This window comes from Coenobita brevimanus, chromosome 43, assembly GCF_032717465.1.
Source record: "Coenobita brevimanus isolate Jiangsu-jjx chromosome 43, ASM3271746v2, whole genome shotgun sequence".
NCBI classification, from domain to species: domain Eukaryota; kingdom Metazoa; phylum Arthropoda; class Malacostraca; order Decapoda; family Coenobitidae; genus Coenobita; species Coenobita brevimanus.
The window spans coordinates 9,895,520-9,967,608 of record NC_136996.1 but is presented as its reverse complement, the minus strand read 5'-3'; the positions used below and the strand labels follow the sequence as shown (position 1 = coordinate 9,967,608).

The 72,089-nt window shown below is 41.8% G+C and overlaps 1 pseudogene; it reads right to left on the bottom strand.

Moving 5' to 3' along the window:
• Positions 1-14,230: 14,230 nt before the first annotated feature.
• Positions 14,231-61,211, bottom strand: LOC145397802 (innexin shaking-B pseudogene; annotated as a pseudogene).
• Positions 61,212-72,089: the final 10,878 nt, after the last annotated feature.

The following is a 72,089-nucleotide window of genomic DNA, read 5'->3' as shown; positions in this document are numbered from 1 at the left end:
AATATGTTTCCTGATGTTTCTTTCTCCCGACCCGTCACTCCTTCCCCCATTCCCCCCTAGCTCGCCCGCGTCATCCCATCGCCAGCTCATTATCCGCAGTTCCCAGCACTAGTCTCATTCGTTTTCCTCCGTTCATGCCCTTCCATATGAGTTTCTCCCCATTCGCTCACTCCGTATTTCTCATCCGTTCCCCGACTCATATCCTCAGCCTTTCTCTGTTTTCTCGCCCCTCCCCCCCTCTTTCCCCCCCAATCCACTCACTCATACGGCGTCTACAATATCGTAATTGTTTTTTATCTCTTTTTAATTTTGTTCTTTTCTTTTTACGTTAACTTTATCAGCAGAATAAAATTGTCTGATGTTATCTAGAATTGAAAGCTATAAAGTTGTTTCGACCATGATAAGATGAATGATCTCAGTATTAACACTCCTTGGCTCCAGTGAGGTTGTGCGTTCGATGGAATAGACTGCTAGAGTTGTCTCAGCCATAAGATGGTTAGCAAATGCATTTCCATCTTTGTTTTCCACTTCATATACTTTCTCTTCCTCTAATCTTGTCTGGCCTTAATCTTCTTCTCTTTCACTCTTCTCTTCATATCCGCCTCCTCTCCAATCCTGCTTCATCCGCTTCATTCCAGAATATTTCATCTTTTCCGTGTTATCGACAGCCATTATTTCCTCCTCTCCATTTACCTTCGCACTCTTCGTCATCATCATCATCGCCACCACCAGCCGCCTTCCTTCTTCCATCCTCACACAAATCTCCTCTCGCCGTCACCTCGCCTAGACCTTCCTACCTAAACGCCCCTCATCAAACTGCCTTTAGCGACCCCCTCCACCCCCTGCGACATGGTCATAACCTGCTTCCCACACCCCCCACCCTCCTTCACCACCTGTCCCCCCCCCCCTCGCCTAAAACTTCTGACTAAATTTGGGTCCAGGTCTCCGAGGGAAAACTCTGGGACATTTCTCAAGTGGTCCTGGGTGATTTCTTAGCCTGCCTCCCTCCACTCGCTCCCTCTCTCCTCACCCGCCAGCCTCCTCAAAGCCCGTGATTTAGTGAGAAAAATGTAAACACACACTCAACAAATTAGAACAGCTCCCTCCGTTCCTACTTCAACCTACATCCCCAGCGCTACCCTAACCTGCCTTATTGCAAATGGCCTTGTCTTGTCTGGGTCCAACGTTTCCATGGCAACCGAGGAGTCATAGATGGTGCGGCTGTGCCAAAAGCTTACTTTACTTACGGCCATTCAGCAAGGAGATCTTACGATTCACGTGCAGAAGAGAAACGACCGAGTCGCTGCAGCAACTTTCTGCTGTCTCATTAGTTAGTATGTTCGCCTGTAGGAAAATCTTGAGACTTTGATTTTAAAACAAATTAAGAAACTGATAAATTTGTGGATACTGAAAATTAAGACATGCCTATGGAGGTCTTTAAGCGGTGTTTAAAGACTTTCTAATGTGTATATACATATATTAATACCTTAAGCAGTTAACTGGCTTACATGTAGTTTACTGACGGAGGGCGGTTGAAGTGAAGGGAGGGAGAGGTGATTGTACACACACACACACATATATATATATCATCAGCCGTTTGAGTATCCACTGCAGGACCGGCCTATCCCGACCGAAGCGGGAACGATACAGCCAATGTATCTCTACCTAGTGGCTTAGGCTGTCTGGTAGAGATTGTATGTAGGGTGAGAAGTGCTTGTAGTGTTGGAGTGGCTTTGGATGTGTGTATAGTTTGTGAACCAAGTGCAATCGGCCCACGCAAGCCGACTGGGTGCAAGCATACTTTATAGAAAGCGACACTGGTTCAGCCACAGCACCCTTTGTGTCCGCCAATGCAGTACGTGGCCGGATGAACACTCCCAAAGTTTATTATCCTGGCGGGGCGCGAACCCAGGTTCACCCGTGTACGAAACGCACACTCTACCACTGTACCACAGAGGCTTATATATATATATACTGTATATATATATATATATATATATAAAACACAGTTCGGCCAAATCATACATATATATATATATATATATATATATATATATATATATATATATATATATATATATATATATATATATATATATATATATATATATATATATTAAACACAGTTCGGCCAAATCATACAACTCTTGAGAGAGAGAGAGAGAGAGAGAGAGAGAGAGAGAGAGATTAGGGGACAAAATTCGGCCTAATTATTTAACACTTGTGCATCTCACTCTTCTCTGCTGACTTATATTCATAAACTAAGAGAGGTTTGATGTTTTTCTCTGACCATAGATACTTCTCTTTAATACGATGCATTAGGGAGGAAAGTGATGGATGTACTCTAAATGTGAAGCAGACGCATAGGATTAGCAGGCGAATGTTACACCCTGACTGAACATTGAGGAGAAGACAGACAAACAAAGAAGGTTAATTTCTTCTGTATAAGAGGGAATGATGAGTTAGGTCCCTGGTCCCCCGTGCCTCTCCTCCCAGGCAACACCTTGTCCACTCCTCCAGGGCAGAACACGAGCAGCGACGGCAGTATCGTGTCGCTGGGCGGGCTGGGTCCTGTCGCCGCCCATCCACCTGAGACAGTTACAGTGTTATCGAGGGCTCCCCGGGGGACCGCTGGGAGATAAATGGCAGAACACTCCTTTTTGGCCGCTTTAATGGTCGTAGAAAAGCTCGCCTCTTCCTCGACCCACGGACAGGACTTCAAAGGACGGATTTCGGTCCCTTGACGCAAATAAATACTTCACAGAAATATTTTTGATAACACTCTCACGGACGGGAAAAACCTTTACTAATTTATTACACCCACCCCAGGCGACTTAATTAATTGAGAACGAATCAAAGAACCCTGAGTAAGAGTACAGTTACCATTAACCCATTCATGGTTGGAAGAGTTTTAGTAATCCAATCCAAGTAACGTCAAACGATTTTATTCAGCTGAGAGTATATAATAGTTTTCAAGGTTTAGGAATAAAAGCCGCAGAAAATAATTAACACCCATTATACACCAGTTAATTATTATAACACGAGTAATTAATTATAGCATCTGGTTTCCGTGAATATATTACCCCCCCCCCTTTTTTTTTTTTTTTTTTTTTTTGCACGGCCGATGGGAGTAATGGTTTGACTATACTTGCCATATTACAACATAAGGAAATTAGTCAGCAACGAACACGGTTAATTTTAAAGTTGGTAGGAAATAGAACGACACCACACCTTCAAACTGTCTGCCTGTCCCGGTAAGTCCGGCTGAAAGGAAAAAATAATACTGCAGTTGTTCCGCCTGACGTGTGTGTGTGTGTGTGTGTGTGTGTGTGTGTGTGTGTGTGTACAGGAGTGGCCCAGCTCACCACCCGCTAGTCCCATACTGACAGGCGTGAACATATTAGGCTTAGTCGAATTACATCACATATGATTATAGCCTCCCTCCATCCAATTATTATGCTGATTAGAGTATCTCTGCATACATATCCACATATATACTTGTATGTTTCTAAATATTACATCGTTACTATCCAGAAACGCACAATATATATATCATTTAGAAGGATAATCGTACAATAGTATTAGGATGAACTATTACACCTGTTTGTACCGTATGTTAAGATAGTGTACTTGTTCATTTCCCTAGCCCAGCTGTATCAAGTTATAAGGTACTGTAACTGAAAAATCGTAAGTAAAGTTTCTGTATTCTGAGATACATTGTAATCTTTATCCCTTTCGTGGTAGGAAGAAGTCTAGTATTCTACTGGAGTTAACGTCAGGCGATTTTATTCGGCTGAATGATTCATAGGAGTCTGTGTCAATGACAGGTAAAGGCACAAAGTTCAATCAGTTTCGAGATGTATATTATATGTTTGCGTAGTCAGAAATGTATTTGATTACCACAGAATATGGACATGAGCAGATTCTTTTAAGAAAAATTAAAAGTGAAATGTTTAATGAACGCTTTCATAATTACAAATTGTAGGTGCTAGAACTGTATGTAGACGGCTAAATTCCAGCTCACTCGAAGTAGTGCTGCCTTCAGGTAATTCTTCACCTTGTGACAAGCCTGATGGCGTACTGTAATCCTGGAAACCATTGCCTATGCCAAGAGATAACCATATAACCAAATGACAAATAGTGATTTAGTAGGTTAGGGTGCTCCCAGTAGATGAACCCTGCAAGGGTTTACATCCGAGGAATGGGGTATAATTGTTCACATAATGCCACTCAGGGGAGAGTGACGTTGGTCCTCTCGTCTTATATGTTAGGACTGAGTAGCCTAACCCCGGGTCCCTACGGTCTTGATAGGGAAGAAAGGATTGGCTAATGGATGGATGGACAACCATCTCACATGGTCGTACCCTCAATGGCTGGGAGAGTTCTCCAGCATATCGTCCTTCCTAGCTTGTTTCAGTAAATAGCAAACTATGGCTAATGAGAACTAGGTTGTTATTATACATTAAACAAATACATAAAAGTGTACAAGAGCGTACGAGAATACGGTCTAGAGCACTGACAACGCTTCGACACCAGAAGAACTCAGCTAATTCATTACGGTCTCCCGTTCCGCCCTCCATCTTCCTTAATTTCTGTCCGTCACTTCTGCCTCCCTCTGTCACCTTATCTGTCTTCTGTCTCCCTATCATCCATTCTCTCTCCCCTTCTTCATTCCTACACTGCATACTGGCTTGATTTATGCCGTCTTCCATCTTTCACTTTGAACCTCTTCCTGTCCTTCACCCTGTTTTCATCTCTACCTCCTACCCTATTTTCTTCCTTGATTTTTATTCTGTTTGGCTCTTCATCGTGTATCCAGGTTCCTTTCATACCCTCCTCCATTGATTCCAGTTTTTCATATTTCTTACATCCCCATGTACATTCATCCAGAGAACTTTGGTTATCCAAAAGTTCGAAGGGAGACCGGCGTTTCTTCCTATTTTTATGTATATCTGATCAGACTTTGGATCTCAGGATGGTGCTATATAAATTATTATTGATCGGCATAGAAGGAAAGTACGAATATTAAGGAATAGTGAAATAATAGAGGCAGAAGAATGTTTCTAAACACTTCGTTGTTACAGCTACAGTAGCAATGATAATTTTGTTGATGTACGTTTGCCATAATTCATCTTTCCGCTCTATACTTACTGTATCCTGTCTTATGCTTCCCTCGAGACCCTTATGCCTCCTGCTTCCAGTCCTTCCAGATAATCCATCACCTACCTTCCCTTCCTTTCACTCTTCTTATATTTTCCCTCATCTCCTACCTTCCTGTTTCCCCATTTTCTCTTTCACCACATTCTTCCTTTCCTTCCAGGTCCCCATAATCTTCCCCACCTCCTGCCTTCCCACCCTTTCAGTTCCCCATATACAGTTCGTACTCTCCCTTCCTTCCAGTCGCTTGTTATTCTCCCTCACTTTCTGCCATCCCTCCTTTTCAGTTCCACATATTCTCACCTACTTCCTTCCCTCCCTATTTGTCTTTCAGTAATTACCTTCACTCCCTGTGTTCCCTCCCTTTCAGTTTGCCAATATTCCCTCTTACCTCATGCCTCCTCCCGTGCCTTTACTCTTGTCTTCCAACCTTCCTCTCCTCATTTCCGTCTTCCCTTCCACCCATTTTGCCGACCACCTTAATTTTTCTTGCCTCCTTCACCTCCTCCCTCATGCTTAGTCTTTTATTTTTTTCTTGTCTTCCATCCTGCCTCTCCTAATGTCCCTTTTCTTTCTGTCCTGTTTGGCCTACTTTCTTATTCCTTGTCTGCCTTCCTTACTTCTTTCTGCTCCCCTCAATTCCTCCCTCCCAGTATGCTTTTTTTCCTGTATACAGTCCTGTCACTCCTCTGGTCTACATTTTTGTCTTCTTTTTTTTTTTTTTTTACTGTTTTCTTTGTTTCTTTTTGCATGCCTTGTTCATTTCTCGTTTCCTCTCTTATTACCTGCCTCCCAACTTACCTCTTTTCCTGCCTTCCATCCTTCCTTTCCCAGTGCCTCTCTTCCTGCTTGTCCTCTTCCAGGCATAATTCCTTTATTTTCCCTAGCCTGTCCACTTTACTTCTCCTTGTCTCCGTCATTTCCTTTCTCTCCTTGGCTACCTTTCCTCGTTCTTACCATCTTGCCTCCCTCTCTGCCTGCCTCCTGCCATCACCACAAACACCACCACCACCAAACACCTTTTCTCTTCTCTGGACTAGCAAGTTCCGGCAAAGAAAACAGACTTATCAGGTGTCGTTACTTTTCCGGGGAGCGTGATAACGGGGGAGGTGGAGGGAGGAAAGAATGTACAGGGAGGGAGGGAGGGAGAAAAGAACGAGACGGGAGGAAGGGAGGAAGGGACGAATGAGAGGGGAGAGGGTGGGAAGAAAGAGAAGGGGTTAGGGAGGGAGAGGTGGAGGGGGGCGAATGTGAGAGATGAAGTACGGTGCGGGGCATATATTGCAGACATCGGTGGTGGGCCGTGGAAGCGATAAGGTGAGATACTGTGATGGCACCTCTCACCCACCCACCCTCCTTTCACCCTTCTCACCCACCCTCCCATCACCCTCCACACCCACCTACTGGACATACGTTGGGTCAAAATGGTCGCTTTCGTCTTTATTCGTGCTGCTGAATATCTTTCGTAAAATAAGATAGGTCGTTACGTAAAATATAATAAATTCCAAGCAGGTACAATACATAAATAAGCCTGATATTCCATGGCCTGTAATCCTGTCTGTTAAGGTAGCTCATAGTTTTTTTTTTTTAATTTGTTCTTATGGAACGTTGACTTGTTATTATTTGTTGTTATAAAAGTAGGTGTCGATATCAACCGCATCATGATTAAATAAGTTCTAATATTCTATCCCAACTATAGCCAGACATTTTGTTCACCTGGAAGTCAGTCAAAGTGGCCCGAGTTAATACTGTCATGCACCACTGATCCGTTCACTATGGTACAACTTCAGAAACCTACTCCAACTAGAGCTAGACGACCATTCTCAAGCTGAGTGATTCACAGGAGCCAAAGAAGGAATATTATTACTGTTAACTGTTTCCTGGTCCACACAACTCCAGTTTTCTTTGTCACCTAACGCCAGACGACTCTGTTCACGTGGGAGTGAGTCAAAGGAACCTGAGTTGAGAGTGAGAGAGAGAGAGAGAGAGAGAGAGAGAGAGAGAGAGAGAGAGAGAGAACAGTAAGTTGTGTGGAAAATAAATATCTAAGGAAACAGTGCAAAGAGAACATCTTAAGCTGACGAAAGTACGAACTTATGGCTCTCTGTTCCATGTTCTTTGAGGTCAAGGAGGCTTCCTGGCACTTTTTTTTTTTCTTTTTCTTTACTGTAATCAGTTTGCTTTCGTCTGTTGGAACCTAGTCACTCCTGTAACATGGTTACGAAGTTGTCATTGCGTGAAATTTGATGGCCTGTAATTACGAGGAAGGAATGAGTCTCCTTCATTACTAGTTATAAAAACTTTCCTGTCTGACTACACCTGGCCATTAACCATGCTGAGAAAAGTTACGGACCTTTGTCAGATGAAAACAATCCGACTATAGTATATTCTTGTATCCGATACGTTAATGCATTCTTGTATGATATTTAAGGGTTCCAGATCACTATTAATACGATATCGATAAAAAACCTACAGCAGAAAGCAAAATAAGACGGTAAAAAAGAGGTGCAAGAAGCCTCCTATGATCATGAGAGTATTGCTTCACTTAGCCCACGACGGAGGCCTAACATACACGAAATAACGAAATATCTGGAGGACCTTCCTCTTGTAAATGGATATATTTTTTATCATATTCCTTTTATGCAAGAAGGAGAGGAGCCGCCTGTAGTGCCCATTCTTCCCTTCAGCTTTCCCATCCTACACACAAAAACGCACGGCAGGAGAGGCAGCTTCAGAGCCCCGTTTTTTTCCCATCTTTTTTCTCAGGCCTTGTCGATGACCAAATTTTTAGTACGCCGGTGTTAGTGAGATGAATTTAATCGTATGTAGAATATCGTGCGGTGTGAGGAAAAAATGTGATTGACTGTATGTGCCAATTGGGATTAGGAGGTACGATTATATAGCTGAGAGTTCCATACTTGACTGGTACAAATTTTTAAGAAACCGTAGGAAATGCAAACTGGAACGGAACGAAGAGTAGAATGCAGGTTTTCATTTCTTCAGTGGGATAACATCTTGCTTAGCCTTATTCTTAATGTTAGCTGACGATTCTCTTAAGCTTGGAGATCCTTCATACTGAAGGGGTTACAAATAGTCTCCATCACCACCTACCCTACGAAGGCTTTTCTTCCTTTTTCTTTTTGAGTCCATGCTGTCGCCAGAAGACTTAAATCAGCTTCGACAAGACTTGAAGTAGTGAGGAAGTTAGAAATAATCTGGATTCAAGCATTCAGTATGGTGACATCTTTCATACTTAGTTTTTCATCCTTCTACCGTCAAACATTACTGTATAGTATTTCACAACAAAGGGAGACTTTTCACAGTGATGGGCTTAGAACATCGCAATTAACACCTTTCATCACCAAGACTCGTCTATTATTACTACCGCCAAATAAAACCCTGAAGAGTGTCAACATAGTGGGGAAATAAAGGAACGAAAATGTGAATGGGGAGAAAAGTACGAGAGAGAAAAATGAGCGAGGATGAATGGGAAGTGAGATGCGACAAAACGAAAACGGGGAGCAAAAGGGATGTAACAGAATAGAGGGACATGGAATACGGAAGTAAAATAAGAAAACGCAGAAAGACGGAAATAGTGTAAAAGAAACAAAGAAGGAAAGCATAGTAGAAAATAAGGAATGAACAGAAAAGTCTTTCAAAGTTCAAACAAAGGTAGGAAATGGAGTAAAAAAATAAAAAAGATAAAGGAAAACATAAAAGAAATGGGAAATAGGAATCAACAGAAGAAAGCAATGTAAATAAAGAATGAAATACGATCACATAGCCTAAGAAAAGAGAAATGAATGAATGAAGAGATACAGGATACCATGAAAGGACCGAAGAGGAATAAAAAGGATTTAAGCAGGGACACATAAGAGGAAAGAATATGACAAAAATAAGTGAATATGGAAAGTGTAAAGGGAATGGAAATGGAATAAAGTGATCAAATGGGAGTGATGAAAGAGGGAAGATATAGGAAGAAGGAAGATGAAAAGAGTGAAAGGAACAGGAAGAGGGGAGATAGGACAGGTGCGTGAGTGAGGAGGGGAGACGGAAGAATGCATGAGTGAAGAGAAAGCAAAGCTGAACGAGAGAGAGAGAGAGAGAGAGAGAATGCAAATGTCCTTGAATAAAAGTGAACGAATGAAGGAGAAAGACAGGATGTAGGCAAGGTGTGAAATAAAGAAAAAATATGTACAACAGAAGAGTCTGTGAATCAGAGAAACAATAAGAAAGTGTTGTAGTTCTGGCCAAAGTAAAAATGCGAAGCGAGAGAAAACAGAGAGGAAACACACACACACAAAAGAGAAACTGAAAACAAGGCATGGATGGAGACGAAGGTACGTGAAAATTGCACAATGCACGTTAACCAGTTCAGTCTCGGGAAGTCCTTTGGTTTTTATTCTTACTATTTTTAAAACTATCTTCTTTAACTTTTTTTTTTTTTTTGAAGGAGTTTGATTTAGCCTTAGATAGTCAGTAAAGTAATAACTCGTTCATACGTGCTATTAGTCTTCTTTAGATTAGGCATTTTTGTTTATAATGTAAGGCCAAAAAATATAAAAATGAAAAAAAAAAAAATTATATTAAATATTTATTATTAAATTCGTGGAAGACCACGAATAGGATGGATGGACAGTGTGAAGAGAGCGCTGGATGCGAGAGGGATGTCTGTTGAGCAAGGAAGAGTGGCTGTGCGTGACAGAAATAAATGGAGAGAAATTGTGAATGAATAAGTGATGACGCAGCCCTGAGGGGATATTCTCCCGTATTTGGTCTGATCAGCTAGTCAGGTCAGGTGCGGGTAAGGGGATGGGTCTGTTATGATGTGGCAGGGGTAAACCAGTTCTGCTGTCGGGCCCTGCTGCGGATGTCACTGATTGCATTGCCCAGTTGACCCTTGTGCGGTGTGGTGCGGTGAGGATCTGTCCGTTCTCCCCTTTGGGGCTAAGATGCGAATGAATGTGTTTGAATGGATGAGTAAATGGAGAGTGAGTCGTCCTGTCTCGGCTACCTCCCTTTTCTTGTGGGAATCATCCTTTTTATATATATATATATATATATATATATATATATATATATATATATGTATATATATATATATATATATATATATATATATATATATATATGTACGTGAGAGAAAGTATATCTGTATATATGCATGGAAGTGTGTGTGTGTGTGTGTGTGTGTGTGTGTGTGTATACAGTATATATATGTATTTGTATATATATGTATATATGGGGGAGGCGGTGGCTGAATCGGTAGACAGACGGCCTGCAGTCCTAATGAACCCAGGATCGAATCCCGGCTGGGGCAGGGAACAGTTTAAGGATTTGCATTTCCTAAAAAGGCAGACTTTCCTGATCTACCAGATGACCCGCCGACATGTCGTAAAAATACCCCCGCTAACACCAATACACCAGTCCTGTATGAGACAGCCCTAGCATGTGTTCAATATGGACGGTGGGTGTTAGCGCCGAAGTGGTGACATGTGGAGGTGTAGGAGGCCTTAGGATAGGTGACTGCCCCCATGAAATAGGCCCTGAGCCTTTGCCCAGAGTCGGACACGTAAAAAAATATATATATATATATACGTATATATATATATATATATATATATATATATATATATATATATATATATATATATATATATATATATATATATATATATTTAATGACCAGGGGCTTTGCCCCAATGGTCGATAGGCCAAAAAAAAAAAAAAGCTACTAGTTGATGCTTTTATTCAGCTTGAGAGAAACTTTTGAAATTGGATGGGTTAGGTATGGCCTTCACTAGCCTCATAATTACGAGAAATCTTTCCTAAATTGAAATAAAATCATATTCATAAAATTGGAATAATCAGAGAAAAGAAAAAGGAAATTGGAATGAAGGAGTTAAAGTTAGCGGAGAGAGAGAGAGAGAGAGAGAGAGAGAGAGAGAGAGGGAGAGAGAGAGAGAGAGAGAGAGAGAGAGAGAGAGAGAGAGAGAATATGAGAAATAAACAAGGCAGAGTAGGCTAACGTATGGAAGGTATGAGAAAAAGAAGAATGAAAATTAAAACAGGTGAAAGAATGCCTGTGCAGTACGCTTAAGTGACAGAGGTGTGAGGATGACAGGCAATGGAGGCAGGTGAACAAAGAAGAGTACGCCAGAACGGTGGAGGACGAAGAGAGGAGAATACGTTGAGGGCGAGAAAGATTAGAGGGTGATTCAGTAGAAAAAGAATGAGAAAAAGAAAATACAGTGAATGAGAGAAGAAAAGTTAGCGAAAGAGGGAGAAGACAGTAAGCAAAAGTGGATGAGAATGAAAAGAAAGATAATGAAATGCGTGAGAAAAACAATACACAGAATGAGAGAAGACAAAGGTGAAGTGAACGACGGAGGTGATAGTACGGAAAAGTGGATGAGGTGCGAGAATGAAAAGAAATATAATGAAAGACAATAAAAAAAATGAGAAAAAAATAAAAGGAAACAAGGGAAGAGGAAGATCAGCTTGCTAAAGTATGGGGAAGTGCAAGAATGAGAAGAAAATCAATTGAACCAGGAGAGTGAGAAGAGTGATAGTTCTCTGACTACTTCCCTGCAAATAATTCATAAAACCCTGCGACTCATTGGAGTAGTAGGCAAGAAGGTTAAGAAAATTATTAGGAAAAAGGGCAGTGACAGTAGGTTAAGGCAGTCTAGACGACGTGCTTGAAAAAGAAAAGGAGCAGAGAACGAGAAAGGGCAAATCTGTGGTAGACAAGAAAAGGAACAAGAGTGTGAGAAGAAGGCAATAAAAAAGTGAAAGGAACAACAATGAAAGAGAACACAAAAGCAAACTAGGTGCTGGAATGAGGAAAACATAGCGAATGAGTAGAAACAAAATTAAAGCAAATGAAAGACAACTGTGACAGCAAGCAAAAGTGGGCGATTTGTGAAAACGAGAAGAAAGACAAAAGCGCGTGAGAGACCGAGACAACAGTAGCCTACTCCAAAGTGGACGAGCGTGAAAAGAAAGACAATAAAGGCACTGGGAAGAGGGAAAGTACGCTAAAGTGGTGGAGGAAGTGCGGGAATGAGGAAACAACAATGAGGGAAAGAGAGTGTGAGGGAGACAAGAGGATGAGTCAGAGCCTAATCCCAAGGCACAGCAAGACCCGTGTAACCAAAGCTGGCGTGAAGTGGCAGCGTTGTAGGCAGGTCCCTCTTCCCTCCAAACCCCCATTCCCCTCATCCCTACCACCACCACCACCACAATTCCACCCAACCCCCATCCTGCCGCCACTACCACAATCCCACTCAACCCCCATTCCTCCATCCCTGACACCACCACTACAACCCTACTCAACCTCCTTACCCCCATCCCTGACACCACTACCGCAATCCCACCCAACCCCCATTCGCCCATCCCTCCCACCACCATTACACCTCAACCACTCTAATCCCCTTATACCTTGAATTCAGCTGCGTAGAAACACATGCAAGGTACGCCCACGCTCCTAACCCGCCCATTCTCATACTGGTCACACACACACACACACACACACACACACACACACACACACACACACACACACACACACACACACACAAGTCCTTAGCCCTGTAACCATACAACTGAACCACACAAACACAGACCTTCAACCCTGCGACCTACACATCACACCTGTCGAGCATATACAGGTAATTATTCTTACATATTTAAGCAGATGCCCTCAGAAGAGTAAGCAGATGAGGACATGTATATACTTACCATACAAAACATTACATTCACAAACATTTGCGTTCACTTTTATTGTCTTCAGTAGAACGACGTCTTAGGTTTTTCTGATACTTGTAGACGATTTTTTTCTGTTTAGGAGAGATTTCCCCAGTACGAGAGGTGTATCTTAAGCTGAAGAGTCACGTTCTGGCAGTACTAGTAAACCACAAAATGTCATTGCAGTTAAGTGACTGATCATGCTGGATCTGATTTGTTAGTTGCGTAAGATTTTCCTTATCTACACCTGTCACACTGTGCTTATGTCTACACCAACTTGATCTAAAACTGCCATCTCTCCATCTTTAATGCTCACTTGTAACAACAGAGTAACATTAGAATATGTGAATATGATGGTACTCAAGTAGATATACTGTGGGAAATATGTAGAACCATAGTATTGTCAGTTTCTACCAGTGAGCTATGCAACAGAAACTAAGAAGGAGGGAAATTTAGGCCAAGATGAGGTGATAGAATAGTAGAATGAAAGGGTTAATACAAAAAAAAAAAAAAACATATAGGCTATAGCAACACAAATTCGTAAATACTGTGTTAGCGATAACGACGAAAAGAAAGCTTTCTACAAACACAGTGATACTATAGCTCATAAACATCTATACTTCCCAGATGAGTTCAGTGTCTACTCCACTGAAATACTCCCTGTATCCACGTTACATCCACACAAGGATTTACAGGCCCAAACATCACCAGATTTAAAATAAAACGCTCTAACCAAGTCGAACCTAACCACTAGAATCTAATGTAGTCTACTATAAACTAACCTCACCTACGTAGTTCTACTCTGCTTATTATCACATATTTTATTTTTGCATTATTATTAGCATCATCATCCTGGCTCTTATATGCCAAAGTGTTGTGAGGTAAGATCAACAAAAAGAAAGTACGTAATTGGGAGAACTAGCTACAGCATAGCTATAAAAATGATAGACATTCATTCACATCCGGGATCCTGACAACACTTTACACGTCTCACCATATACCTGTATTTTCGTGTTTAACTCTAGTTCACATACACCTGTCTGAAAAAGTCAGTGTAGATTATCAGATTAAATAAGGGGTGCCAAAAACTTGTCAGTTATGGTCTTCAGTATTTACACACCGTACCTCATCTAACCAACTCGATGCCCTGTTTTACCTTGGCTTAAATCTGTTCTTATCTATCCTGACCAAACTTAGTCTGTCCTTACCCAAGCCTTATCTAAGCTCACCCACACCAGCCTAATCTAACCAAGCCTCGTGTACCCTGCGCTAACCAGACCTAATCTAATCTAAGGTGACCTCATGTAAGGCAGCCTTCTCTCCCTCAGTGGCAGAGGTGCGACACCCCAGCTTGCCACTGCCGCAGCTCCTGCCTAGTGGCGTGACACAGCCGCGGCTCCTGGGGGTAAGTGCTCTTATCTGAGGCCTGCTCTGAGCCGCCCATGTGGTCACGCAAACACAACTGCACACGCACACCAAAATACACAATACATCCTTGCACATATACTAGCTGTATCCCAAATATCTACACACACACACACACACACACACACACACACACACACACACACACACACACACACACACACACACACACACACACACACACACACACACACACACACACACACACACACACACACACACACACACACACACACACACACACACACACACACACACACACACACACACACACACACACACACACACACACACACACACACACACACACACACACACACACACACACACACCGTAATGTTAAAAGGTATCAGCATAAACATTTCCTTATTTGTATACTGTAAACTTGGGATAAATGCGTATCAGTACTTCAGTTTTTCTGATTAATAATGCCTCTTGCTCAGGCGTATTTCATCACCTTGAGGTTAACATCAACTTGTCTAAGTAATGTCATACATAAAAAGTCATACAACGTCACACTAAATGATGTTTGCGCTTTCCCCCCGACTTTCCTTGTGATCTGAGGTGGCGTCGAAGGAGACCTGTAGTTTATGACCCTTTACCAGTTAGACTTCTACCTTAACATTCCCATGGCCCTTTCTTGTGAAAAAGAATCTTGTCAAAATATAATTACATACTGTACGCAATTCTCTAGCAGGTATAGAAATTAACTGCAATAATGTCACACGGATTCTTCAGTATTTGCTTGCCTGTCAACAAGGTGAGCAGTGATGCGCCTGATTACATTTATCAGTTAGTTAACACTTGAAGGTATTATGTCTGGCAAAAATTAATGACAAACAAGGCCAATGACCGAAAAGGCGAGGTATAGAGAGTATGAGTATGCATAAATGCTATAGAGTACCAGTGCATTAAAGAATTATGCAATGTATGTAGCACTCATACATACATATATATAAGTTATGTATGTGAGAGAGAGAGAGAGAGAGAGAGAGAGAGAGAGAGAGAGAGAGAGATTCTCCCGGTGCGATACCAAGCCACCGTAGGCAACGTCACCAGGTCAGGAAATGTTGAGTGTGTGCAGGTGGGAGGGAGAGCTTGGGTTTCCCGGGGGACCAGAGGCGCTCACCATCACACCTCGCTTCATTTACAAAGGTAACCAAGAAATAGCAGGCCAGGCAAGAACAGGAAATGTAGTATTATACTCCTGACACAAAATATGTTAGGTAGATGGGAGGGCTCCGCATAACCTCAGATGTCGGGGAAACGTAAAGAACTTAAACTCCATCCGGTGCTTCTATTCCATTAATTTTTTCACTTGTCACAACTGATTGGTCGCATATTAATTTAGTTTAAGAATACTCGCGGTATGTAGTATATTAAAATTTTCTGTGTGCTACAGCACAGTACTATAAAAATATATATCCTAATTGCCGACTTGCAAAATTCCCGCAAGGTAGGTGGTGGGTGTCCAGTACATAAAAAGAAATCTCCTCGTACAGAAGTTTCTGCCTTTAAATATCACTGTCAGATTCCTTACGTATCGCTGTGAAAAACAGCGAGAGGATCTGAAAACAAACATTCGTAGCTAAATTGTCTTGAAACAATTACCTCTCTCAGATAGAAGCAAAAATTTTATAAATAATCGAAGTCAGCCGGCACGCGAAATGTCAATGACATTAGAAAATACATAGACAACGCTACACTCTTGCAACCTTCCATCTGCCCAAGCACATACCACCCACCTGCCTGCACACCTAACGACATTAAAACTTATGACATTAAAATGTAAAAATTTCGGTGGTTTATCCATAGTAATAATGAAGTTATGAGCAGATTTCATGAAATTATGACTAGTTATTTTTATTATTATTTTTTTTAGGCAGTCACATGTGCATCCGGAGGGGGGGGCAAGGGGGGGCAATTACCCCCCCACGGAATTTGACGGCTTCAGTTCTTGTTCAAGGATGATTGAGTGATTTGGGTTGATTCATGCATTCTATCACTGCGTTTGATGTAAGTCATGTAACTGATGTAAGTATATGCCTATGCCTGTTTGGAGTGTGTGTATTTTGATATAACCGCACATATATGTATACTTTCTTTTATTTTGCCCTCCTTGCAAAAATTCGTGCGGACGCCCCTGGACAGTCATTTTTGATGATTACATAATAGTTGAGTCATGAAACTTCATACATAATTAGATATTCATATAATCATTTATCATGCACAATTTCTGCCTCCTAGGCGTAATAATTGCAAAGTTTTATAAAATGCATTAAAATAATCAGTTTTATGTAGTTTTGCAGTTTCATAACACTGTATAATCGCATGACATTCTAACTACCAAACGGCACCAGGAGGCATACTGTCAAATATTTCTGGAGAGTATGAAGCCTATACCTGTACAGTATTAGGTTCTGAGTCCTAGCCCGGAAACTATTTTTTTTTTACGTTTTCAAAAAAAAAAAAAAAAAAAAAAAACTATTTAAGATACAGCATTTTACCTATCAAAAGGCACCAGTTCACTGTAAGACACATAACTATGTGAAATTTCATGGCTCTATAGTGAGTACTTTCTGAGTTCTGGCCCGGAAACGAAATCTCTACGCCCGGCCAGCTGCCCTGCCGCCCAGTTCTACGGACGGACACCTATTGATCCCAGTGATAACAACACCCTCCTCTGACTGTCAGGTGGAGGGTAACGAGCGTCACGCAAGACTGAGCACGAGGAGAGTCTGTTGATGGTTCTGATGAGAGAGAGAGAGAGAGAGAGAGAGAGAGAGAGAGAGAGAGAAAGGCGCACTGTTGAGGGTGGCAGAAAAGGGGATGGCCCAGGCTGCGGCAGCTCTAGGGACCGAATTTATAAACTCTCCTAGGCATCAGTTTTGTATCATTGGTTACCGATACTTTAATCATCAAGGATCCAGACAGGAAACACTTCATAATCAAAATAGAGTGAAGGTATAAATGGCAACCCGGGAAAAACAACAAGATCTGTGCTATGGAGGCTTTTTTATTACAGTAAACACTGAGTAGAATGGTTTACAAATACGGACCAGGATAAGCGAGTCATTTAGGTGCGAACGTTGGTGGGCGAGGGGAGAGGCTCGCCGCAGCTTCCCAACGTAATGATTTATCCGGCTGTACCTACACCAGACCTAGCTTACCTTTGTGTACCATCTATGATACAAACGATTGCAAGTGGATCGATATTACTTAACTAAGAAAGCGTAACCATGGCGAGTCCAGGGAATCCTGATCTCCCTTAGTGTTCATATGCGTAATTTTGATCCCTTGAACAAGTATGTAGTGTTACCAAATAAATAATGTCATTATTTGTGTCAAAACTCATTATCGTATGAATCTGACCATATTGACGAGGATCTGTAGTTTATGGCTGCAAAATAAACTGAGTTAATCGTACTTTCTTTTTGATGTTATAAATTATAAAGTGTCTGTCGTCAGTAAGTTTAAAAATTGTGGAACGCCCCACTTCTCTTAACAAATGCTGGATATACTCGAGCTAGTACTTTTTGTACTTCTTCTAAAATTTAGAACACTTTCTCCTGCATAACCTAGAATGAAATCCTTCGGTTAAGTACAGTTTCTTCTGTGGTATAGAATAATGACATATCGCAAAAGTATCTTCCATAACTGATTATAAGTTCTCATCATAAGCTACGCTCTTCTTTTTTAACCTAAAATGAAAGCCTATACCAAACTCCTCATTCCATCTGACCTCGAATGATGGCCAATTCCAGACACTCTCCCAGCTCTATCTTGCACAGATGTTTACCTTGTAGTTTTTATGCAATCTCAATCTTTACTTCACTGATAGTACACTATTTATTTATGCTGTTTTTACTAGTCCAGTCCTCAGACTTCATTCATTTATTAAATATACTCGATACACACTTGCCATCCTTCACCTTAGTGTGACTACTCGGTCCTGTACGCGAACGTATTTTTGCTCACAATCATGTTTTTTTGTGTATATGAATGTGCAGCGTTCGTGACTCACCATTTTTACAGTCAAGCTAGTTTTTGCCTCAGCCAACGAAGTTGGAGGAGGTTATTTAATCACCTATGTTTGTCTGTCTGTCTGTTTGCCCAGACGATACCGTATCTCCAAAAGTTCTCTGTGAATTTGAATGAAAATTTCTGGATGGATGGGTCGTGGGCCAAGGAAGAAGTGATTAAATTTGGGGACGGATCCGGATCCGGAGTATCCCGCACAATGTCTCCAAAAGTTCTCAGTGAATTCCATTGAAATTTTGTGGAAGGGTGGGCCATGGACCAAGAAAGAAATGACTAAATTTTTTGGTTGATCTGGATCCGGATCCTTTTTAATGGCATGGTCGGAGGTATGCGCTCTCTGGGTGTTGTCTTATTTTTACGTAGTCCATTTAGTTGTGTTAATGAACTGTACTCGTTGACATTCTTCATTGCTACTATATTTTGATACTCGATTCCTTCAGCAAGACGACCTCTTTCTATTGTTATTGATTTATTTATTTTTTTAATATATTGGTTTCAGTCCTAGCTCCACAAGGAAATTTTATGCTGCCCCTTAAATCTAGGCTTTATGAGTAACTTCCACTAGCCCCTTCACTAGAAGGATGTACATTTCATTCCTGTAACCACAAGACGATTTTATTGAGGTTAGAAGAGACACCTCATAATGAACGGGTTGAATATAGGATCTCGCCTTCTCTTTTGCATGGATTTCACAATCCTGCATCACACACTGTACTTCATGCTTCACACTCGAGTACCACAACCGTCAAATCTCTCTCGTACTTGAGGCCTGGCAAATGAGTCCTCACCTGGCACCTGTAGCACTTCAAGAACGCCCTCACGTCCCCTCGACTAGGTCTCCCCACCACCCACATTGTCGGACCCTTGTGGTTCCTTCGTGCTCTGATGAAGGCCCCTTGAATCGGCGCAAGAGTTGAAAATTAATTAATGATGTGCGGTGGGATTTTGGGAGGAAAACAAAAAAGAGTTTCCTGCGATAATTTATAGCAGCTGCTAATTAGAAATGCTTTTCTTCTCCTCCTGCTTCTCGCCGTGGGTGCAATTTAGGCCTGTAATGAGCAGTGTAAGATCTCTTAAGGGAGATTAGGGAGATTTTTCTATTTTTGTCACTCACTTAACAGCTGCTTCTCGCTGCATTCATTTATTCTGGGGAGATACAAAGGAGACTGAGCTTTTTCCTCTGCAAATTTGCCAAATGAGGTAACAATCCTTCCATTTCTCCACACCAAACTGAGCCCAACTTCAGTACGCTAATTCTACTTGATCTGCTTCAAGCAGATGTGTCCACCACTCCAAGTCCATCATATCTAATCCCTTCACTATCCTTTACCTGGATACCGGACATGAATTTACCTCTCTCTCTCTCACACACACACACACACACACACACACACACACACACACACACACACACACACACACACACACACACACACACACACACACACACACACACACACACACACACACACACACACACACACACACACACACACACACACACACACACACACACACACACACACACACACACACACACACACACACACACACACACACACACACACACACACACACACCTGCAAAGAAGAGCTGACGTTGCCCACATAAATTGTAAAGCAAATACATCATCGCTTGGCCATTTTTTAGCTCGTGTCCTGACAGCAACCAAATTACCCAGACACCTCGCTTCTTCCTTCCACCACCCACCACCACAACCATCTGTCTGCCACCGAATGATGGTAAAAACACCAGCTTGAGCTATTTTTTTTAGTTCCTGTCCTGCCTGATTTTCCAAACTCGTCACGCCATACTGACAGTACTACGTACCTCATTTAGTTGCCAATCCCCGGGTGATCAGAAAACATGCCAAAACCTAAGCAGTTTCTAAAATCGTGTCCAGCTCGTAACTTACCTCTAAAACCTTTTCACATCTTCTTTCCAGCACCGCATACCTCCTTCTTCAGAGACTTCCGGAACGATCATAAGGTACCAAAATTCGGCAGTATTCAAACTCGTGTACTGCCTATATCCTGCTTCCACAGACTTCTCACTCCTTCCTCCCTGCACCATCCACCTCACCCGTCTGTCAGTCGCCGAACGATCTGCTTGTGGGCCTAATCTAATGACGGCGCCATTCATTCACTCAACCCACTCGTGATGGGAACAAAGGGAGTCCATATCCCCTGGCAAACAAGATCATTCCACAACACTTGATCTGAGCCGCCTGGGAGCATCATACGGTGTGACCAGGTACAGACACAACAGCCTCCACACACACACACACACACACACACACACACACACACACACACACACACACACACACACACACACGGGCAAGGCAGGAAGAGAAGCCCAGCTGAATGAACAAACTGAAAAACAATGACAAACATGAATGGGAACACGGAACACATGGGGAAAAAAAACACACGAATAGTAGGCACAAGCGAATCAGGAGCCGAAACACATAAGAAGGAACAAACGAGTATCTAATAAATGCACATGTGGTGGTATGCATAACAAGAATGAAGTGCTTAAACATAGTAGGAAAAGAAAAACGTGTAAATGAACAAGCAATGCACTAAAAAATATACGAATGGGGATATAAAGTAAAGAAGGAAAAGTCTCAAATGGAAGTATTAACAAAGTAGGAAAACGCATAAAGATGCAAAACGATGCAATACAAACGACACGAATGTAAGCAATGAAGAAAGAGTACAAATGTAGGCTAAGTAAGCCTGGAAGAAACATGAAAGAATGCACCCGCGACGCACTTACAATTGCACGAATGGAGGCATAAAACAAAGACAAAAAACACGAAAGAATGCATGAAGAGAGCAGGAACAGAATGAAATCGGACGAGAGACTAAAACACACGAATGCAGGGATAAAAGAAAGTAAGTAGAGAACACTAATTAAGGTTTAATAATGACTGACATGGAAACAACGACTCGTCAATAAGTGATTCATATGTCAAGAGGAAATGCACGAACTTGGGAATATACAAGAGAGATAAAAAGTACTAATGAAGGAACAAGATGAAAGTGAAATAATGGAGGCGCAACGGAAGCCACTGAGATATATACAGATTAATTCACAAATCAAGAACAAAGAGAAACACAAGTAACGGCACGAATATAACAGGGAGATTGAGAGAGAAGAAAAAAGCAAGTAATGTATTAGCCAGTCAAAATCTCACGTCAGCGACAGACGTTGGTAGATGAAGTACTGGAAAGCAGTGAGCAAGGACATAAAGAGGCACGACCGCCAAGCAGAGAGATTCCAGCTTAGTAGGAAACACGAACCCCACGACCAAAATTAAAGAACGAACGAACACACACACACACACACACACACACACACACACACACACACACACACACACACACACACACACACACACACACACACATTATATATAAATAAATAAATATCTATGTCTATCTATCTATTTGTCTGTCTATCTATACACACACACACACACACACACACACACACACACACACACAACACAGGTATAATAACAGTAGAACAAAAATTATACTAAAACCAGGAACACACACACACACACACACACACACACACACACACACACACACACACACACACACACACACACACACACACACACACAGGAACCAACGGGTCTGCCAAAATCTTTACAGAGGGGCACATGCAAATATACAATCGCTAAAAAATATTTAACCATTTTATTGGGGTGGCGTGTTCTTGTATTATACTGTTTTTATCTACAGGCTTTATTATCATGCCATACTGGACTATCTAGAATGAAAGGAGTTATTAAAGGCTTTATTTAACACTTTCATTTCACAAAGTTTATCCTAAGCAGAATAAATCGTACGAAGATAACAGTAATAAAGTAGAGATGATGTTACCCCGATACCATGAGTCAAGAAATGAAGTAGGGCGGACTGCCAAGCAGGAGAGAGAGCGAGAGGTGTGTGTGTGTGTGTGTGTGAAGACCGCTGTACACGAATCCCACAACATTGGAAGCAACAGAACCCTTGTACATCGGTAAAGCAGTTTTTACCTCACGCGTTGGGAAGCGAACGGAATGGTGACGTTTTCAGTTGTGAGGTTGGTTGGCTGGCTATGTGTGTGGGTAAACAAGATATGAACGGCCTGAGCTATCAACATGAAACATTCAGGGTATCAAGATTATGGCCAAAATCTTGGACGAGTTCGAAAATGGGCTCTTGGAGTCAAGGTCAAGGGCATCAAAATAGCAGTCAAAGGTCAAGTAGTTGACCTTTTGTGAACCTGACCTTGACCCTAAGTGCCCAGTTTCGAACTTGTCCAAGGTTTGGGCCATATCTTGATACGCTGAAAGTCTCATGTTGATAGCTCAAGCCGTTTATGAGATATCTTGTCTACCCACACACAAAACCAGCTAAACTCACAACTGAAAACATTACCACTCCGATCGCTAACCACCCGCGTTGCGAAGCGAGCTGAGCAGTAATGTTTTCAGTTGTGAGGCTGGCTGGCTGGCTTTGTTTGTGTGTGTTTTACATACTGAATTTGCGTCATACCAGAAATTGAAGTGCAAAATTATGTGCGGAGGTGAGGAGGAAAAACTTTCCGGTTACGCGGTTGTTGAGATCCCATCGTGAGATGGCTTCTAGTTAATTTTCCTTTTTTGCTGCTACTAATCGATTAACTTTGTTTATAAGAGAGGCATTTCGAACTAGAGGAATTAGATATATGACATTCAAAAACCTCTTAACTGTTGGAGGTTCTGTCTGAGTTTAATATAATCGTCTAGTGGTACCCTGTACTCTTTACATTAACTACATGCATTTTACTTTAACTTTGGCTAAAACTGCCATCTCTCCATCTTGTATGCTGAGTGGTTACTATAGATTCACATTCAGAAATGATGCTAGTCTAAATGCTGCGGTATACTAATATCACTAAAGTATGGTGCTAATAAAAAATTGGTTTTATGGAAAGAATGTGTAGCCATACTGTTGTTTAATTCAGGTATAGACTTTGGGGAATAAGCTGCAAAAGGACAAATCTCCTCCATGTTAAAGTGAATGCAACTATTATCAAAAGGAAATATTTGTCATCTGAGTGAAGAGGTTATGTAGTGAAGCTGGGTGGATGGAAGAGGTCAGTCAGAGAGAGAGAGAGAGAGAGAAGGGGAGGCCGCAGTACGGGAACAATTGCAGCGACGCCCTCTATTTAATGGCCCTATATCTCAGCTGCACAGATTTATGGATGCAACCAGCGTTTTCCCCCGACTGCCCGGCTCTGTATTGTTGCCCACGCATTTTACATGCCGCTTTAGAAATTCCATACCTGCCAGCCCCAGCATTAACCAATTCAGTCCGAAGATCTCATTTTAGTTTAATACCTGTTACTGTTAACAGATGAGTTTATTCAGCTCAGGCAGAATCTCTGTTAGTGAAGGGACTACGAAGTTGGAAGAAGTTATGTATTCACCCGTTTGTCTATTTTGTCCACAACATATTTCAAAAAGTTACAGATGGATATCAATGAAATTTTGTGGATATATAGGTCTTGGGCCAAGAAAAAAATGGTTAAATTTTTGTGGTGACTTGAGCTCAAGTCCCGGTTCAGGACTCCTTTCTGTTTGTTGGTCTACAAGGTATCTCAAAAAGTTATTGATGGATTTCAATGAAATTCGTGGATATATGGATCATGGACTAAGAAAGGGTTGATTAAATTATGGTGGTGATCCGAGTTGTCTGGTTTAGGCGCTGGCGGACGTATGCGCACTCTGAAGGTACTTAGCTTGTTTCTTATTGCTACCAGACTTTTATATTCAGCTTACAGAAAGATAGTACCTTGATAATAAAGGGATTGATGCAGACTCCATGTAACCTCTCAAGGTCGAGCACTCTAAAATTAAATAAAATTGTCTGGGGAGACGGGAATAAAACAGACGTTACATCCTTGCGCCCAAAGGGTTGTCCATCGACACGGTCTGTTCCCTACTTTGGCAAGACGCAAACCCGGCGCTGCTGATGTGCAAAAACGAGACACAGGATAATTCCACCCACTCGATATGATCCGATTCTGCTTTGTACCTATGAGTTCCCGCGACCGTGTCCGATGATAACCTTTTTTGAATTTCCTACCAGGCTGACTGCGTAGCTGTTCTGAGCTGTTTTTGCACGTAACTCTCAGCAAAACACATAGAGGCAGGGTAATAAAAAGCCTTTAAGGTCAGCTGACCAGCATGGAGAAAACCATGCAGTAGCCCTTGATATTTCTAAAGCTTGTGACAGAGTGTGACACCTTTCCCTATTATCCAGACTCCCTTGCTATGGCCTATCATCTTTTGTTCCTCAAATGGCCTCATATCTTAATGACAGAAACATAAGCGTATGATGTATATTCCAATTTCCACTCGATTAATGCCGGTGTGCAACAAGGATCTGCTCCGGCTCCAGCCGTATTCCAGCTTCATGTGAATGATCTCTTGTCTGTCACTCATAATCCCATTCACTCATATGCAGATGACTCAACACATCACAGTTCATTCCCACTTAAACACCCATTTACAGAGTTTAATATCTCTAACTCACAACTTAGTACAGCAATCTCCATAAATCAAGACATCTCAGATCACGGAATGGGGACAAAATGACATTGTTTGATTTAACGCTAGGAAAACCGAATAAATACAATTTACTAATAGACAGATATTGCCTGACTCCTATATTACCTTCAGTGCTACTATTATTCCTATCTCTATCACTAAAGGTATTGAAAATCTCGATCTTTCACTTAAAAATACCTTCAGCTGTACTTCTCATGTTAGATCACTTGCTAAAACCGCTTCAGAGAAACTTGGATTACTGTACTGAGTCCGTAACTTCTTCACTGACGAGCAGTTAACTGTAATTTACAAGAGTCCTGTGCGCTCTCGTATGGAATATTGCTCACCCTTGTGGAATGGATGTGAAGAGGTTGCAATAAAACAACTGGACAAAATTCAGAACAAAGCTATTAGAGTTATTAATAACCCTTCTGATACAAATGAACTACCTCCCCTACAAGCAAGAAGGAATGTTGCCTCCCTTACATTATTTTACAGATACTTTTATGGCAAATACTCAGACAAAGTTGCATCCATTGTACCACCTCTCCACGCCTTCCCCCGCCCTACACGGGCATCAGGTAGCGCTCATGACTACACTGTCACACTGCCATAGTGCAGAACTTCACCCTATCAGAATTCTTTTATTCCCCGAATTGCATCACCTTGGAACTCGCTTTCCCAGAGTGGTTTCCCCCGAAACTTCAACCTACGGCTGTTCAAATCCAACTGTTGCAGATTTTTTTATGAATGAAGGACACCTGTAACCAGGTGTATGGATTATTTTTTTCTATTCTTTTGTTACTCCTTCCTCTGTTCTGTTATTTTAAAAAAATAATCAAAAATCTGCTCGAGCGTATGAATTGTACAAAAGACTAACAAGCAGATTACCTGTTTTTCAATAATTTACTTAGTTAAATTTTTTAAACTAGATTTTTACTAAGTTTCTTGTCTTGGTTTGTTTTTGTATATCATTACTAGGGCCACAAACCTATGCAAGAAGGCAGTGGTTGGTGGAGTGAGCTTTATGCCATGTTCGAAGATGTGGTCATATGTGCTAACCCTATGAAAACCAAATGGGCAAATGACGTGCTTGTGTGTGTGTGTGTGTGTGTGTGTGTGTGAGAGAGAGAGAGAGAGAGAGAGAATTAATCAACAAACACCACGATAACACACGCGGTGAATCATCCTTTCTCTTCCCCAGTATAGCTAGTGCATACAAACATTCCAAGAACCTTAGTCTAGACAGCTAAGGAGTTTTCAAGCAATTTCTCCTTAGTGATAGATAATAGATATTATTCTTTACATGGTTTCTATATCCTTCAAGTATCGGTATGGTTTGCTTTTTAACAAACGAGAATATGATCGTTGTCACTAGGATGATGTGACTTTTATTTTATTTTTGCCAGCTCCAGACAGTTTTCTTAAGTTTAGGAGAGTGTACTGATGATGAAGAAATTAAGGCAGCCTGGTATTTACTCTTCTAACTATAAAAAGTTATCCTAAGCTAAGTAAAAACGTCAGGAAGCAGCAAGAACAAAATAAAAAATACGACGTGCTCAGTTAACATATTATAAGCTGCAGTGAGCTGGTATGGAACACTGTGGGTGCTGGGGAGCCTCCTGTGTAGTAGTTATAACCACAGGCTCATCTGAACGTGAACCCTATAAAATGCATGCTGAAGTTGCTTTACCCCTACAGCTTACCATCTTCCTTTGAGGGGATAGAGAGGATGTTGGGGGACGTTTGTATAACTAGGCAATGGAGCCGGTAGGTTTTATCAGTGCCACCATGTGAAGGCGTCCCACTCCAGCACCGAGCCTCCAAAGCTGACGAGAAGATGGCCCCAAGACGATGCAGTAGTAATGCAATCAGACAGAGACACACTGCATTACTCTTGCCACCTACCACACAATTGGCAGACGAGAACCATGACAGGCAGACACAGGCACGTTCCCAACGCTTCTCGTCAGCATCAATTAGAGATAACAGGCAGGCATCGACAGGCAGAGAGACGTCTCCCGTCGTCCTCCAGGCAAACTGATCAGAGATAGAAAAGGGGACAAAAAGACAGAGAAACGGAGATAAAGAGACAGAGACGTTCCTTGCGCTACTCGTCAGCATCAGTTAGAGACAACAGGCACACACTGACAGGCAGCGAGAGGCTGCATCCAGTCTCCCATCCCCTTCAAGGTGCAATGCTTAGATACAGAGGAACAGACAGAAAGACAGGAACGGACAGAATGTTACAAGAACGTTCAACGCTCATTGTCTGCATGAGTTACAAACAGCATACAATCACTGACAGACAAAGATATGACAGTTTGCCGTCTGCCTGTAGGCCATGATCACAGACAGAGGAACTGACAAAAAGACAGAGGAATGGCCAGACATACACAGCATAATTTATTATGCTTCTCGTCAGTATCAGTTATGCACAGCAGGTACGCATGAACAGGAGTAGACACGCTGCGTCAGTTCCCCGTCATCCTCCAAACGCAGTAATAAGAGACACTAGAATGGATGGACAGACATTAGTTATTTCGTAATTCCCTTCATGAGGCGGGAGGTTATCCCTAAGTTAAGAAAAAAACCGTCTAGATGATGTACTCGTAATGAACAAAGAATACTGATGCCAAACTAGTGGAAGGGTTATGATACAGAATACTCTCTCTCTCTCTCTCTCTCTCTCTCTATGTATATACATATACACACACAGTATATATATACACGATTCTGTTAACGAGAAAAGCCCAGATGCCTTACATGTGATCAGCTGTCATAACGTTGTAAAGTGAAGCAGTGACCTCAGCCTCCTCATACCTTCGAAACAACCCAAGAGAGAAGGAAAATTCTCCTTTTCTGTCTAAAAACAAACATATAGGAACCATTTCCAGTACTAAAGACAGACAGTGACGTTCTGTAAGTATAAAAGACAGAGGGACAGGCAACCCTAACAGAATATGAAACAACTGGATAACCATTCAGGTCAGAATTAAAGGGGAGGAGAGGTAAGAGGGGCGCTTTCTCGGTGTTTGAGCCGGGAAAGGCGCTGCCATCATGATTAGACTCATGAAGCAAAGAGTATGGTGGGGGGAGGGGGGCGAGATCGGAAAGACAACCCCGTCAGAATAAAAAAAATATAGCATACTGGTACACGTCACGATCATTAGTCAGTGCATGGGTCCCGTCAAAGGATGAGAGGCAAAAGAGGCGGTTCCTTTAAATATGATAAACAGAAACTAGTTGTAAGAATCTGCGAGGCAGAGAGAGAAAAGCACCCCATCAGAATTTACGAGAGAGAGAGAGAGGCACTCCGTCCCAACGAAAGACAGAGAGACATGGAGGCGCTCGTCTTCAGAATCGGACAGACACGGAGGCGCCCCTCGTTAGAATTTGCGAGACGGAGGGAACGGCGCTTTCAGTTAGATTTAGAAAGACACAGTGGATCAGCTAAAACGAAAATGATAAAGGGGAAAGGATGAAGGCACTCGTGTTTAGGAGTAAGTCATCAGAGAAATATCTAATAATAATTAACAAGAAACGCTGCTTAGGTCATATTAGGACATAAGACAGAGAGGCAGAAGTGGAGGCATGCAGGCGCTCATCATCACAATCAGACACACAAAGATGGACCCAATCAGAATTATCAAGGACAGGCGACCCCCGTCAGGATTAGACGCGTAAAACTCCGCCTTCCTCCAATACAGACGATTAAGTGATGGAGAAGTAATTAGAGACAGAGAAACAGCGTCGTCTCCGTCACCAGGCATCACTACAACACGCCCTCACACAATCACAGGGAGCCTTCAGCGCAGGCATCAGACAGGTTGGGCCGCGAGGGATACAATGCAATATGTCACTCACCCAGGCGGCCCCGTCCTCTCAAGGGTAATTCTCCCTCTCTCTCGCTAACTCCGTCCTCCTAATGCTCGCCGTCTTGGTCTAATTATCAATCTCTCCCAGTTTCTCTCGTTCAGTGTCTCACTCTCATCTATTTTCCATGTTCACCTGACTATCTACCTCGCTGCTCACTCTCTCTCTCTCTCTCTCTCTCTCTCTCTCTCTCTCTCTCGCGGCTTGAATGCTTTGGTTTGCTTTAATCTCAAAAGTTATATTCGCTGTCTTCTTCGTCCTAATATATACGCTTATCTGCTTAGCCATCCCCTCCATATATTTCCCTGTACTGTTGATATCACTTCCATTTGCATTTCACTCATTTATGCTTTCCTCCATCTCACCATTTCCAGCTGCCTCCCTAATTTTTCTCCTAGTTCTCTCCTCTCCCGAGCTTCCCTTCCTCCACTCCCTCTCTCCGCCACTCTCCCATCCGCTCCCATTATTACTTCTTTCCTTCCTGCCATAACTTCTCTCCATAAGTTTCCTTCTCTCCCTCTCTCCCATTACTACACAGCCCCGCCTCACTTCAGTCCTCTAACTCACACGCTCTCTGCTGACCTCACTTTCTAGCGCTGCGAAGTTTAGATGTGCCTCAAGTGCCATTCTCTTTTTTAACTCCATCCGCCACCTCTCGCCGTCTACCAATCGCCCTCTTCACTTCCCTGGTGTTTCCTTCCATTTTCGCTGTGTCTCATCCTCCGCCATGCTTCTTATCATTCAGCTATCTTCCTTTTTTCATCGCATCTTTCAGTTGCCTCTTCGTATAGCTATCTCTAATTCCCGTATCTCATTATCTTCCCGTTACCCTTTTCCATCCTCGCACCTGTGATTTTCTCTGTAATTTTTGTGACCCTCTTATATCCTGCAAACCCTATCCATCCAGCTATGCCCCATCCCTCATCGCAGCATCTTCCAGTCGCCCTCTAATTAAGTAATTCTCCTTCCCTTCTCTCGCCGTCCCCCAGTCGCCTTCTTCTCTTCCTGCCTTTCCTTTCATTATCGCAGTTCCTTCTCTTCTCCACCTTTTATACTCGTCAAACTATCTTCCATCACTTAATTTTATAGAGTTCTTTTGCACCCCAGTTCTCATCCTAAACAATCATTCTCAGTATTCCTACAGTCTCTCCGTATTTTCCCTTTCGATCACTTTCAACTTTTCGGTTCCTCCTCGTACTGTTTTGCTCTGCACGCCCTCTCCCATTCCTTTTCACATCACTCTTGCTTTTTTGCCATCCTCCATATGATTCCTCAATTTTTTTCCAGTCTCTTATACTCTTATATTCCTCTTCCTCTTCCCTACCCTATTTGCAGTATACCTCCTCTCCCCACTACCTATTCACATTCCTCTAGTTTTTCTACGCAACTCCATTCATGTACTCTTACCCTGTTTCCCCTTTCTGTCGCTTCAAGATCTTCCATTCGCCCATCTTCCTTTCCTCTGTTCTTTTTTGCTCTGTTCTACTATTCCACACCTCTCCACATACTCAAATCACTCAATATTTTTTTTTTTCACTCTTTTCTCCTCATTTCCTCTCATTGAATGAGGGCATATGCCTGTAAAAAGCATCCCTATTCGCCCCAGGGTAGCCTAAGCCCCATCTCTTAGCATCCTGTCTTTACTCTGAACCAACTCCTTCCCTCTAAATCTATTCCGAACACCCTCACCGTTGCCCTTCTCTTCCTGCTCCTTGAAACTCTTCCTTTCCCTCTGTCCATACAATCCTTTGACCTTTAACACTCTCAGACTCTTAAGACCGACTCTCAGCTTATTGAAATCGTCTAACTTTAGTTGGAGCAGATTACTATAGTCTGTTTGATTGACCTGTGCAGCTGAGATGTATGCGGCAAGTAGGGTGTGTTTGATGCGCGGCTGCCGATTGGTCGCCGATGATGTCATCGAACTAAATGCAGGCATGTATTGTTGTGCAACATGCGGACGTAGGTGTTCACCTGGGGTGGATATTATAGCTCAACACGCATACGTAGATGTACACCGTGGGTGGATGCAGTGCAACATGCGGACGTGGGTGTACACCGTGGGTGGATAATTTGCTTCAAACGTCGCTCATCGTTTTACGAAACTTATAATACAGCATTAATTTTCTTTGATAACGATAAGCTTTTCAAGCTAACTTTGACATCTTTAGCTTCGGAAATTATTCCACATTTAGACTGGCTGCTTATAGCGCAAGCAGTTTAAAAACAGAGATATATATGCTAAAATAAGAAGAGCTGTAGATTTACATCATCTGTGGCCAATCAGCAGCCGCGAAACAAACACACCCTACTCGTCCCATGCATCTCAGCTGCACAGGTCAGTCAAATAGACTATAGTTGCCCCTACCATGAAAGGGTTAACGTTATCAGTTTTAACATCACAGGCTCGTATGACTCACTCTCAGTTGAATAAAATTGTCTTGGGTCAGGTGGAGTGAAACAGGAGGAAAGACAATCACGGGAGGGTTAATTAAGTTTCCCACTTAGCTTCCTCCACTTTTAACCCCCAACAGCTTTTCCATTATCCCCATACTTCGCCAGTTCACTTCAGAATAGACACTCGACTCACATACCTCAACCATCAAAGGAATCTCCCCTCCTCCCACCCCCTCTCATACCCCCCTCTCCCTCTCCCTTACGTCACTTCTCTGCTTCACCCCTGCATCTTTCCTCCTCCCTTCCCCCACGTCAACTTTCCACCTTATCCCACGTCAACTTTCCACCCTTCCACCACGTCGACTCTCCACCCTTCCCCCACGTCGACTCTCCACCCTTAGCCTACGTCACCCCTCCACCCTTCCCCCACGTTACTCCACCACATTACCGCACGTCACTTTTCTGTCCCTCTCCAACATCTCACCTCCTTTCCTACCTTTTCCCCTTTCACCCTTCCACTCCATCCCCACATAATGCCATCAGTCCTCCCCCACACCACCAATGCACCCCTGTTTCTTACTCACTCCCCTCTCTTCTTCCTACACCTCCCACACCTAACCCCACCACATCCCTCCACCTAAGGCGCCGTGTTTACCTCCAGGTCAGGTCAGGTCAGGCCACGTTTACATTTCGGTCCTGGGCGATCAGAGGACGCTTGAGAGAAGATCATCTGGTCTTAGGATAGGGAAGAGGGTGAAGATGGCGACTGGAGGCTTGGAAAAAGGCTGAAACAAGGACAGAGAAGTGGAACGGAGGACAAACTCTCCCCAGAATGAATGATAAATTGGACAAATGAATAATAAAAGAATGATAAATGTGACATTCTCTTGGATACCTAAGAAAAAATTCTGAGGAACAAATAACGTCAAGGAGAATAATAAAAAACAGACCAGTACAATCGAGGGAAAAATCTGGAGCATGGAAATATAAATAGGACAAGCACAAAAACACCCACATAAAGAAAAAAATATGGAAAATAAATACCAATAATCAGGACAACGGAAAACAAGAGATTGGAATAAAGAAAAAATAATGAAGCTTGAAAAAAGGAGTGGACAGCAAAAGACAGTTTAGGAGAAAGGATGTAAATAAATAAAAAGAGAGTACGGTAAGATGAGAGAACGTAATCATTAAGAAGATGGGAGAAAACAAGTGTGGAATCGTTGACAAGCAAAATGTAGCTAAATAAAGTTGCCTTTAACAGAACGACATCACCAAAACACATACTTAGACTTGGTACCAAGGATTACTACAGTTTTTGCATTTCATTCTTCCCAGTAACAGGCGATTATAATAAGCTTAGGAAAAACTGTTCAAACGGAGGTTACATAACGACTTCATTAACTCCTTCACTGTAAGAGGTCTGCCTTAAGTGCATCGTATCGTTTCTTCAGAGGCTGTAAAAACGATGTCACTTTACTAATGAGGGAAACAGTAAACTAGGAAAACAGACGAAACACCCAAGGAAAAGTATGAATCCTGAGGCGAGGGGAAATGAACAGTGTATAGAGGGAGGGACACAGAATACGCAGCCAGGATTAACTGAGACGACCCATGTATATAAAAGGCAGAGAAGGGGGAGCCGAGGGATGAAGGAGGGATGAGCAATGATGGAGGGAAGAGGAATGAAGGAAAGATGAAAGAAAGAGAAAATATGAAAAGGAGGTAAGAAACGAAAAAGGAAAATTAATAGATGAGAGAATGAATGAAGGAAGACGATGAAAGAAAGAAGCGAGATGAATGATGGAAGTTTTGAAAAAGGAAAATGGGACACAAAACAGTGAGAAAGCGAAGGGAACTAAGGAGGGTGGTGAGAGAAGGAAGCGATATGAAAAAGGGAACACATATGAAAGTGCAAAATGGAGTACGAAAAGGAAATGAGAAAAATGAAAGGATTAACTAGGAAAGGTTATGTGAAGGAAGGAGGGAAGGCGATGAAAGAAGGAGGTGAGGAAAAAAAATATTAATGAAACTGGAAAAGATGGTAAAAAAGAAAAGTGTGAATTATTGAAGAAAGGTAAAACTTAAAGGAAAGAAGATTCTGAGGTTAAAAAAAAAATAAGGTGAACGATGGAATAGCTGTGGAAGAGGGACAGTGAAAAAAAAATTAAGTGGAAAAAAATGGAAGGAGGATGCATTAGACAGAAGAGTGTAAATGATTGAGGGATGACGATGACTGAAAGAGGGGAGACGAAAGAGTGAACAGTTATGAAAGAAGAAATGCGAGAACAAAAAAATGTGTAATAATAATGAAAGAAACAAATGACTGAGGTCTAAGGATAGCTGAAGGAAGGCGATGAAGGGGGAGAGAGAGAGAGAGAGAGAGAGAGAGAGAGAGAGAGAGAGAGAGAGACTACATAAATAACAAATGTATCACGTTCCCTTATCATCTTTAATCTCACTCGCTGTCCCCTTTTCAGAGCAGATCCAACACGTAAACAGGGGAGGTAAGCTCACACAGATCTATACAAATCAGCTTCCCACTTTCAATAAACATTACCTTGATTGCGTATGCTTATTCCTTAGTAAGTTAATATCAAAAGTTCCATGTACAGAAGCTTCAACACTCAGCCTTTGTAGATACAGAGATGTTTAAGTAACACTAAGTAAGACTGCTAAGAGGTTGCTTTAGGCTACTTATTAGATGTACTTTACTATGACTTACCGTATACATACTCATAATGTTGGCATATTTGCATAATGTACCGCCCACTGAACATGGACTTGTGAATTCAGCTGTACATGGTATAAACATTCTCGCAGTACGCATTATTGTTCAGATTCAGTGTACATATATGCAAATACACAGGGGGAAAAGTTATACGTATGTAACGGCTTTAGGCAAAAACAGAATTGGCCTTTTTTCCCAACGATCAGTCAGTAAATTGAAGAGACCCTGCTTATGCATTAACAACAATAACATTACAATACAGCTGTGCCATCAGTGATGGAAGCTGGTTATTGTTGCGTCGTCCATAGTAAGCCACTGGCAGACCGTTATATATGTAGATAAATATATAAATATATATTTATACCTACATCTGACTATCTGTCTATCTATCTGTCTGTTTGTCTGTGTATCTACCTATCTATCTGTCTATCTTTTTATCTGTCTGTCTATCTATATATGTAAGCATCGCTAAATTTCCTCTCAAAATGGGCTAGAAATTCGCGTAGCACAAAAGTCTTAAAAAAAAGCTGAAATTGCTAATATTTGTAAAAAAATAATAATAATAATAATAATAATATTGCTACTTGTAAATCATTACCTCAAGATTTAGGTGTAAGTACAATAAAATGATAACGTAAGTTCTTTTGCTTCATCTAAAATTTCTATCCATCAAGGTCTGAAGGCACAGTGAATCGAGTTTTTTTTGTGCACTGCAGCCCGCCCCAGAAACGCCCAAACGATTGCAGCCCAACAAACCATGAACGTCGAAGGCACATCAACACCGGGTAGGGTCTTGTGCTTAAACACCCGTGGATTCAAGTCTCATTCCGACCAGGGTTGGCTCAAGACAACTGATCCCGACTTGTATGCATATGAGAATTTCAAATGTAAGAACTTACTCTGAATCCAGCTCAAACCATGGTTAGTGAGTCCCTTCATTACGATAACATCTTTTTTCTTTCTTCACGCTACTCTCAGAGAATATCATTAAGCATATGAGAAACTTCGAATTGAGGGAGTTAAATAAAAGAATTCATAAGCCCCCTCAGTTCTAGAGATATCCTCTGGTATTGAGAATATTTTGAAAGACGTCATCGGGATGAAAGCGTTGAAAAAGTTCAAACGTTAAAAGTTTTGAAGAGAGAAATCAAGAAAATTCACCTCAACAGCCAGGAAAGTATAGTTCATTTGCTTTTACAACAGAAATTGTGCGTCATTTTGCAGCTTCTCCCCAGTCGCTCAATGATATAATGGTATAATACGGCTCTACATCCTTTCCATAGCAATTTCTTGGGACTAGCATCATATACTAGTGTTAATATTTGTTACAGCTGCAAGATAAACAGATGGCAGTTTTAGGTCAGGTTCAAGGAGACAGAGTAGCCTTTAAGTCCGCCTCCCCCACACACAGATAAAAAGAGAAAAAGTACGCAGGACTCAATCATGCAACACGAAAAATCCGTCTGACATAAAATCCCTACAAGATAGGGTTTGTGATCCGGTGTGGAAGAAGGCCTGACGAGGGCTGCTGACTGGCCCTACCACCAGTAAAGCCGGACTACAGTGTTCCCTGGCAACGTGTTCAGCCCGTACTATGAAGACAGAACAACTACGAGAAACTGACACACTACAGTCCCTCCCCAGAATAAAAAGAAAAATAATAATAGTACTAGCAGTAGATGTGGCAGTAGTAGTAGTAATAATAATAATAGTAGTAGTAGTAGTAGTAGTAGTACTAGTACTAGTAAGAATAGTAGTAGTAGTAGTAGTAGTAGATATTGTTGTTGTAGTAGTAGTAGTAGTAGCAGCAGCAGCAGTAGTAGTAGTAGTAGTAGTAGTAGTTGTGGTAGTAGTAGTAGCAGCAGCAGCAGCAGCAGTAGTAGTATTAGTAGTAATAGCAGTAGTAGTAGCAATAGTAGTAGTAGCAGTAAAACAAATAAACTAAAATGCAACACCCAAGAAACATGCCAACAACAGCAAAGAAACTAATAAGGGGCTCAAATCTGCAGTACGATAAATCTGCCTCGCATGAAGTCCCGACGAGATGGGGTTTCTGATCCCCTGTGGAAGAAGGCCTGACGAAGGTTGCTGACTGGCCACACTACTAGGTCATGGTCGGTCCACAAATCTCTCCGGGGAACCTACTCAGATCATACTTAGAAATTACCTCGTAAGCCCAGATAATTGAACATCGCAGCAGCCGAGAAACTAAAATATGTTAATTGGCAAGGAGGCAGCATCGGAAGACAAAAAAATAGCTTACAACAAAATCCAGGAGACTAATATAACCAATAAAGTAACACAAGAACCAAGATATTAACATACATCAATAGACAGGAATTTAAAATATAACACAGTTCGGAAAGTAACACAAGCCAACAGCCAAGAAATTAACTACAACTCAAACTTGCAGTACAATATTTCCGTCTGACATGAAATTTCGTCAAGATGGCATTTCTAAGAGTGCCTGGAAGAAGGGCTGAGGAGGGTCACTTACTGGCCTTACCACCAGCCAGGGCCGGACCACAACACTCCCCGGGGAACGTCCTCAGGGTCCACTTTGCTAATCTCCACCAATGCCAGTTTTCTTGTGGGCTTAAGAGGCTTTCTAACACCTCTTCCTTAGTTATTTGTTTTGTTTCCCTTTAATGTCCTATTCCATGCCTTTTCAACTGTTATCCCCTTCACTCCAAGGAGGCGCAGTTTATTCTATTCATGATACTTTCTAACGATTTCATTCAGTTTTGGAGAACATTTTCGAACTGGAAAAGTTAGACTTAATGCTCATTAACATTTCTGCTGCCACTGTCGAGATTTTCCTATGGTGAATAAAATCGCCTGTAGGTAGTAAGAAAACAACTTGCACTATTTCATAACGTTGAAGAGGATAATATCGCCATAACTTATATAAAAAACCTAGAAAGGAATATTGATGTGACACACACTTAAACAAACTGGTAAGGGAGAGATGCCAGAAAACTTCCTAAGGCCTCTAGATTACCACCGAAAGACCCATCTCCCCGCCCTAACAAACATTATTTAGTTAGGATGGAAGAATAATATCTGCAAACACAAATTGTGCTTGTGTAAAGTACACCATTTTTAGGCCGATTTTTGTATGCCGTCTTTGGGGTCCAAGTCGGCCTGGATCTGTTGCATCTTCATGCTTGTAGCAGAAGTTGTGGTAGCTCATCTGATTGAGATCTCAGTGGACTTCAAAAGTTCCCCCCGTCCTGCAGTTCACTGTCCTCCTTTCGCTGGGTAGGGAGGGAGGTGAGAGACATTTGTAAAACCGGGCAGCTGAGCGGTAATAATGGTGCCACCGCATGAAGGTGTCCCTCTGCAGTACCAAATCTTTACAATAAACATAATCGGTAGTTATGGATATATATATTTTTTCATTATTAGTCACTTTATCCTTATTATCTCCAGACGATTTTAATCAGTTTGGGAGAGACCCTTCAAGCTAGAAAGATTAATACATATTTCATTATCTCCTTCAGCACAAGGGGTCAAGTCTGCGTTCAATAAATTCGTCTGCAGATGACAGAAATAAAGATAAAATTACTTTCTTTGGCTGAAAAGATTAATTAACAGCACACCAACACGTTAAAATCCCTAACTAGCGGAAAATCAGTCTAAATTTATGAATGACTGATTGTGGCCGAAAAACAATAAGAGGAAGTTTATTTACAACCAGTGGAATCTAGTGACCAATTCAGTCGACTGGAACGATGATGTAATTCAGTTTTATTAACAGGGATAACGCTAGGCCCCGTTAACATAATAATACACAAGCATTATTTGAATTTACAAGTTTATTCTCCTCCACATCATCCCCCAAATTATTGCTACACATAAACCGAAAGTTACAAAGAAACTTAAGTCTCATTCTGGAGGGGACTCAAACTTTCATGCGAGGATATGAATGTTTGTGATATAGCGAGTCAGTCTTAAAGGGGTGATGTCCGCGCCACCGCTCTCAGGGTCTCTCTGCACACACCCCGGAATCGGACACGCTCTGACGCAAACTTGTCCGATCGTGTGGGTTGACATGAAAACTAGAAACTCACCAGGTTTCGCTGTGGGCAACGTTCTGAGCATAACGTTTTCCCTTGTAACCTTATTTCCATCTCCTCTCATTTCCCCTTTCTCCACTTTTTCCACTCCTTATTTCCATTCATTTATCGTTTTCTTCCCATTTCTTACGTTTTCTTCTTATTTTCTCTCCTCTCTCTTCTTTAACCATTTTCTTTATTATTCTCTTTTTTCCTATATAACTCAACCAAAATATCGGATTATGGATTAATCCTTTCTGTACGATGACGCTTTTTAGATTCTATTGCGTTGTATTATCAGATGATTTAATTCAGTTTAGGGGATGCTTTTCAGACTGAAGAAATGATATATAACTAAACTTTCTATATCCCAGTTAATATGATAGGCCATTTTCAGTTCATATACAGCTATCTGAAGAGAGCAAGAGATAAGTGAGAAATATATAAACGGTAGTGAAAAGTTTAAGACCATATTGGAAAGGGAGCTCACTGTCATTTAAAAAAAAAATGGTAACGTTATGGCAAATCTAGCAAATAATATAGTTCAGCCGGAAGCTTCCGTGCCGTTGGTGTGTTATCGGTCGTTGATTACGGAGGATAACGGTCTTGTGGCATCTTGCGTGTATACAAGTGTGTGAATATCGCAGTTGAGGGCAGCTTCATGAGTGGCATTACTCATGTTATACTACCTACTGGAAACCAATAAAAAAATCAGTGGCATGGTAGCATTGGTAAATCTGGAGAAGTATGTGATAAGAGCTGGTTGATTGCGTCAATTATGCAAGTGAGAGGTTATACTGAACTTTAAATACTTTATAACATAGCATTTGTAGTTGGTGATCGAATTTATGGATCTGGAGAAAGTGTGTAACACCTGATTGAGAACATTAATTTAAATATGAAACTTCCACTTTGGATGTTAGTGGCTTGATGATATTGGTTTGTAGGGAGATACTAGATGCATCTAGTGATACGGATATGACAAGTAGCAATTCAGAAGATGTTTATGACAAGTGATTAAGAGCTTCAGGCATGAAAGTCAGAGTTATAAGGCTAGCGATATGACAGGTAGTAGGAGTGTGGTGCTGAAATTAAAGCTAGCAAGAGAAAGCTGTGGTCGGATGATGGTGGTATGTGGTAGTGGCGAGGTTGTGAAGTGGTGAAATGGTTTGGTGGGATGCTCGTGTAAATGAGGGGTGGCAGAGATTCGACCTGAATGTTAATGTCTTGGTGAAGTAATACTGTAATGGAGTGACTGGTATACTAAACGCCAGCCAGCATGTTCGTAGACCCTCACCCTCTCAGCCATCATCCGAGACTCAGTGGAGGGAAGTGTGAAGTTTACAAATAAATATGAGTATACAGTTTGACACAAATCCCCATTCTATCAATACACGGAAAATTACGTTAGCCAATTAGAGGCAAATGTTATGTGTGAATGGTGCAGAGTGTAGTTCGTGTAGTATTGATGTGGTAAGTAGCAAGGGAGGGTGGTGTGTGGTAGAATAATGGTGTGTTGATGTGATGGCATGTTGATGTGAGTGAGTAGTAACAGGGTGATGATTCAAGTTTGCTGTGATGCTCCCTTGGTTGCCTGGTATGTGTGTGATGTCCTGGTATATGTATGATGTTACCTGGGATATGTGATGTTACAACGGTCGCCTGCCAACTTATACCTATCCATACTATGTTGCCAAGCATTTACTGTATATGATGTTGCCTGATGTTTGTGTGATGTTACCTTGGTCGCCTAGTATAGTGTGAATGTGTAATGATGCTTTGACTGTCTGGTGCAATCGTGGTGTCATAGTCATGACGTGGCAATGAAGTGTTGGAGAAGAGGGCTGTGCTGATCTCCACATATAGCTAACCCTTGAGTGATCTAGGCTGACTCTTTTATAGTTACATGAAAAAGTTAAGGGAAAGAGAGTCAGTTGAATGGTAGTGCGATTGTGGTTATAGACTTGTGTGGTGGTGTTCTGGTGTGGTGGTATGACGCGGATGGACGTTCAAGAGGTGATGTGACGGTGTGGCTAGATACTTGTGTGGCTATCTGCTTGTGTTATGGCCTGGGTGGACGCGTAAGTGGCACTGAGTTGGCACGGTGGTGGTGATATCTTAGTGGTGCGATGCGATGAGTGTGGTGGTGCAGATATGTGACAGCGTGACGGTATGGAATTACAATGGTGAGATGTGAAGGAGTGGAGATGTGACAGTGTGAACCGCTGTGGTGTAAAGATGTGATAATGCAGTGGGATGGTGTGATAGCGTGATGGTGTAATGATATGGTGGCGTGGTGTAATGGTGTGGAGGTGTGAACATGTTTTGTGGCAGTGTCGTGGTGTAGAAGTGAGATGGTATGATTATGTTGTTGTGGTGATGTGGCAGAGCTGTGCTGTGGTGACAGGGTGGTATGGCAGTGTAGTGATAAGGTGTGAAAATGTGCTGTTGTGGCTGAATGGTGGTGCGGTAGCGTGGTGACACGGAGGTGTGGATGGGAAGAGATGTGTTGCACTGGAGTGGTGGTGTAGAGGTGTGGTGGTGCAATGTGAAGTGTGGACATGTGTTATTGTAGTGGCGAGGCAGTGGTGAGATGTGTTGCTGTAGTGGTGTGGATGTGTGGTATTGTTTTACTGTGGTGATATGGTAGTATAGAGGTGGGATATGTTGGTGTTGTAGTGTGGTGGTGGTGTGGATGTGTTGTTTTGGTGTGTGGATGTGTTGTTTTGGTGATGTTGCAATGTGGTGGTATAGACATAGGTTATTGTGGTGGTATAAACATGTGGAGGTGTGATGTGTTGTGATGGTGGTTTATCACTGTGATGATGATGATGTTGTAGTGCTATGGAGGTGTGGATATGTGTTAGTGTGATGTCATGGAAGTGTGGAGATGTGTTGGCGTGGTGTGGACATGCTTTGTTGTGGAAGATATGGTGTGGGTGTGTGGAGGTACTTTGCAGAGGCTGTGTGGTGGTGTGGACATAAGTTGTGGGGATGTGATGAGCTGTTGGTGCAACAGTATGCTGTGACAATGTGGTGATATGGTATAATGTGGAATTGTCGGGGAATAATGTGTTGTGATAGTGATGTGGAAGTGTCGAGTCAAGAATACGTGTTGCAGTGGGGTAGTGGTGGCGGTGGTGTGAAGGTGTGGTGGTGTGGTACTGTGAAGGTGTGGAGATGCTTTGAGATAGTGCGGTACTGTGAGTGTGAAAGTGGTTTCTGGTGGTGTGATACTGTGAAAGTGTGGAGGTGTTTTGTAGTGTTGTGGTACTGTGAAGGTGCTGAGGTGTTTTGTGGTGGTGTGATACTGTGAAGGTGTACAAGTTTTTTGTGGTGGTGTGGTACTGTGAAGGTGTTGAGATGTTTTGTGGTGGTATAGTATTATGATTGTGTGGTGGTGTGGTACTAAGGAGGCGTGGAAAGGCTTTGTGGTGGTGTGATGGTGTGGTATTGTGAAGGAATGATGTTTTGTGGTGGTGTGGTACTGTGAACGTGTGGATATGTTTTGTGTTGGTGTCGTACTGTGAAGGTTTGGAGATGTTTTGTGGTATGGTACCATGAAGATGCGGAGATATTTTGTGTTTGTGTGGTGGTGTCAAGGTGTGGAGATGTACTGTGGTGCTGTGGTACTATGGAAGTGTGGAAATGTTTTGTGGTGGTGTGGAGGTGCGGTGGTGTAGTACAACAAAGGTGTGGAGATGCTTTATGGCGTTTAGGTGTGGTGTGGTGTGGTGTGATGGCGTGAGTAGTAATCGGGAGAGGAGGAGGTGGCGTGATGGAGGCGTGGGCTGCTGGACCAAAATAAGAGAAACACGTAGTGGGATTACTGAGCCACGTAGCAGGATTACTGCCATATTTACGGGGCGAAAAAGTGTCTTGTTATCTAAATATTCTCGTTCAGGCCAAGTCCTTATCATCAGCAGTGAAACTGTCTAGGTTGTAATACTTAAGCCCAGTGATAAACACAAGGCACCGAAAAAGTAGAGCAAACAACTTATCTTTGTGCCGTTAAGATCCCACATAATAAAACCATGATTAACAGATAATAAGGACATATCAGCAGAGTAACTTGGGCTTCATCAACACGCAGGTGGGGAGAAGCAAACTAGATTAACAGATGTCATGCATATCTAACGAGACAGCTTTTTATAATTAATAAAATAGTATTTAGTCGGAGCAGTAATATACAACACAAGCTTCAGCGCTAAAAAATACATCAAGTCTACATTAGATAACGAACCTCTGCTTTCAGGATAAGAACTTCTTAAACTCATCTGGTGAAACAAGAACACTCCCAGTCTCAAGACCAAGGAGAGAGTTAATCCTTTAACTTTAGCTTAATTTTTGCACTTTAGGACAAATCAGTTTAGGTTATGTTAAGCAGGCACAAGTTAGGAAGGCACTGAGGGTGGTGAAGTCGCAAAGGAGAGAGGAAGTGACTGGCACCACACTCTGAAGGCCAAGGTAGTGCTAGGTATGTCTGGCATTCTCACCTGCTACGGTAATACCCCTGCTCTCCCCTCTACACTCTTTACAAAAAAGGGGGAAAGGAAGAAAAATGTGGAGGTAGGTAACAATAAAAAAGAATTAGAAGAGAACAGGGAGTAGTATGAGCCATGGAAAAGAAAAGACGAGGGAGGTATGAAAAACACAGTTAAAGAAACGGACATGGAAAGAAAGGTAGGAGGGTTGAAACACAGTAGAAAGAGGCAATAGGAAAAGTTACAGAGAGCAGAAAGGAGTCTAAAAATGGGGGTGCAATAGGGCGTGGAAAATGAAAGGGGAAGAGTATTTTGAAAAAGTAAGGGATGGTAAAAAATATCCTTAGGCAAGAAAAGAAAATTTGAAAATGGAGCTACACACTCTAATTATTAAAAAGCGGCTGAAAACTGTACGATGTGAGAGAAGGAGAAAGAGAAAGAGATGAGTTTTAAAGGTGGTAGACGAAGTAAAAGAATTTCAAGTATAAGCGAAGAGAGAAGACAAAATAAAGCACTATTGTATGAGCGTGAATAGGGATTGACAAGTGGGAAAAGTAATTATAACACGGCAAGAGGTTGGTACAGACGTGCACAAGTGGAAAAAAAAGGCTTTGACTCTTTGGAACGATGTCCGTATTATTTATTTATTTATATATTTTTCCATCAGACAACAGAGTCAGCTTGGAGGCGACAGGTTATCCATAGTGAAGATGTTAGAAGGATAACAAAGATACGGTGACATGAATATATAGAGCTAAGATAGTTTTTGTAAATAAAGAAAATGTTCAGATAATGAAAATGCGTGACTATAAAGGACAGGAAGAAGCCTTACACTGGAGAAAGGGAAAAACATTTGATAGAGAAAGACTGCAATGAAACTTGAAAATGGACGCAGAAGAAACTTTGAGAAGAAAGGGAAAGCGAGGAGACCCTAAGACGGCATCAGTTGGCAGAATTTAAGACTGTAAACTATAAAGGAACGGGTACATATACTCGTATACATATCAAAAGCAGTTAAGTGCAACAGTATAAAAGGAAAGAAATATCAAAGGGCAGAGGAAGACTGCCAGAAAAGTCGGGAAAGAAATACGAAGAAGACGTACTGACAGCAGGACGGAAAGGGAATAAAATGTTGTGCATAGTATTTCGCATGACAAGACAGACTGCATGATAAGAAGATAATGCACAAAAGGGAGATGGAAATTGCGACTTGCGAGATATCGCAAGGGTAAGAGAGAGAGAGAGAGAGAGAGAGAGAGAGAGAGAGAGAGAGAGAGAGAGTACAAATACCGAGACCGCAGACACCTAAAAATCCTGTTGGGGTGATCCGGATTTAACATCTAAAGAAGTCCTATTTCCACACCAACAGCCGTACAACAGGATAGAGGCTGTCTAAATCCACCTTACAGTCTGCCTAATATATGTAACTCATTAAATACGACGACGTTTTTCATATTTTATTCTTGCTAAAACCAGACGATTTCATTCGGTGCAGCAGAGGTTTTCGAACTGGAGGGATCAGATACAGCCTTCATGACTCAGTTCACTACATGGAATCTCCCTGTAGTTCATTAAAATTGTATTGTGGTGGGATAAATGAAGTACAGAAAACGTCATTGTAGTAAAAGAGGATATGCCTGTTAATGTGACCTTATTTAAGAATATTTCTGACGCAAAGGTTATATGAAGGAAGGACACTAGAAAAAAGTATGCGCGTCAGAATACAAACGCAACACGGATATCATTCAAATAGACTAACACCACATAATACCGTCGCCAATTAAGTCCACTAGTCTTAAACTGTCACTAGTCAACTAACGTTATATATTACCATCGCCCACAGCTCCTACTACCACACTTCTACCATACATTTTACTCCTGGATTGCGTAACACTGCCGCCATTTTATACCCCACTATAAGCCTGATATCATTACTTTGCTGCCTTCATTCAAACATATCATTACAGGCCTAAGTTGTATCTGTTTCCTCCCTGACAACAATAATAAACGAGGGGGAGGAAAACATGCAAGTGTAGCAGAAGTAGTAGTAGTAGTTGTAGTAGTAGTAGCAGAAATACTAATAATAAAGTCTGTGTGAGTGATAATAAGTCTCCTCACCCATAGAGTCTCCTGCAAGTTGCGCAAACGATGCAAAACTGATGCAATGTTCCCCTAGCATCAGCCCATTTCCCTCCACATAAATATATGGAACCATGTAGACTCTGTATTTACATGCCATCGTGTTCTTCATAATGTATGGAACAGGATTAAGCTACGTTGTCTCAGGCTTTCCTTTTTTTTTCCTCAAGACAACATAATTATCCTCATCTTCATTAATGAGACGATATGGGGAAGAAGAAGTAATGAGAGAGAGAGAGAGAGAGAGAGAGAGAGAGAGAGAGTGAGAGAGAGAGAGAAGGGGGGAGGGGGAGACAGGGGAATGTGGCGCCTGGCAGTAACATGTACCGTCACGGGAGACAGGTGAGGGGAGACGAGATGGGGTGAGAGGGGGAGAATGAAGGGGAGGCTAGGGTGAAAGGATTAACAAAGGTGAAAGTGGAAGAGAGAGAGAGAGAGAGAGAGAGAGAGGAATGACAGAAGATACAAGATGAACCGAGAGATAAAAGGGGAAAGACCTAAGACCTTGGGGGAAAGAGGAGAGGAGTTGTAATGAAGGATACGAGGAACCTGGAGGTAAGGAAGGGGTCGAGATGGGTGAAAAGGTGTAAGAGGCGAGGGGAAGGAAGATCAGAGGTAAAATAAGGGGAAATGAGATGGAAGGAGAGGGGTGAGAGAAGGATAAAGGGGAGGAAAGTAGAGGGGAGAGAGTTAAAGAGGAGAGGGAAGCAGAGGGTGAGAGAGTGATAAAGGCACAGGATGAATAATGAGTGATGGATAAAAATGGCAGGAGGATGAAAGGGAGGATAGAAGAGGGAAGAGAGGAGGCTCAAGGACGGGGAAGACGGTCAGTGATAGAGATGTGGGAAGAAGGATAAGTTGGCTGAAAGTTAATGAAGAAAAGAGAGAGAGAGAGAGAGGAGGGGAAAGAAGTTAATATTAAATGGAGATACAAGAAGAGCGATGAAGAATGGATGACACAATGGAAGATAGAGAAGAAGGAAGAAGAGCGTGTGTCACTAGAAGGTGGAGCTAGGGTACCAGAGCAAAACGAAGTGATACTCGAGTTACATAGGGGAGGAAGAACAGGTAAGGGACGGTTGAGGGGAAGGGAAGGAAGAGAGAAACAAGAGGGATAAGAAAATTGAGAGGCAGAACACAGTGGCAGTGAAGAGAACACAAGCCAAAAAGAAATATGGATTTGGAAATAACCAGGTCAGAGATGAAGTAAGGATGAGCTAAGAAGACAAAGTGATGCATGTGGGTAAAGGTCTTCAGCCAGAGTATATCATTTGTGTTTTACTGTTAATGTTACTGGACGATTTTATTCAGCATGAGGGCATTCTGGTACTGGAAGGGATTAATGGAGGCTCTATCCATCTCCTGATGTTTGGAAAAATCACTTCTGAACCTAGTTAAATCGTCTGCAGTTAACTCATGGAAATATAGAGAAAATGCATAACCGTAGTGAAGGGATTAAAGTCAAGCAGTTGAACAACACCGAAACTAGGGAAGGGAAAGGTGTATGTGCAAAGAGGCAAGGCATTGTGAACAAGGACTGAACCATGACAAAAATATACAGAGAAAAGTAAGTGTTAAAAAGAAAGTAAAAGTGCAGGGGAGTATGGCGTTGCCCTCACCACCGGCACTTGAACGAGCATCAAGTGTACATGAGGAGTTATTTACCCTCGATAAAGATACTCTGCATCAACACCCGGCTCGTTCACTTACTGGGAAGTGTAAACAACTGCAAACATTAAACATAACTAGCAATGTATCTTCAATAATTTGGCATGAAAAAGTATTCCTTCAAAAGAATATAAATATATTGAAAAAAAAAAATGCATACAATATATCACTACGACATGAATTTCGTTTGAGGTGAAAACAAGTGTGTGGCGGTAGTTGTAAGATACGAGTATGTTTATGGGTTTGAATGGGTTAATCGTGATATAATGTAAATTATCAAGAATTTTTCACAGCATATGCTACATTGCAGTATTGAACATATAATCAGTGCCATATTAAGTTCATCAGGGAGGTTTTCAGGCAGTTTGCTTCAGTTTCTGATACAGATTAGCAAGTGACATGAAAGCTTCATTTTTGTAAGTGATGATTTCATTGTTATACATGGATTGCAAGAAAACATGTTTTGATAAACAACAGAAAAACTAACACACACACACACACACACACACACACACACACACACACACACACACACACACACACACACACACACACACACACACACACACACACACACACACACACACACACACACACAGAAAGATAAAAAAGAGATAACAAAGATGTAACATTAAAAGGTTAACCAGAAAGAAGACAGATTAAGTGCATAGGATCTAAATGTCAGCACTTACATTATAGATTAAAAGAAAAGGTTATGAGATTTCCAAGAAGTATCTGCTGCTCAGGTGTTGTTATACACAGTGAAATACCGTGTCAGTTAAGTATCATATCTAAACATAAATGAGAGCATCACGAATTTTGAGTAGACCATAAATCAGAGTGAGAACAATCAAGTGCTACATCGACAAAAAATGCGGTGTAATGGAAGTGTGTGGTAGATTTTGATGCCGTGGCATGAGTTTGGTTTCCGTGATGTATGTACTGTGATGCTGTGTGTTGTGGTGAGTGGATGAGTGTACCGTAGATGGGTTAGGGTAGGGAGTGATGTGTAGTGTGTTTGTGCGATGTGGCTTTGGTTGTGGTAATTGGGTGTATAATGTTTCTTGGGAGGTTTGATGGGTGGGAGGTTGATTTGATGGCAGTGTTATGGCATTTTGTGAACCAAAGTCTGCTGTGGAATGGTAACTTGTGGTGTATTGAGTGATATGGTGTCAGTGTTCTGCCGTGTGAAAAGGTGTATTGTGTATTGTAAGGGTAGGGGTTGTTAAGTACAGTGTACCATATAGGCAAAGACATTGCGTGTTATAGTATGATGCGCGCGCGCGTGCGTGTGTGTGTGTGTGTGTGTGTGTGTGTGTGTGTGTGTGTGTGTGTGTGTGTGTGGTGAGCAAGTCAGACGTGTTCCGTGTTATCGTTCAATTGGAGTGAAAGATACGGCCACGGGCGAGAAGCCAAGAATTCTCCCCCACGGCAGCGGTATGGGAGGAGGAGCACCAGTGTCAGGGTGAGGGTGAGGGTGAGAGTGAGGGTGGGCGTGGGTGAAAGTGAGGGTGATGGTGGGCGTGGGTGTGAGTGATGGTAAGGGTGGGCATGGGTTAGAGTGAGGGTAAGGGTGAGGGGGGACGTGGATTAGAATGATGGTGATGGTGGGTGTGGATGAGAGTGAGGGCGATGGTGAGGGCGGGCGTGGGTTAGAATGATGGTGATGGTGGACATAGGTGAGAGTGAGGGCGATCGTGAGGGAGGTCGTGGGTGGAAGTGAGAGTAAATGTGATGGTGAGCGTGGATGAGAGTGAGGGTGATGATGGGTGTGGATGAGAGTAAGAGTGAGGGTGTGCCTGGGTGAGAGTGGGGGTGAGGGTGGGCATGGGTGAGAGTGGGGGTTAGGGTGGGCGTGGGTGGGAGTGAGGGTATGGATGAGGTGGGCTTGGGTGAGAGAGAGGGTGAAGGTGGGCATGGATGAGAGTGAAAGATTGGTAAGAGTGAAGGAGGGTGTAAGCGAGAGTGAGCTTGGATGTGGGCGAGAGGGAAGGCGGGTTTAGGTGAGAGCGTGTGGGTGTTACAGTGAGTGGTTGGTGAGTGAGGGTGAGAGTAAGGGTGTGGGTGAAAGCAGGGATAAGTGTGTGAAGATGTGGGTGTGAGCATGCGTAAGAATGAATGTGGACACGTGTGGGAGTGAGGCTGTAATTGTGAATGAGAATGATTGTGGGTGAGTGAGGGTGAATGTAGGTGAAAGTGATAAGAGTGAGTGACAGTGAGGATGAATGTGGGAAAGTGAGGGTGATTATGAGGGAGGGTGTGAGTGAGAGAGAGGGTAGGTGTGGATGAGAGTAAGGAAGAATGTGGGTAAGAATTAGGGTGGGTGTAGGTAATAGTGAGGGTGGGTGTAGGTAAGAATGTGGGCGGGTGTGGGTGAGAATTAGGGTGTGTGTGCATGAATATGGATGGATGTGGGTAGGTAGGCTGTAGGTAGGGGTGAGGGTGAATGTTGGTGCGAGTCAAGGTAAGGGTGAGTGTTGAGGCGGGTGACGGTGGGTGAGACAGAGGGTGGGTATAGGTAAAAATGAAGGTTGGTTTGGGTAAGAATGGCCTTGGGTGAGGGTGAAAGTGAAGGTTTGAAAATGCGAGAGGAGGGGAGGCTGGTGTTGGTGAGAATAAAAATGTGTGGGGGCGAGAATGTGAACTGGTGTGGATGAGTGAGGGCCGGATGGGTGTGGGTGTGGGTAAGGGTTGGTGTGGATGAGAATAATCGAGGAGGAAAATGATCATGTGTGGATGGGTGTGAGCGGGAATGAAGGAGGGTGTGGGAGTCAGGGTGGGTGTGAGGGTGGATACTGGGGAGATGGTGAGTAAGGGTAAGAGAGAGGACTGGCCTAGTTGTAGCACGTGTGAGGAAAATTTAATGAATATATGAATGAATCAGCAACAAAACATGCTCCTAAGTCAATAACTGTGTGAGGAGTCATGATGTAGGAGGAGGAAGATATGGCTGACTGAAAAGAAACAGGTGCAAATAAAACAAAAATGAGAAATGAAGTATAGGTAAAAAGATACCGTGGAAAACAAACAGCGACAGAACTAATGGTCCTTTCGAGGCTGCTTGTTGCAAAAAAAACTATACCAATACTGTATAAAATATCTCTAATTATATGTCTAATTATATACTACAGTAGTTGAAGTTAAGGACAATAAGGAGAAAAAGTTCTAGGTGAAGGGAAAATATTGGATAAATTTATGACACGATCTGAGAAAGGATGGCTGAAATTACATGCACGGGAATGCATGCACGGGAATGTAAGAAAAAAAAAAAAAAAAAAAAAAAAAAAAAAGGAATATGATGGTGATGCTTATGTGACAGAGGATACAGTATGAGAGAGAGAGAGAGAGAGAGAGAGAGAGAGAAAGAGAGAGAGAGATTACGAGTGTGCATGCATTCGTTTGCTTGTGTGTGTGTGTGTGTGTGTGTGTGTGTGTGTGTGTGTGTGTGTGTGTGTGTGTGTTAAATGGGAAAATAATCGAGGAAGATGATAGTGATGTTGGTATTGTAGCAAGAAAAATGTGAAAACAACTTGTATATATTACTCGACTTAATCACTCTAAGTCAAACATAAATTATGGATACTGTACTGTATATTGTGTGTACCAACTGGAGGACAAATTTTATACATGAACTGTTAATAAAATAGGAAGTTACTTTTGTGGAATGTCTCTTTGCATATATACTCTTACACTTTATTATATCCAGCATCAATAATCCAATGATAAAGAAGCACCACAGCCCACATCATTCAAAAGAGCACTGAAAAGCATCAGTATTTACACAATAAAGCATCAGTGGAGGGCGCAACATCAATTTTCCAAACATTAAAAATCACTTCACATGAGAATCCCTAGAAATCCAGAGCCCTTCCCACACCAGTCCAGACATTTGTCAACAGAGAAAAATGCACATATGCTCATCCATCAGCGCTGCATTCGATTGCTCAATGCACTATCCACACAGAGACATATTCCACACTTCTATTTAAAGAACTGTTCACACTTCAATCAGCTGGAACAATATCACTTCAGCCAGGAAGATATATCACGCTTCCATAAAGAGAAATAAATAAAAATCATTCTTGGAATAATAAATCACATTTCGGTCGATAGAGCCAAAAAATACCTAAATCGGCAAAATGAATTCCACTTCGATCAGTGAAATATGTCACAGTCCCATCAGCAGAAAGTATCACACTTCAAGCAATAATATAAACTGCACTTCACTCACTGAAATATATCACACTGTAATTAGCAGAATATCATACACTTCCATAAACAGTACTTATTACACTTCAGTCAGCCGGATAAACCAAACCATCCAGCAGAATTAATCGCACTTAACAGATGAAATTACACTCAAGTCACCAGAATAAATCACACCAGTCGAACAGGAAATTCAAACTCCCGTCAACAGAATACGTCACACTTGTCGGCACGATAAATCACTCATTAATCAATAGAAAATCCACACTTTAGATTAACAGGGCAGTTCGCAGTTCATACTCCAGTTAACAGGACAGTCCACACTTCAGTTAGCAGGTCAATCCACACTTCTCGTTAGCAGGATAATGCACTTTTTAGCTAGCAGGATAATCCACATTTCAATCATGAGGCCAGTCCACACTTCACTCAAGAAGTCAGTCCACACTTCAGGTAACAGGTCAATCCACACTTCAGTTAGCAGGTCAATCGACGCTTCAATTAAGAGGCCAAGCCACATTTATGAGAACAATATGCATTTTACTAAGTCAGTCTATACTTTAATTAATAATGTAATCCACACATAAATTATCAGGACATGTAACACGAATTAATGTTGTAAATTCCTCCGTAACTCAACAGAACAATCTGCACACTTCACATTAACAGAGCGTTTTACACTTCAGTTAATATAACTTTCAACAGAACAATCTACACTTTGATCAGTTAGGCACTATACATTTCAATTAATAGGGCTTCTACATTTCCGTTAACAATGTAATCCAGATTGCAGATAACAGGACAATCCATACTGCAAAAAGCCTTGCTATCTAATTTGCAAGGAACGGGGCAATCTACACTGAAAATAACAGTGCAGTCCACGCTGTAAACATCAGGGCAATCCGCACTACAGTCATCATTTTACTTAAATTGTCAGTCCACTCTTCAAGAATACACTCATGAACAAAAATCAGTTAAACGCCAGTGAACTAATCAAACAAATTCAGGCACATATTCGCAGTACAAACGTAGGTTAATGCCTTCATTACGTTGATGAATTTTATCTTTTTCTCAGCAGGAAACGATTCTGCTAGAGAAGTTTGATAGTCGTACCTAATCCCCTTACCACACACACACACAAAAAGAAATCACTTAAATCGAATAGAATATTCTGGAAAATACTAATAGGAAACTTAGTGCGTCATCACAGTGAACAGATTAATCCTTGCAACATGATGGCGTCTTTTCCTATTCGTTTTTGCCACCTCCAGACGATTTATAAAACTTCATAATAATCCCTCATAGTGAAGAGATAGCTGGAGACTGATTCTAACCAGTTCAGTTAGAGATATCCCTTAGTCTCAGTAATTTCCAAATACCAGGATGAACGCTATACATTACAAGGGCTTATTACGTGCCATATCAACCAACAGGACAAGTAGCAAATTAGACCATCAGATATACACCGATCTTAACGTAACTCCCCATCATTACATTGGCTGATTATTACGTCAGTTCACATCTCTAATTCAGCAAAACATCAAACACTATAGTCGATCCAGGAACACAGCACACCACTTAGTTTATCCAGCAATAGAACGCACCAAATAACCCATCCACCAACACATCCCATCCCATAGCCTGTCAAACAGATACATTAAAAAGCCTATCCAGCAACATACCGCACACCAGAGAATATCCAGCAACACACAACACCACATAACCTGTCCAGTAACACATAACACCACATAACCTATCCAGCAACATATCGCACAACAGAGAGTATCCAGCAACACACAACACCACATAACCTATCCAGTAACACATAACACCACATAACCTATCCATCAACACAACACACCACAAACCTATCCATCAACACATCACGCCACATAACCTATCCAAGAACACATCACACCACACAGCCTGTCCAGCAACATAACACACCATATCATCAAGGGATTAATGGGGACAGTTTCTAATATATTTAGTATGTGAAGAGTCCCAAAACTTGAATGAAGTTATCTGGTTGTGATAACTGAAAGGGCGTCATCGTACTGAAAGGGTACCAAATCCATTTATCTGTGTTACTCCAAAAATAATTTCATACATAGTCATATCCGTCTTTTCAGACTTCAGTTAAAACATCAGTCTCATCACTTAATAGCTATCTTTAATCCTTTCACAATAATGACGTCTAAATTGTTACAGTGTTCCCCTTAAGAGAGACGTTTGGTGGTGAAGAGGTTAGATACAAATTCCAGTAACCATTTCCATGTAAGAGATCTCCCATTAGTTGAACCATAATCGGCCGGCAGTAGAGAGAGAGAGAGAATCATATAGAGATGCGTTACCAAGGAGTTAATTCAAGCACTGAAACATTCATACATCAGTATAACATTTACATAACCCATACAGCCAAATACTTCAAGCACATCTATTCACACCACTACAACATTCAAAACATCTTTTAGCGCATCTTTTCATATATTACTGCAGCAGTCAATGCATTTTCTGGCACATCTCTTTATGTATCATTACAACAATCTGCATACAAAATTATATTCTGTATTTACAACTAAATGAAAACACCACAAATCTCACAAAACTATTAAATTAATGTTTATTAAAAACAAATAAGTAAAAAAAATAATATATAACTCAGTATTGTACATCAAAAAATATGTCTGTTCACACATCAGTAATTATATGAAACCAAAGGTCAAGAAATAAATTTGTCCACACTGTAGCACATCAGTCCAAAAATCATTGCTTCAGGTGACATAATAGCACAAGTGTACCTTAATTACTTACTGCGTCAATCCTCACATTAATCCCATCACCACATGTCCCAGTTAAAGCACAATGGAATCATCTGTCGGTGCAAATGATGATGATGATGATGATGATGATGATAATAATAATAATAATAATAATAATAATAATAATAATAATAATAATCTGAAAACGTCGTCACAAAGAAGTGGTCAAGGTCATAAATTTTTAACCTTCTCTTTGCACGAGGTCTCCCTTCAGCAGAGCAGTAATGTCTGGAGAAAACAAAAATAAAAATAAGTAATTAAATAAATATACATAAGTCATAATAATCGAGCTAACTATACACCAACCCAAGCATCACATCACATTCTCAACCCTTTCAGTACGATGGTGCACTTTTTTCTTCTTACTTGCTCTAAACACAATTATCCAACTTAAGGTAGGCTTTGAGAAGAGAAGTAGTCATTGAAGGTTATATCAGATACCTCTTGTTACAATGCCTCCCTAGCTAAATATAATCATCAGGAGAGAACAAGAATAAATCAGAGATTATGTCATCAGAGAGAAGGTCTTAACGTATCAGTTCACACCAGAGCTCCTCCCTTAACCCCTTCACTGCCACAAGGTATTCTTCTTCTCATTCTTACTGCCACTAGAGGGTTAATTTAGCCTACGAAGGACCTTTAGTAGTTAGGACATGGGGAACTATTAAATGTTGTATCTAACCCTCTAATGTTAAAAGTGCACCCTAAGTTGAGCAAAACCGTCTGAAGAAAGCAGGAATAAAACAAAGAGGACCATACTCGCTCGGATAATACAAAGGCCAAAGATAGATTGGTTTAAAACAAGAAAATGCACGGTCAGTATACTATTGGAGGAGGATGTGACGAGTTTGACTGGCATATCATAAAAAAATAAAAACACCCTTCCCCTCACACACACACACACACACACACACACACACACACACACACACACACACACACACACACACACACACACACACACTAACTCAATACAAATAACTTGTGAAGTAATGTGGTATAAAAACGAGTGTGGCATTACCTAAAATATTTTCGCTTGTTGATATCGAATTATACAGCTTACTTGTATGTATATTATTCATTCTAGTGTTAACAACCAATATTTTAGGCTATTCACACTCATATTGAGCACAAATGTTGCTTACCATGTTCATTAAAATCATGTTCATAACGCTGACACGGTTCATATAGTTTGGTTTCACATTGTTTACTGTCCTGTTTATCATTGATATGGTAAAAGTCTGATACATTTTATAATAACATTTAAGTGCAAAGCTTTAAAGCAAAGTTATTGAACCGGTGTAGCTTACATTCCATGGGGATCCACAGAGCCCCATCACGTGATGCATGAAAGGACTTCAGGATAAATTTGAATTTCATAATTACCTAACACACAATACAATCGTGTCTGCTTTGAAAGAGTAAACACCACTCTTCATAAAACGTAGCCGATGTTTTCTAATCATAACACCTTAATAATTATGTCTTGCTCTTTGTACTTTCAAGTTCCCACTTCTGTCTGCTGTTTAAAAGCAGTAATCTCAGAGAATTTAGAAAATACTGCCAGAGAGCTGATCCGTTTTTCCTAAGTGTAATCGAATGGACCCAAACGATTTTTATTTCTAAAATTTTGTGGAATGACATTTCTATCAAACACACATAAAATAAATACTGGTAGTTATACAGTGTACTTTAAATTGCGGTGAACTGAAACTTTCACAACCATTTAAAACGTTTAGACTCTCAGCAACGTTTTTTTTCTTTGCTCAAATATATATATATATATATATATATATATATATATATATATATATATACTGTATATATATATATATATATATATATATATATATATATATATATATATATATATATATATATATATATATTCACAGGGAAGCAGAAAGGAGGAATGAGGTCGCTCGGGGGTCACAGGGAGATAGGAATGGAGGTCATGGGGAGGTAGGGAGGAAGTCAGTATTGAACTTAGTAGGGAGGAAGAGCGAATAATTAAGGGGAATTAAAAAAAAAAAAATAACAGCGAGACGTTTTTTCAGCGCTGTATATATTCGTCTGTGGGCGGCAAAAATATAAATGAAAACCATGCTCTTACTAGTATTAATAGCTATAACCTCAGGCACATGTGGTGGTGAACTCAATGGACTGCAGGCCAAAGCTGCCTTTTTCCATCCTTCTTGCCGGGGAGAGGGAGTAGAGGGACGATCGTATAACTGGGCGGCAGAGTTGCCCGGCTATATCGGTGCCACCGCGTAAAGGCATCCCTCACCATCATCGTAATGAAGGGGTTAATGGGGCTGTTATTTAATCCTGTTACGAGGAAGGTTCTGCTCGAGATGGTTGCCAGAATAAAATAAATAGGACGTCACTATGCTGAAGGGGTTAACGATGGGGATCTAAGGGAAGTAGCGAGGAAGGTCTCAATGAAGTAGGTAGAGAGGACATTATGGAGGTGACCTGAAGTCCCAAGGAACTCGAGAGGAAGGTTGTGGGATCGTGGAGGAGTGGGGAGAGAGATCAAAGAGAGGAAGGGTAACAGACCTCAGGGAATACTGAGGTACGGGTAAGGGAAGGATTGGTCGAGATGGATATACTATATATACAAGCTTTGGTGATGCTAATGGACTCGACTTGAGCAACGTGCATATCCTACCAACAAAAAGAACAGTTCTCACATTACCTCTACTTATCCTCGCAACACTTGATAGATGCATTATGCTAAGTTAAAAATGCTAATGGACTTGACCTGAGCAACGTCCACCTTCCCTTAAAATGCAGCAGAAACAGCTGACCCAATGTTAATCATATTCACAACGCACTTTTGTCCTGATAAGGCTCACTTTTCCCAGTGAACACTTGTTATTTATCTTTCTCCTCTAATTCTCTCACAATTTTCTTTTAATACATCCAGTTTCCATGACACACACACACACACACACACACACACACACACACACACACACACACACACACACATATGATCTTTACTTAAAGCATAAGCTTAATGAAACTAAACTTTCAAAACGTTTTTCATGACATGCATCAGTCAAAAATACAACTTTCTCCATAGCACACACTACCGTATTTGTTTCCTTGCTACAGACTGTTCACTTGATTTTACTTCGACCAACATTGTACACCTGGTTAAAATGCTCACAAATATCCACAGAACATTTACTAGCAACTGTCCTTTGTCCACGCAGTACACGTCTTTTCCCGAAACATACACTTACCTTCACAATCCACGCAACCCCTCAACCATAATAATACTGTAATTCTTACAAAAAGCACTCCCCAAAACCTTCATCCATAATTAAGATAGCATTGACGTGATTTCCACACTACATAAGTCAGCAGTCACGATAAAGACCATAATACACACGTCAATCCTCAATGGACAATTGTAAATATTGAAAACACACCTGAGTTCAAAATTTCCCCCTCTAAATAATCAAACCTTCTGTCATCAGCAAATCAAAACAGTCATACACAAACGATTCGTAGCCACCATTACTCTAGCCACCACAACAACTAGAGGGGCACTCAGTGGAGCACATCTATCCGACAAGGGCAACGTAATATCCAGAGCATCCGGATCGGTCCCAAATGTTAATCGATTGTTTCCTGAGACATGGGCTATCTACCCACTCAATTTGGTCCAAATCTCTCTTTTAGTTTTTGAGTAATCTTGATAACAGACAGACGGACAAACAAACAGACAAAGGTGAAGACATACTCTCCTTGTCGGGGAGAACAAATCTCTTCTAACTACCACTGTTCTTGTTACAACAACGAAAACAACAGCAAATCTGATCCAGCCACCACTACTTTTGCAACAACAACAACAACAACAACAACAACTACTACTACTACTACTACAACTACTACACTACCACTACTACTACTACTACCACTACTACTACTACTACTACTACTACTACTACTACTACTACTACTACTACCACTACTACTACTACTACCACTACTACTACTACTACTACTGCTACTACTACATCTTTTCCTTACACACACACACACACACACACACACACACACACACACACACACACACACACACACACACACACACACACACACACGTTATCGCAATATAAATCTGTCCATAAAACACAACTTTGATTTCAAGCCACATCTTTTCAGCTTCAAAACATGGCATTTTTAACATCCATCAATGTTGTTTCCACGTTGTAAATAAATGTGCACTACAACATACGATCCCTTCTGTCGTAGTTTTATTATTTAAACTATTTTCACACACTTTACATTGAAATACAATTAACTATTTTCTTTGGATGAAAATTAAAGAAGCGTGCTCCACATTGCAATTCTATTACCTTCTCACCTAACGAAAACTGACAACTGACCAGGGAATTATGGAAAATATGATCTTTTTTTTTTCGTTACTTTTACCGAGGAATATATATATATATATATATATATATATATATATATATATATATATATATATATATATATATATATATATATATATCCCTTGACAAATGGTTCAGACATCAAAGGAGTTCACAATAAACTTTGCTTCAAATAATTGTAACTTCAGTTCATCTGCCCATCTCATCTCACCGTTATTCTAACTCGTTACCATGCACACAGTACAAAACCCAGTTTTCAGAGCCAGTTGCATCACTTGACATATAAATTTTTTACCATTTCAGCTTGCGAACGTAATAATTGTTTTACTCTTATTGTTTCCAGGAGAATTTATGGAGTTCAGAGAAGTCTTCCATAGTGATGAATAAGAAAATGTCTCCTTCAGTTTGTACAGTACAGTGGTCTTTTCTAAGACGAGTATATAATTTGTCTGCAGCAAAAATATAATAAGAAGCTTATCCTCTGGCTGAACAGGCTAAGGATAATACAAGAACCCCAGGCCCTCTTCTATCAATGAGAAACATGAGAGGCATAGAGAGGCAGCTTTGGTGAAAGGGCTCCTCCCGACAGCCGAGGGGAAGACGGTCGAAAGAGGAAAACTGGGAAGGTGTTTTACCTTAGTCTAGAAAGGGTCCACTGAGAGGCCTCGATATTCTCAGGGCTTCATATTTCTTTTCACTTGGAAATTCCACCAGCACTGTTTTGACCTTTGGCTGACGGGAACGAGGTCGAAGGTTAAGATTTCAGAGAAGTGAGTTGCTGGCGGAAGGAAATGGAGGCTGGAGCGTGGGCCACTTTTATTTTTATTTTCTCTCCTCCATAACTAACGCTCCCGATAACGTTTTACTGGGCTCTCTGATTTTTCAATATACGCACTCTTACGCTCGTTTTCTTTCACTGTGTGCAATCTGAACGTAAAATAAATTTCAGTGGAGTCATGAGATGATGTTGTGTGTGAGAAAAAGCATATATTTGTTACTTCAGTCGGGTAATAAGGTAATGCTGGGTATGAGAAGGAAAACCATATTACTTCAGTGAGACCATAAGGTAAACTTGAGTATGAAGGAAATAAACATACGACTTCAGCAGTACCATAAGATAACGTTTGGCATGACAGAGAGGACACAAAAATAATATTTCAGTGAGACGGTGATGTACTTCTGTGTACCAGAGAGAAAACCACGTTACTTTACTGATGCCATAGGGTAATGTTGAGTATGAGGGAAAAAACCATATCAATTTTGTGGGCCAGTAGGGTAATGCTGAGTATGAGAGAAAATCAGATATCATTATTATCTATAAACGAGAAAGCCATATCACTTTAGAGACTCATTAGGTAATGGATATGACAAAAAAAAGTACATCAGTAAGGTCATAAGATAATGTGGAGGATGAGAGAGAAAACCCTACATCAGTGCTTGTGTTCTCGGGCTGGGAAGGTAAGACCTTTACGTTAGGTTATGAAACATTTATGATAATTCTGGAGTCGATATTGGCACGCTAAAGGTTACTCTGTTCGTGGAAGCTGCAGCTCCATTGAAGTCTGAAGTAGTGGGGAAAGGAAAATTTTTATTCTTACGGGGAACTTCCTTAACTTAAAGATATAGTTGATGATAACATACTGCACATACATATATATATCCTAAAATATAATACGCAAATAGATGTCGGCAGAAATAAAATGTGTGACTTCATTTTTTTTCTTTACTTTTTTTCTTTGCTGAGAAATGGGGAATATTAATGTCAAGAAAGTACCCAAACCTTCACAATTTAAAATGTACGTATTTATTCATTTTGCGCCAGAAAAGTTAAATTCTCATCTGATTCTGAGACATCTTGAAATTTTCACAAGGGAAACAATCCCCCCAAATAAAAAATTACTCAAAACGCTAGCTCGACCAAGGTAAACAAAATTTTCATCTCTTAGTCACTATAGATTCACTTCAAAGCACGTTGGTTAATGAGTACTTATCACAGAGACGAAAGTTGCAAGAGATCAAAGGAAGACTGTATCCATGGAAATTAAATCAAAATGCGTCATCTTTGACTAAAGCTGCAGGCCCGCCGCACCTCAACTTCCCAGACTTCACGGTATTTTTCCCCAGTTTCATGAGGTAATAGTTTCCCACCATGAGGTATAAGTGGGTTGGGTATTTCTTAAAGTTTTTATTTTTTTAAAATTCCATGGACCATCATTATAAACAGTAAAGTTATTATTTAGTAAGCCTTATTACTGTGTTATAGGGTAATATTTTTTACAATGTAATTCACGGTTTCAATTAGCTTAGAGTTCGTGCGTAATAAAAGCTTTATCCAAATCTGTATTACAAAATTAATATAATATCGGTGAATGAAATAAAGTAACAGTGCTGTCATACCGCTGTACTGTACCAATAAAGTGCGGTATATACAACAGTTGACTGTCTGATCGGATGTGTTGCTTAATTATAAAATATACCAAGAAAATATATGCTACTAATTTAAGAAATCACGTGATAATATATGAGCGATCAAGAAAATGTTTACACACGTTCTCTTTATTGAACATCTCGACAGTACTTCATTATCATGGTTAACACTCACTGTTATTTTTTAGCATACCCACCACAAATTTTACAAAGAAAAAAAAATATTAGCTAATAAATTTACTTGATAATATTGGGGAAATCAAGACAATTTTTTTACGCGCTCTGCTCATTGAAAGCTCGACAAGATTGAGTATCACAGTTATCACCCGCCCTTAAATTAACAGCATATCATCCACAAACTGCAGTACTTTTCAAATCAATCTCTTCTACATTTCTGCACGTCCAGTATGGTACATTATTATCCTGATAGTTTTTTCCTATTTTAAAACTGGGGATGATGCCCGTCAAGCACAGGTTACACATTTAGGATAAGTAATTAACTGTTATTATTTACGTAGCTTGAATTAATGTTGCTGCGATTGTTTTTGTAATTTTTATTGTTGTCGCTGTGAATGTTATTGTGACCTCAGGTTCAGCCGAAGGTTCAAATACATGTTGGTAACCTAAAGTATTTGTGCTGTACAATTAAGGGAAGGTAACCTTAGCCTACCTGGAAGAAGAGGCAGAAGCAGACCCACTGGTAGTACTTGACATAGCGTTTTTCCTCTTCGTCAGTGGATTTCTCTATGCCTGGGTGGGCCACGTCAACACCCAGTCTCTTGTTGAAGGCGGAGGGGATTGTGTAGGTGGAGTGGATCCAACAGTAGGTGTTGATCACATCCTCCGGGATCTCCTTGGCGTGGATACAGTCGATGGGGTTCCCGACATACTGGCGGGTGGTGACGATGAGACTGAAGGCGAGGAGGATCATCACCGTTATGGAGTAGTGGAGACGGAACACGGAGGAGTCGATGTGGACATGGGAGACTTTGATGAAGTTCTTGAGGCCGCGGAAGATATCCAACATCTTGACGGTTTTCTCGGAGCCGCACTAACTAAATTAACTTTCATTCACTGAATTTTGCTAAGGGGCTGTTGCCTCTGCTGCTCCGCACCTTCGCTGGTCACCACCTAAGCGAGTGCCGTATGCTCAGCTCAGCCTTGGCTTCCACATTAACTGAAGAAAGTCTTTTTGTCCCAGAAAAAACACATCATCTGTGACAACGTACGACCTGCCGCTCTCCTTGTTTATTGAGGAAAGCCATTTATGTGAGGCCAATTAGATTTTGAAATCCAATTGAGAACTCTTATATATTTGTTTTTGATTTAGAAGAGGTCAATGCCAAGGTAGGAGGATCAGCAGAAAGCCAGGACCGCCTTGCATAACATACACTTCTCAAGCATGACTACTCGCAAAACAAGCACCATATTTCATGTATCACCTTTCCTTGTGTTCGAAAGCACTGTAGATAAATTTCCTATGTAGATCCAGGAGACTTGAGGACGACGGGAAGACACACTGACACAAATGAGGACTGTCGCCGGGAGGACGTGGATGGTGAGGGAGAGAAGATGGTGACGTGCACTACAACAAGCTAACTCACGAGACCACCACACTCAAAACAGGGTCTCAACTAGGTCAAAACCTGATCATATCGTGTTCTATTACTGCTAGGGTCACAAACACTTATAAGGCCCAATGATTCTGTGGGTAAGGCTTGGGGGATCGTTGACACAGGGTTGGGATGGAGCCACCGTCACCACAGCCTGGCACCGTCGACGCCGTGATGCCCACTGGAAGTTGTTGTGGGGGTGCCAGTGGGCGTGGGACGTGCAGGCCTGGGTGTGATGGGCCTAGTTAGCGGGTGAGTCTGTTCCCATTGATCTCACTGCGGTACCGCGGGCGCGCGACTCTCAGCCTCCCGCTACACTAGCAACTGCCACTGGTCGCCCGCGCTACCAGGCCCCGCCCTCACCCAATCAGAAGCTTCGTCGCACCAGGGACACACCCCCTCCACCTGACCTCACACCCACCTGGTGCTCTGCCCCACTCGGGTCCTCAGGTCACCCCAGCCAACACACTGACACAGTTTCCACAGAAAAGAGTGGATGCTCAAGATAATTGATGAACTGCAAGAAGTTACGCCAAAACTGTGACACTCACTGACAACGATTTTGTTTTTGAATCAAGAGTACTGAGACAACATGAAACAAACTGCTTTCATCGTCTTGCACTTACTGACCTAGTTTCAGGAGAGGTCACAGTCCTCACAAGGAGTGTCCGAGCCCCAGTAAAATTTTTCCTTCTCTAAGAAAACGATCCAAGTGCCGCACACTCATTGACTATTCATTGAATCAAGAATTTTATGTGCGAGTCCAGTGCCTACTCATGGTCATTCCAATATAATTGCACCTCTGATATTTAAGAGGGAATCGCTGTGGTCCACATGACACTTCCAGTCGTTTCGTGGAAGGTAAGAGATGATGCTTCTCAACCTGCCTTTCTCTTTAGACTTAAAAAAATCTCACCAGCATGTGACACTGACAGACTTCAAGCAGGAGTGAGTTACGTACCATTTGGCAGTTACAGCACTCGGATATTGGTAAACTTCACACACGCAGTCATTCAGTCCATTAATATCACAGCATCTTTGCTTTCTTTATCATTATTGAGCGGATTTTTCTTTCTCACAAGGTAATCCTTAAAATAATTATTTCAGATTAGTTTATGTAGCTATTGTTGATATTCTTATATATCCAATAGTTTTAATTTTTTAATAATTGTTTCCTCTGTCAATTAATTCAGCTTTCAGTTTGTATAAGCACCTCATGACTGAAATATGGCTATGCCACAAAACTTCGCTCTACGGATGGCAACTGTGGCTTGAGGCACTTCTGAGAGCTGGTGGGGCTGATGTGGCGTTCGCAGCGGCAATTTTCAGGATTACCAGCTTCTGATGAGGCTGATGAACACTGGCGGTGGTGATAATAAGGCAGGATGATAAGTGGATGATAAGCGCTAGTGTGAAGCCAGAGGAGAGTGTTGTCACTCCTGGGACTGTTTATGCTATTGCCCCTGGTGATGATAAAGATCCCACACTGTTGGCTGCTGATTCCTTGAACTCTTGGTTGTGTGGTGCCAGTGCTCAGCTAGTCTGTGCTGGTCACGTCAGCGACTACGAGGAGCGGGCCCGAGCCGTGCCCGTGTAGCGGTAGAAATGGTAGCGGCGAGGCGTGGCCACGGCGCTGAGGTGATGGTGCCACTGCTGAGGTGTGATGTTGGCGTGGTCCTTGCACCAGCTAAGGCCCGGGTGCTGGCGTGGCTCTCAGATAGTGATGGTGGTGGTGGCGCTCAGTGGTGGTGCTGCCGGCACAGAAGCTGCAGAGGCACTGAGCGGCCCGAGCTGTGAGGGCCGCGCGCCCCCCAGCCTGGGAGGGGTGCGGGGGCTTCCCAATTTGACGCAACTCGGCCAAGCTAGTTTCCCTTCTCTCGTCTTTACGAGCCGCTTTCTACCTAGGTGTTTCACTCCAACCACATAAATGAAACTACACCTGTGCCCTTTGCATACCCACACTCGATTAGTTATATTTTCACCGTTGATGCTCTCTGCTTCAATATCTCCCACGCTCTCAGACTGACCACCTCCCACGCTTACTGCCTCAACATCACCTCCCAGAAGATCTCCAACGCACCATGTCTGAAAATCCACGCTCCCTGTTTATCTCCCACGCTCCCTACTTGATCACTTCCCACACTCCCTGCGGCATAATCATTATACACGCACTCTATCTGACGACTTCCAGATTCCCTGGACTTTCTTTCGTTTTATTTATTATGCCTTGTGCCTGATAAAATATATTCCGTGTTTCTTATTTTTGTAGTAGGTGGGGACACTCATCATCCACTCACTCGATGTAGTGCTGCTTTGGGTGTCTGCATTTTCCTTCCTTCCTTCCTCTTCTGCCCTTCTTTTTTTTCATTCTTTCCTCTTCAGTCTGCCTATGGGTGACTTTACACTCCCTCTTCCGTCTTTCTTTTCTTCCTTCTTTCCTCTTCTATCTGCCTATGGGTGACTATACACTGAGTGACAAGCCAAATGGTTTTTTGTACACCAGGAAACAATTTACTACGCTGGGTGATAACCATATAACGAAACTATGGCGCCTGGTTGTTTAGTGGGCAATTAAGGCTCTCCAACAGGATTGAGCCTGTGTCGTTCTTATCCAAGGGGTGGTTGGGTTTATTGCAAACGTAATGCCACCCAGGGATGAGTGAAGCTGGTCACTCTCATCATAAATGTCAGGACCAGCTTTCCTAGCCCCGGGCTCTTACACTCCTCATGGGCCAACATAGGATTGGGTGATGGATGGTTCCTATTTTATTATCAGCGATGATCTCTGTTTATCACACAATGCTTCATTCCTGTCATGCTCAACTCCTCTCGTTTCGCTCTCCCTACTTCACCTAAAACTAACACTGCTGAGCAGCAGTGAAAAGAATCTTACTTCCTATTGCCATTCTTCCTAATGACCAAAAAATCGTCGCCTCGCCATGAGTTATTAAGGATGAAACTCATCGCAACTGCGAGTCCATCAGTCGCTAGTTATGGAAAATTATGTTTGTCTGGGGAGCAAAAACCCTCTCGGATTAAATGAAACATGAACGAAGAACAGAGCATCCTGGACGGCTGCAACAAAGCCCAAATGTAAGAGTAGTGTAGCAAGATTTTCACCAACATTGGTGCCAAATATAACAAAGTGGGCAGTTATGCTGGACTTGAGAGAATTCTGTTAATGGGCGGTTGTTAGTTATCAAAGATGCAATACGTCAAGATTCAAAGTAGCAAATATAATATCACTCATGTTCCTATCAATTTGCCATTGAAAAATACAATAGAAGTTCACAAAACATTCCACATAACGCAACCATTCCATGAGCGTCGTTATAGGCAGTTAACAGAAATGTCGTGAGCACTTGAAACACTCTTTATAATGTCATATAGATGTGGTTTCTCCACACCCCTAAGCTAATGTTGTAAACAGCCTCTTATCTCGTACGGCACAGAAAATATGGGTAGGGGGAAGGGAAGTGCCTGGGGTTAATTTTCTCACATATACGAAAGACCTTGACCCTAAATATCCCTACCCCATCGTGAACACGGGCAGCAGAGTTGGCGTGATTATGACGATGACAATCAGTTTGTCGGGTATTTTCGATTTACTCCACACACACACACACACACACACACACACACACACACACACACACACACACACACACACACACACACAATTAGCTTTCCGTATGTGTATATGTTGGTGTCGGAAATTCAGCTACGAAAGGCTGATATACAGAATTCTTTTTTATCTATACCCAAACACCTCAGTACCTGAAGGAGTGGTGAGAAATGATTCACGCCCATTTCATCTTGTTGTCCGTTATCAGGCTGTCCTATCTCCAGCTCACACCATCCACAGTCATAAACCTCACCACTTGTAATATCATCAGTTTAACAACCTACAGTTATGATATAAACATTTTCATTGCAATACCTTTTCATCCAGACTCTCCCATGCACCCTCTTCCTTTTGCCCCACTCATATACACTATCCTATTCAATCCTTCATTCTGCATCTCACCATAATTTGATAACAGTAACGCTTTTAGAAATAAGTCCCAAATGTGAAAACTGATGCGACTATTGAACTAACCCCTAAATATGAAAAAATGCAGAGCTTTCAGAACTAAGCCACTACAAGTCACATAGCTAATCCTCTAAGCAAAATGATGCCTGTCTTATCATAATCTTGCTCAGTGACGTGCAAGGGCTCTGGCTAAAAAAATAAAAAGAAGGGAGGGTCACCGCTCCCTCTGCCGGCTACTACAAGGGAGAGAGAGAGAGAGAGAGAGAGAGAGAGAGAGAGAGAGTCTATGAGAGCACTTTGTAATTTCCAGGGCAAAAGGTCAGGGGCCCCAGCCTATTTGACCCTTATCTGCGCATTCCTTGATCTTACTACTGCTGTACGATAATTATTCATCCGAAGGCAAACGCCCTGTAGCAAGAGAGTGTATGGTATTTATTCATAACTCCCTCAAAAACCAGGCGTTTCACTTAAGTTAGACAAAATCGTCAAATGGAAGGCATAAAAAAAATAAATAAATAAATAAATCATCATATTCCAGGAACTATGAGTCATTGATGGAACTACACGAAATAAATGTGTCTCAGATTACAGTGAAATAATAAGCCACAAATTCAAGAAAATAAAGATACAGTAAACAGTCTAACTTGTTTACCTAAATACCAGCCAATAAACGAAAGAATGACTCACCTCTCTCTCTCTCTCTCTCTCTCTCTCTCTCTCTCTCCATCCATTACCTTTGATTAGGAGGATGATAAAATGCGCAATTCATAAAATAAGCTAATAAGTAAAGTATGTGTGTGTGTGTGTGTACGAGAGAGAGAGAGAGAGAGAGAGAGAGAGAGAGAGAGAGAGAGAGAGAGAGAGAGAGAGAGAGAGAGATTTACTGTTGGATGATCGGAAGCGGCTAATGCATCAGAGTCCTCATGCACTCTCCTGGTCTTGAAGTTCACCTGGTCCTCACACTCACCTGATCCTCACACTCACCTGGTCCTCATACTCACCTGGTCCTCACACTCACCTGGTCTTCATACTCACCTGGTTCTCATACTCACCCTGGCCCTCACACTCACCCTGGTCCTCACACCCACCTGGTTTTCATACTCACCTGATCCACACACCCACCTGGTCCTCACACTCACCTGGTCCTCATTTTCATCTTGTTCTCAGTCTCACCTGTCCTTCACACTCACCTTGTCCTCAGTCTCACCTGGTCGTCATATTTACTTGGTCGTTGTACTCAGTTTTCCTCAGTCTTACCTGATACTCATACTCACCCAATCCTCATACACACCTGGCCCTCATTCTCACTGGTCCTCATCTTTATCAGATTCTCATACTCACCAGGTCCTTAAACTCACCTGGTCCTCAAACTTATCCGGTCCTCAGTCAAAATTGCTATTCATCCCATTCTCACAAGTGGTTGTTACAATTAACCGGTCCTCACACTCTCCTGGTCCTCGCAGTGACAGTCACTTGGTCTTTACACTCACACTTGTAGGTCCTCATACTGAACAGGTCCTCATACTCACCTGTTCCTCGCACCCATCTGTTTTTCATACATACCTGGGCCTGGATTTGCTAACAACCCCCAGATGGGGACATCCTTATCACCTGAGTTGCAAGTCCCTACAGAAATGATCAACAGTGGTGTTTTGTGACCAGTCTTAGTCCTTCGGGGCGTGCGGATTGTCGTGAGCTAAGGAAGTCGTCACTAGCGACGTCGCTGGTCTCTTTACGCAAGCTATCGCAGAATAGCATATTTTCCAGTTCAGTGGAAGCAACCTGTCACCAAACACTTGCCCCATGGGTGATTTGTTAATACAATAGAGTGGAGGACAGTGACGTGACTGCATCGAGCCTTACCTGTATTAGACAGTACAACTACAATTTACCGGGTAAAACCACAGGGTTAAGTATGCCTGAAAGTTATAAATACAATCAATGCATGGCTTAGTGCAGGTCGTTGTAACTAGTCAGTTAATTCTCTGTTTACGTATCTCCTACCAAGAGCTACAATCCTCTTGAGGTTTCTCCGTTTACTAGCCATAGTTCATTAAACAGATTATTTCCTCTCTTGAATATCTAAGGAAATCTGGAAAAAGGTGCTACATCTAAAACCGGATGATTAACGCAGAAATTAAGTGCTTAGTGAGAACGTGTTGGTATTTAAGCATCCACAAAATACTTTATGTATGTGTTGATTTTAACGTTAAAACGGATGAGGACCTCCTAGCCAGTTTTACCGAAACAACTAGCACCTCAGAAGATGCTCATCACCAGCTTCAGTTAGACCCGGAGTACAGTGTGCACATCCACAATACACAGTAAGGTCATGGGGAGCAACCGGAACAACTCCAATGTGTCGTCTGCTGACTTCAAATATTCTACATTCTTTCTTAATAACGAAAATGGCATAATTGGTTTAATGTAAATTTCATGCAAGTACATTACAAATAATGTTTTCCATATACAGTATAATTCGGAATATTGCCAGGAGGCCTCCAGCCCTCCCTGGCCCACGGTCACCGTAACTAGTTGGTTAGTGGTAAGGTAAATCTCACTGTACCGAAAGTTTCTGTGACTGAACGAGATACGGAAGAATTCTGTCCGTATTTTTGCTACGAAAGTTTAGCAAATAAGGCCCTGGTCCTCACATTCACCTGTCCTCAGATTCAATAGTTATCATTTCTTATACACATTAGTTTATCTCCCAATTCCCTGGTTCTAGATCCCATCTGGTTTCCGTCCTCATCGTTGCCCTAACTCTGAACTGTGTTAGTGCGAAGATGTCTAATTAGGGGTAACAAGAACATACTCAAAATACGTCACCGGATTCTGTCTATTTATAGTCTGACACCTTAATCCTGTAAGGAGTGGCAACAAACAAATCACCTCCATGTCAACCTGTTCCCCTCCATTTCGCTGCCCTCCCCTCAGCTCACACCCCTCTCTCTAGCTCTCCATTCCATCCCTTCATCTCATCCTCCATCTCCCCTCCCTCCACCTCACTCACATACACTCTCCACGTTAGTCTTTCTCTCTCCATCCTCTCCACATGGCCAAACCACCTCAGTGTATTTCTCTTAACGCTTTCTGTCACATCCACCGCCACACCACAACTCTCCTCATCCTCATTGGCAGCCTGTCTCTCCATGTAACTCCGAATGCCCCTCTCAGATAACTCATTTTCAGTGCACTCACTCTTGACTTGTGTCCATTCAACAAGGTCCAAGCTTCGCTTCCATTCGTTGGAGTTGGTATCACAGTACTTTCATGCAGCGACTTTTTTGCTTCCATGCCCACTTCCCTATCACTCCTTTCAAAGAACCAACAACCTTTCTTGCCAGTTGTACACTTTCAAGTACTTCATCCTCTAAGATCACACTATCCAAGTACGTGTACTTAAATACTCTCACATTTTCAATTTCCTTATCATTCAACCTCACTGTGCATTCAGTGACTTCATTTCTCAAGAAGACCACAATATTACCCTTCCATACATTCACCTCTAGACTCCGTTTCTTACACTCTTTCCCAAACTCATTCACCAAGCCTTGCAGTTCCCCTCCGTCTTCTTATAACAATATAGTATCATCTGCAAACAACAGAACAGGAAGTTTCCAAACGCTGCCCCCCTCTCTGATTCGGGCCGCTCCAGCATCCACTGCCCTACCTTATGTTTCATTTATAACCCCATCCGTACACAGATTAAACAGCCGTGGAGACATGACTCATCTTTGTTTAAGTCCAGCATTCAGCTAGAAAAATGCACTCGGTTCACCATTGATACGCACTGCAGCCTTAGTGCCATCATGCATACTCTTCACGGCATTCAACAGCTTCCCATGTGCCCCATATATTCTAAAGATTATCCACATTTCATGTCTATCTACTCTGTCATATTTTTTCTCCAAATCCATGAAGGCCGCATGCAACTTCTTTCTCTTCTCTAGAAACTTCTATAAAACACATCAGGATGAATATCTGATATACCCAACCTCCTTCTTTCCTACAACCTCCCTCTCCTTCTCCAACTAATTCCTTTGCTATTTCCCTAACTCCGTCAGTAAACATCCTACCATACACTTTTCCTATTACACTAAGAAGACAAATGCCCCAGTGATTACCACACACTTCTTTTTCCCTTTTTCCTTTGTACAGCTGAATAATTACCGGATTAGAGATTAATTCCCATCCCATATCCAAGCGATGCTATCGTTCTCCGTCCCATTCTCCCCCATACCCGCCCCAACACTCACAGCTCATACCCATAAGGAAGTAAAATGGAATTCAGGTGGAGCGGACGTTAGGAGAGAACCCGGGCAATTTTGTCGCCAGGCAGGTGTGGGCAATTACACCAGTTGTGGCTACCATTACCCACCGCACCATCAGCCCCACTCATACAACTATGGCAAAAAGGCATATCAGTATCAAAGGAAAATAATACAGGAATCCCTCACTTGCAGTATACGATTACGGCGACAAGCAGGTATGTTATGGTATCGTTACTTAGACTGTACTTCATCACACACACACACACACACACACACACACACACACACACACACACACACACACACACACACACACACACACACACACACACACACACACACACACACACACACACACACACACACACACACACACACACACACACACACACACACACGAAATATTTCCAAATGAGAGATCTGCACTTTTATCCGTAACGTTTGCAATACTTGGCTGGAATTAAAAGCAGATGAATAAAAGAAAAAATAAACACATTAATCCTCTCAATAAAATCTGCTTCGAATCAACAGAAAATTTTCTATGCCTCTGTTTTATGTTTTTATGTATCTATGTGTGTGTGTGTGTGCGTGTGTGAAAGTGGATGTATGTGGAGTAACTGAAACTAAATGGAGAGGAGAGTGTGAGAGAATGGGAGTATGGATGGGGTATATGTGCAGGAGTAGGTGAGAATGAGAGGGCAAAAGGAGTGTGTATTGTTGTATGTAAAAGATGGAAGAAGATCGTAAGAGAGTATGGATCAGTTGGGTCAAGGATTGTGTCAGTAAGATTGAAAGTTGGAATACAAATGTGGGCGATTGTATGCATGTATGTACCAACGCAAGATCGTGGAAGCAGAGTGAGAGAAGAGTTCTGGACAAATGTGGAAGTGTGCATGGAAAAGTTTGGAAGGAATGAGAGTGTTTTTGATTGATGATATGAATGGTAAAGTAGGGAATGTGAAGGTAGATGGAATAGTTGGTGAGTGGGATGTGCCCGCTGAGATAGATGAGAATGGCAGTGCATTAGTGGACATTTGTGCCGGGAGGGGGTTGGTGATAGCCAATAGCCTCTTCAGGCACAAAATGATATACAGGTATACATGGCGAGTGATGAGAAAGGTGGGTGGTGAACTGAATGAAAGGAAGGCAATGATTGATTATGTGTGTGTGGATGAAAGGATGCGAAGATGTGTAATGGATGCAAGAACTTATAGAGGTTGGGGGAGTGGACCTTCTGACCACTACTTGGTGATGGCCAGAATCAAGATTCAAGTGAGATGGAGAAATAGAAGAAGGGAAGGACGGGAGGAAGGAGTAGTTGCAAGGAGAGCAGAAAGGTTACAGGAGGATGAGAAAAAGGCAGAATATAAGAGAGAAGTGAAGGAACGATTGGGTAAATATGAATTGGAGCAGATGGGGGACGTGGAAGGTGTGTGCAAGATATTCACAGAAGAAATATGTGCAGCATGTGATGTGGTGTGTGGGGTGAAGAGAAGACTGAAGGGGGTGCAAGGAACAGCGTGGTGGAATGAAGAGATGAGACAGGCTGTGGCACAAAAGAAGAAAGCATACAATGAATGGATGAGAAATAGGAATGTGAAAGAAGTTGAGAGATGGAAGAGAGAGTTATATGTAGAAAGGAAGAGAGAGGTGAAAAGTTTAGTAAGAGAGAGTAAGATGAGCGTGGATGAGGAATTTGGAAGGAATTTGTAAAGTGGAGGGACTGTAACAAAATGTTCTGGAAAGGGGTGAAGAGAGTAAGACAGGGTGGCAGTGAAGTTAGTAGCGGAGTGAAAGATAAAAATGGTAGATTACTAGTGGAGAAGGGAGAAAAAGTGAGCAGATGGAGAGAACGATTTAAGAAATTGTTGAACATAGAGAATGGAGGTAATGCGAGTATAAGTGGCTGGGGAATGGCTGGGGGAAGGAGGGAGGTGAGAAGACAGGAAGAAATCAGTAGGATAGAAGTTGTGGAAACAATGAAG